General features: G+C 38.2%; 2 protein-coding genes across 8 annotated transcripts; both read right to left on the bottom strand.

Moving 5' to 3' along the window:
- Window positions 1-11,720: 11,720 nt before the first annotated feature.
- On the bottom strand, window positions 11,721-16,501 carry BDKRB1 (bradykinin receptor B1). The gene is made up of 2 exons (XM_052694679.1): window positions 14,150-16,501; window positions 11,721-13,415 (listed from the first exon to the last, which is right to left on the bottom strand). Exon 2 carries the CDS (start codon window positions 13,401-13,403, stop codon window positions 12,315-12,317), a length of 1,089 nt encoding a protein of 362 aa, XP_052550639.1. The 5' UTR covers window positions 13,404-13,415; window positions 14,150-16,501; the 3' UTR covers window positions 11,721-12,314.
- A 1,344-nt stretch (window positions 16,502-17,845) lies between these two features.
- BDKRB2 (bradykinin receptor B2) lies at window positions 17,846-39,814 on the bottom strand. 7 transcript variants are annotated; one of them, XM_052694675.1, is made up of 4 exons: window positions 39,554-39,764; window positions 33,322-33,445; window positions 23,805-23,869; window positions 17,846-20,811 (listed from the first exon to the last, which is right to left on the bottom strand). In XM_052694675.1, the coding sequence occupies exon 4, from the start codon at window positions 20,807-20,809 to the stop codon at window positions 19,664-19,666; it is 1,146 nt and encodes a 381-aa protein (XP_052550635.1). In that variant the 5' UTR covers window positions 20,810-20,811; window positions 23,805-23,869; window positions 33,322-33,445; window positions 39,554-39,764; the 3' UTR covers window positions 17,846-19,663. The 7 variants fall into 7 exon arrangements, 5 of the variants coding, with proteins under 5 accessions (XP_052550635.1, XP_052550637.1, XP_052550634.1 ...); XM_052694677.1 differs by lacking the exon at window positions 23,805-23,869 and adding an exon at window positions 38,247-38,389 and having other exon boundaries at window positions 33,322-33,463; window positions 39,554-39,763; XM_052694674.1 differs by lacking the exon at window positions 23,805-23,869 and adding an exon at window positions 38,247-38,389 and having other exon boundaries at window positions 39,554-39,763.
- Between the last annotated feature and the right edge of the window lie 24,115 nt (window positions 39,815-63,929).

Raw genomic sequence — 63,929 nt, 5'->3', positions numbered from 1 at the left:
TCTCTTCCTGGTTGGTTTGTGCTTCTATAAAAATAGACTTAAACTCTGAATTAATTTGTGTATCTCTAGGCGCAGGGGGGATAAAAAGGTCCCCCCAGTGCAGCCGAGCAGATGAAGGGTTGCCACATTCTAGCAGAAGGGTCCAACTGAACCACAGAAGTTGAGCAGCTTCAGGGGGTGCTGCATAGCCTGGTTCTCAGTGGAGCAAAGCAGGCTTTTTTTTTTTTTTTTTTTTTGTGTGTGTGTGTGTGTGTGTGTGTGTGTGTGTATTCCTACCATCCCCTGAGATCTCAGGCAACAAATCTTTTTCTGTAATGTGATTTGAGGAGAGTGACCTCATTGGTTTTGTGCAAGACTGCACATCAAAGGGTCTGAAATTTTCCTGGGTCACAGAGGTCAGACGAGAGTAGGTGCCATGGGCAAACTGGCCTTGAAAAATTAACAGCTGAAACAGCCAGCAACAAGATTCAACGATTAATCATTTACTATACTGCCATATATAAAATTTTCTGGATAATTTTAATCAATGAACATTTGAAAGCATTTTGTGGATATCTGGTGATTTAAAAAGTGGCTGCATTTCTCAAATAAAATGTCTGAGAAAACATTCAATTAAATCCTAATGAAACAATTCAGTCTTGCTATAACTCAGTACCAGACAGCAATTGCACTAGGTAACGTTAGAAGTTACTGCAAGCAAATTTCCTGAAAGAGAAATGTAGTGTACTTAATGTTTGTGTGGAGGGAAGAAGAGTTAATGTGCTAACAGTAATGTGATGTTTTCGAAAGCACAAGTTAGAAAATATTTGACTTAAATAGCACTGTTGCTTCTCCCTGATTTCTTTTAGAAGAATAAAAGAATTCTTAAAAAATAAATATCATTGTTTTAGTTCCATGTGAGTACATACATATGCATATCCACAAACTATTTATAGAAAAATAATACAGCTAACACAAAATCCAATGGCAAGAGCAAACAAATGCATCAAACTACTGCTGACTTCACCTTCACTCTTACTCCTTTGTGGAAAAGGAGTTTGTGATGCCAGGGTCATTTTTGATTACAACCATCCCTTTCATGGTGCACGTCGTTTGCCAAGTATTGAACATTTTTTCTACCCCTCACCTATGCTGTAATTAACAAATCTGCCCTAAATGCTTTATTTAGAAGATCGTGTGTTGGTGGTGTATGATAGATAATTTTATTAACATGTTCAGAATCCTGATTTCTGTTTTAGTTTTGTACATGCCTTTGGATGTGATTTTCTCTGTGTGTCAAAAGATTTTTTTAATGCTGTAGCTGATTCATTCACCTACAGTAATACAGAAATGAATTTGAGTGAGCTGCATACTAAAATGCATCTCTCTAAAACACCTTTCATACTAATGATACTTATGATTTTACAAATAAGATAATTAGTCTGGGAAAAGGGAAGCCATTTTATTACTTGACTCATTGTAGTGCTCATTATTAGGGTATAACATGCCACTCAGAAACACCTTGCAATAAAACACTAGGAAATCATTCCCTTGTCTGTTAATATTTTTAATGACCTTATTCTAAGATCTCTTGTTGTTTTTTTTTTTGTTTGTTTTTTGCTTGTTTGTTTTCAGTCGCAGCTTCTGAAAACATACTCATATTTCTCAGAATAGTTGCTATTTTATTTTTCTGTAGTACAGTGTTGTGGAATGAGCTTATTGCTAATTCTCAGTAGGTGTTATTAACCTCACTGAGAGGGATTAGCAGTATCAGAGCTGTTCGGTCTTTCTCCTCACACTATATAGAGCTCAGAGAACTGAATGCGTCATGCTGTCCTCTTTATTCCTGAAAGATGTACAGAAGTGTCTCTTCATATAGTAATAGCCATGGGCAAACAAAGGAATACCCCAACTAGGTTGTGTGGCACGAGCACATAAAAACCATCTTAAATGTCTAGGGAGATGTGTTTGGTGAAGTACTGGATCAGGCTGCCCAAGGAGTTTGTGGGGTCTCCATCTTGGAGGGTTTAGAGGAAAACATGGACGGCGTATTGAGTGACATGTTCTAGAGCAGTCACACACGTGGACTGATGTTTGGTCTAGATTAGTTTAGTTGTCTTCCCAACCTTAACGATTCTATGATTCAAAAAGAAAGGTGTCTTTTCTATTCCATGGCATTTTTCTTGTCTATTTGGTTCCTGTCCCATGGCTCTCTGCAGCCTAGGTATGTTACTGCAGAGCTGCATTGCTGCAGCTGCTTAGCTTGTTCCCACCACAGCTGGCTGTGCCTGGGGCTCCAACTGCAGGGTAGGAAAGAGGTTTTGCATCTGGACTGATGGGCACTGCTGAAGGACATCTTCTACTGCAGGCTGCCTCCCACGGTGACCAGGGACAGCAGGTATATTTCCTGCAGCACTGCTGGATACAGTATTGTCCAACATATCAGAGAAGAATATACTGAAGTGGAAAAGGAAATGTTTCACTGAAATTGGAGCACAGGGACATTCTGCTAATGTTAGCCTTGAATGGTTAGAACTTGAAAAAAGATCAAAGAATCCAGTGCATGAAGGGAGCAGTGTTACACATCGGTATCCCTAAATTCTGGAATGTTATCCCAAAATAACTCATCCAGACCCTTTGCACCTCATCAGAATAAACAGGATGGGCTGTGCAAAATGCCTGGAAATGAAGTGGAGCTCAGGGGAGCAAAGTCGGTCCGGAAGAGCAGTGGAGGTGCAGAATCATGTCTAATTTTATTCCAGTGAAACCAGGGCGTTGGCTTACATGCTTGTTCCACAGTCTGCCCTTTGAATGTGATCAGTGCTACTTCTGTGCAGTTCCTCAGGAAATTGTGTGCAGTTTCAATCGCTTGTTATTAGTTTGATAATGTATGGTGTACTTGAAAGGTATTTGATTTTTTGCTGTAGTGTGAGAGATGAGATCATTTTGGTTTCAAAATGACTTTTTTTGCTGTTATTTTTAACAGCTGATTTAACTATAAAATATACAAATGATCCTTTCATTTGCCTGATATTTTAATAATGAATATAAGCTTATATATGCTGTGTGTGCAGCACATGAGGATGACAGGAACTGCAATGCCACCACCTCTGGGGAGGCAGAGAGCTGTGTGTGGGGAAGCTTACACCAAGAACTCCGTGTTTGATGTAAGTGCTATATGCCCATAAATAGAAGTTTGTGTTTTGGCTTCCATAGTCTATATGAAGTGCCTGATAACCTCTGTTATTTCAGTATCTGAATACCTTATGCCTTTATTTCTAGGCATCATAATACACCTGTGAAATTTTTAAAACTCATTTTATTGATCATGACTTCAAACTTAATAGTGGCAGCAGTGACACTGCTCTGCACAGTGTTTGGTCAAGGGTCACCTCTGGTGCAAATCCAGGCTGCATGTAAAGCTTACAGAAAGGCTACCATTAGATTACTATTATCAGCATACTGCATCTGACTTCACTGTGAGGGCTTAGCTCTCTGTTCTACCTGCTGCTATTTCTTTCACACTTGTAGAATCATAGAACATCTGAGCTAGAACGTCTGAGCTGGAAGGGAACTGTAAGTCCAGGATCTACACAGGGCCACCTAAAAATAAAACCGTATGTCTGAGCATTGTCCAGAAGCTTCTTGAACTTCTGCATGTTTTGTGCCATCATCACTGCCGCAGTGAGCCTGTTCCATGCCAGACCATCCTCTTATGAAGAAGATAAAGGGCTTCTTGGAGTTTTTCCAATAACAATGATCCTCAGGGCAAAAAGGGTTTCTAAGCAGCATAAATGCAGCAGGTAAGGTGAATCATTTTCACCTGAAAGATACTGGTTCCTGAAAAGCTTCTGGAAACCAGGGCACTCAGATGTTCACTTTAAAAAGGCTATCTTAGAAATAATTAGAGAAACTAAGGATTTCTCCCAGATGAAATTAAATATCTGTAGCCGAGATGAAATTTGAAATTGTTTTATTGTGAAGGCTTTTTCTCAGTAATAAGGTTGTGGTCAAAGATAATTTCTAAGGCATCAGCGTGGGGCTGTTTGACAGACACAGTGGCACTAATGCAGCTGTTGCAGAAAGCTAAAAAGCTGGCTGTGTTTGGCTGGGATCTGCATGTGTGTTCTGTGGTTCTGGGAAGTTGAGATGCTGATTGTGCAATTGGTAGTTAGACCACTAGCATCTTCCCTTGGGCTACTAAGGCAAGTGTACTGGATAGGAGAAATGATACTAAGGCATGGTGTGAACAAGGTCATGTGTATAAGGGGAGTGTATGTCTTTAATGCATCAATGAGCACCTGAATGTTGCTCTTGATCTGCAGTGACAACTTAGCCAAGAATTGCCTTGAGCTTTAGGATGTGTAAAGCTTCAGTTCCAGTATGCACATCTAAAAGTCATTTGATAAAAGAAAACCTTCTTCTTTTCTGGAACTTGCTTCTGGTAGGTATTTTCCCATTAGCTTGAATTTATTTCTCTCTTTTTTATTATCAAGAAACAAAGAGCACCACTAGGACTGGCTGTAGGTATTTTGCTGCTGGTGATAAATGGCACACTACATGTGTTCCAATGTGTCTTCTATTCAGTTTATCACATTAATTTTCTGCTATGGTTACTTCCTCCTGCTAATATGGTAAGGATAACCTCTTCCATGATAGATGGCTGCCGGTGGCTGTGTTATTACTTATAAGCTGTGAAGTGGCTGCCAAAAAAAGCAGGATATTACTTTTCCTTCAAAACACTGGCAAGAAGAAAGTTTGCCTGGTTATGTATTTTATGGCGTTATACAGAGCAGTTTTTCTGCACCTGCAGATGTCTGTATTTAGCCAAACCAATGTTGCTTTGCAGCTCTTCTGAGATGAAAGAGACAAAACTGTGCTAAATATTATAGCATCCTCTCACAAATAAATTGAGTTCTTCCAGTAGAGTAGGATATTTGTAGGGCATTAATTCCCATCAGACACATTGTCACCCATTGTCTGACTGCCACTTGCCACATCAGACAGATTTTATGTACTTGCTGCGTGTGAGTTACTGGCATGCATGCCAGGAAGCTGGCGTGCAACCAACAGATAAGAGCTGAGCTGTATTGTCAAGAGGCCTCACTCAGAGGCTCAGAGTTTCTTTTGAAGACGGGCTGAAATTTTCATAAACTAGGCAACCTGATATTTACTTTTTTTTTTTTTTTTTTTTTTTTAAAAAAAAAACTTTTTAATATTGTCTTGCTTTTCTTCTTTTTAAAAAAAACCTCCGTTGCCTATTTGTTGAATTTAATATTGAATCTTGGCTTTCTTTTGCATATAACTTTTGTAAAAACTGATCTTAATGGGAATATTACTTTATCATAATCACCAATCTACATTACTTCTACAGCATGCACACACCAGCACTTTTGTCATGTGAGAGAGAGATTTGTCAGAAGCTTAATAGCTAAAAAGCTTCAGAGAAAAAAAAATAAAATGCAGGAAGATTTCTCACCTATTATGCTGCCTTCTTACTAATAGAAAAATGATTGTAATTTTAAAATTGTGTAATGATATAGAGACTCAGTCACTATCTCTGTTCAGGGCTAATCCTTCACCTGGTACAATTAAGTACATCTCCATCAAATTTGATTTACTATGATGTACATTAGCTGAGGTTTGAAAAATCCTCTTGCTTGGATGAGGAGTGTTTGAGGCTACAAAAGAAATATTGCTACTTATCCTTTCAGCGCTGAAGGGTGAGCATTTCTTACTCTGTAGCTACCTGACATACATATTTGTCCGTACATAAAAGATGCTGTGATAATTTGAAGAGGTTTTTTTCAGGCTTTGGGCACTGTAGCTCATCTTCTTGACTCAGTCTTCTGTGATGAATGTGAGATGTATCCTATCTCTTCCTGTGGGGAATGAGAGTGACTGATTTCATTCCTAATGTGTGGCTGGGGATTTGCTCTGCAGGAGTTGAAATAGATTAATAGCAATACATGAAACCAAACATGAACTTTTCCATGTGTGAATTACTTCCCAAAGGAGAATGTCTCTCAAAGGTATAGCTATAGATTAGAGTTACGATGGAGAATAAGCCTCAGCTCCTGTAAGAAAGTACAGCTAGCAGACAGAGAAGGTTTTGCCAGAACAAACTTGGAATGCACAAGATGGCAGAGGGACTTCCTGATCATTGCCTCCTTTCCTATGCTACTCAGTGCAATCAGCCTCAATTATGCCTTAAACGTAGAAAGTTTTCAATTAATTGATCTCTTTTTCTGGTTTTCATTCTGTCACTGCTTGGTGGCTCAGGAGACTTCTTCTGTCTGTGACAATAGCACAGCTGAAGTAGTTTGTATGAGATTCTCCTGCTCTGCCTGAACCTGAGAAGAAAGCTGCCAAGCAGACTTTTAACCACTGCTGCCCACAGACTTACGATCCTGAGAGGCGGTTGGGTCTGTTAATGCTTCGTAGGTAACATGAAACTCAAGAATGGATATAATCAAATACTGGCTTCTTGTGAGCATCAGCAGAGTGAACTCACTCAACAAGACTACGTCCATTTTTTGCAACAGCAACAAAAAAGGAAAGAAAGGAGAATGTGTTTACTCCTTCCCTGAAGCAGAACTTTGCTCACATTTTCAGCAGCTCACTGTGGACATAATACCTATGAATAAATGAATACATGACAATTCTCCACCACGGAGGATCATATTGGTTGAAAGGGGTTTCTGTTATATGGTGCTAGGGAAAAAAAAGCCAGATCTGTCATCTAGTAGGCTGTGAAAAACACTCCTGATTTGACACTTAAGCATGTGAGAAATAACAGGATCAGCAGTAACTATTGAAAATTTGAAGAACAAACCAGCTGAAACGCCAGAATGACTAGGATCATCTGAGGAACACAGTAGGTGATCCTCTTTTGCCTTCAAGCTTCAAATTCCCTTAGAACAAAATGAACTGTAGTTGTGTAGTTCAGCCTAGGTGCCTGTGTTTGCAACTTTTCTGTATGTGCCCTGAATTGATAAAGTAGGATATTTCTGTAACTTCTAATTCTTCTGCCCGCCTCGTGGATCCAAAGCCCTATCTTACTCTTCTATGATGAGATTGTTTTGACTCCTCTTTGCCAGTTACCAAGACCGGTTTCTACTGTTTGTCAGGCATCTTACTGTGCTACAAAGAAGGATGTTCTATCCTACATTGACACTGATTCTTCCTAATTCTTACTAGTTTAGAATTTCTTCTAATGTTTTCAGTTCTGATCATTAGACCCATTTTTCTCTCTACAATCTCACTGTGACAATTCAATTTAATTATATGTTTCTTCAAAGATTTCTGTAAAATTCATGGCAAGATATGTGTTATCAATCCCCTAGGTGGTATTTAGTAAACAAGACATGACAGTTCAATTTTTTGAGGGTACTGTTTAATTTTAGTTTTTTTTCTCTCCCACAGAAGGCATAGTGACACAGAGCTAAATCAGAAGAGGCTAAGTAGCAATGTTGGAAAGTCAAAGCTTAATCACATAGGACTACTATAACTCGTACCCTGAAAGAAGCCACACTGAGATTCCAGGGACAGTCTTAGGTTAGATATTTCCTGGCTCTTGTTCTGCTGGCTGATACAGATTTTGTCTCTTGGTCTTGTTGCTGGGAGGGCAAAGAAAACCACCCTAGGACTGTAAGCAAGCAGCATCCTTGACACCTACTGTCTGCAGCCCAAAGTCACACACAGACAGGGAAAGTGGATCCACTTTGACCAGTTCACTTGTACAACACTGTCAGAGGCAAGTGTGGTCTGAACATGTCCATGAGGATGAGATCATGAGACGGCTGGGACCTTCAGCATGACTGTATTGCAAACAGTTTTTTTCCAACTAAATTCTCACAATTTTGACTTGATTTGGAATGGTTTTGAGAGGGATGACAAATGCTCTCTTCCCAGGAAAATGCCTCTTGACATACTAGAAGCCTTTGTGGATACAAATCTTTGAAAATGCTTTTGCCTTTATTTCTAGCAATCTTCTACCTTCAGTTTTAGCAATGGATCAGATGGTTTTGCTGTAGGTCTATGTTTACAGTTTAAGTTCTTAAAGATGAAATAATAACTTGTCAAAACATTTTGATACTGCAAATGCAAGCCGAGATTATAGTATTCCTTAATGTGGGTTTCAGTAAGTTCTAAATGCCACTTTATTATTCCAGTGCTAGCAGACCCATCTTTTAAAGTGAGAATAAACAAGGTCTGAACAGATAATAGAAGATAGTTTTTGCGCTAGAGGAATTACGATTAAAACATAACTTGATGTAGGTGGATGAGAAGTAGTTAAAGATTGCAAGCTCACAGAAGGCTCAGATCTTGCCTACAGAAGACGGATATTGTTTTAATGATAAATGCATGACAGTGTTTATTGAGAGTGTGAGGAGTAACATGAAATGAGATAAAAAAGGTGCTTTGAAGATAACACATGGCAGTCGAGTCTCGCAGTAGTGATTGACTGACCGTAAGGTCTGATATTTCAGTAATGAATGGAAGGTGATATGTGAAGAATCCTGAGAATGCAAACACATTTGAGTTGACATGAAGATCTGTGTCACTAAAAATCCCTCATGAGCTGGGACAGAACTAAATAGACTGATACAATATCTAAAATGCCTTTCTAAGATGGTCTCAGAGGGTTTCACTGTTGAGGTCCTACCTTATCTCCAAGGTGACTCATCACCAGGAGAAGGTGTTTTATTAACTCATCTTCCTTTGCTACAGTTTAAGTCCATTGATCTCATGTATAGCCCCAATACAGAAACAACGTGGCTCTCCTGGATTATGTTAAACTTCCAATCTGGCAATTCTTTTCAGCTCAACTGCTGTTAGTTTCCCAGTCTGCAGCCTGTTTCTGTGTATTGGATTATTTCTGATTGAATATAGAATTTTGTATTTGCTGGGCAGTAAATTGTGATCACTGGTCATATTTTGCTATATTAAGTGTAGCTCACACATGAAAAATGTTTTTGTTACTCTCTTGTTGTAAAGTAAATCCATCGATTTGTGAGACCCTGTTAAGTATTTGTTACATCAGTGTTTAATATTCAGACACTTTCTAATGGTTGTGCGCATGTAAAAGGAAGCAACACTTTCACAAAAGTCCTTGGAATAGACTGGAATCTTTCCACTGATTAAGAATTTCAGTCTGATTTTTTGCTCATGCCCTAAATGAAATGCTTCTTCAGTACTGTGTTGTTTCGTTTATTTTTGTTCAATACTTAACATGGACAAGAGTTAGAGATGATATTTTTCCTTTTAAGGTTTCACATTCATGTTGGGAAAATGGCCTTCTGTTTATATACTTTTTTTTGTTATTTCGTCTTTAAAAAAAAAAACAACTGAATCTCTGTTTGGGAGTTCATTTGAACTTGAGGCTTCAGATAAAGATCTCTGAAATAAATGGTGTGAAATATCTTAAAATAGACTGACCATGCCACCCTAATGTCATCTCATCTTGGAAGCTATGCAGGGTCAAGCTAGGTTAGTACTTCATCTCCATCAAAAGAGGGGTGGCAGGAGGGTGAGGGTGGGACTTGTCCTCCTCTGCTCTGCCCTTGTGAGGCCCCATGTGGAGTACTGTGTCCAGCCCTGGGGCCCCCAGTACAGGAAGGATGCAGAGCTGTTGGAGTGGGTTCAAAAAAAGGCTATGAAGAGGATCAGAGGGCTGGAACACTTCTGCTATAAAGAAAGGCTGAGTGAGTAGGGCTTGTTTAGCTTGGAAAAGTAAGGGCTTTGGGGAGACCTCATTGTGGCTTTCCAGCACAGGGGAAGGGAAGCATTTAAGCAGGAAGAGGAGCAACTTTTTACATGGTCTGTTAGTGTTAGGATAAGGGCAAATGGCTTTAAGATAAAAGAGGGGAGATTTAAGTTAGATGTTAGGAAGAAATTTAGATGGAGCCCTGGGCAGTCTGATCTAGTGGGTGGCAGCCCTGCCCACGGAGGTTGGAACTGGATGGTTCCTTCCAACCCAAGCCATTCTGTGATCTATGATTATATGGAGTTAAGTTCAGATGACATTAAGCAGAGTGACGCAGTCGATATATTGGAAAGAAGGGAAGCCATTTAGAGAGACCAGGGCAGGCTGGGCCATGAAAACCTAATAAGGCTCACTAAAGCAAAGTACAGAGTGCTGCACTTGGTTTGGGGCAATCCCAGGTATCTATACAAACCAGGGGGAAAATCTCCTTGAGAGCAGCCATGTGTAGAAGGATTTGGGGGTCCTGGCAAGCGAGAAGCTGGACACGAGCCAGCCATGTGCAAGGCCAACTGTGTTGTTCTGAGCTGCATTAAAAAAGGGGTGGCCAGCAGGGAGAGGGAGGTGATTGTTCCCTCTACTCAGCTCTTATGAGGCCCCATCTGCAGCACTGCGTCCAGGCCTGGGGCCCCCAATACAGGAGGGATGTGGAGCTCTTGGAGCAGGTCCAGAGGAGGGCTACTAAGATGATCAGAGGGCTGGAGCACCTCTCCTGTGAGGAAAGGTGGAGGGAACTGGGTTTGTCTAGCTTGGAGAAGAGAAGGCTCGTAGTGGCTTTCCAGTACTCGAAAGGAGCATATAGACAGGAGGGGGAAACGGCTGTTTCCTGAGACAGGGGAGGTTTAGGTTAGATATTAGGAGGAATTTTTTCACACAGAGGGTGGTGTCACACTGGAACAGGTTGCCAAAGGAGGTTGTGGATGCCTCGTCCCTGGAGGCATTCAAAGCCAGGCTGGATGTGGCTCTGGGCAGCCTGGTCTGGTGGTTAGCAACCCTGAGCATAGCAGGGGAATTGAAACTAGATGATCATTGTGGTTCTTTTCAACCCAGGCCATTCTATGACCCTGTGACTCACCAGACTTCACATACTGTAGTTATTACTAATATCTAACTGAAATTTGTTTGAAAAAAAGCCTGTCAGAGAAGGAGAAAAGTGACCGGAGTTATGAATAATTTGCCTAATCCACCCTTGGCTCTTAACGCATCATTGCAGGAAGACAAACTTTTAACTCACCAAAAAAGATTTCAACATTCAAACTCAAAAAGTTTGAAGAAATCATTAAAAATATACACTAATCTTTTTGGAATGTTGAATGGGTAGATTTCTATAAGAGATTAATGCCATATTCAAAGCAGAAACGCCATTACAGCAAGTAAGAGGCTAAACAGAACTTACACTAAACTAAGTAAAATATTAGAGATAGTGCTTATGTGCCCCTTTCTGCACTCGATGTCCTTCTAGCTGAACTAACTTTCCTACTGAAACATCCCCTTTCTTTCTCTTCCAATGTCTGCACATGCAAATATTTTTACAATTATGGGAACACATATCTCTGTTGCATCAACTTGTTCTACTGTTGTGCCTGTGATGGAAAAATTTCCTTCCCTGTTTCCTGCTGTGTATGTTATTGTTATATCGTTACTACTGCTACAAATAGAGTTAACATTATAGTAGTAGAAAGGATTTTTAATAGCGGAAATATACATTTCCTCCTGTCCAAAGGAATAAGGAAAGAGACAAGAGATAAAACAATGCAAAAAATGAACAAGATTATGGTGAAGTGGGATATTACAGTTATTGTTTTTGATTCATAAAAATATAAGTATGAACTTAAGGATTTGCCTTAGATGGAAAAATATTTCAAAATCATAGTGTCAGTGGTCATCACTGATTTCATATATGGAAAAGAAAAAGAATCCTTGCCTACTTGAAGAGTGGTTGCATAACATTTTACTGAATAAAAAAAAAGTCAAATTTTCAAGATGATACTGGATTTTTATTACAATTCATGTACATTTCCTTTGTGGTACATTTTACATACAATATTTATGCAACAAATACATTTCAAATGAACAGTTCTTCAAATTTTCTATGTGCTACACTGAAAATACAACCCATTTAAAATACTGAATCTGTTTTGCCATTCCTAAAATGCAGCTATGAGCTGAAAGTTAAGCTCATAATTGCTCTGTAATATGTTATAATTCTTTGCATAGTATTCCTGGTGATATTATATTTGTTACCACAGATACAGTATAATAAATTTTCAATCAGTTTATACCATACTTTAGAGAAACCAGACTTCTGATGCTTTGTCAAATAACTTTTCTTTCCAAGCACTGATGAGACAAGTTAGATCATTTGGTATAAAATTCTGGTGTTGCATGTTATATGTTTGGATGGTAACACAGAAAAGGAAAAACAAACCCAGGGACAAATAAGCAGCGAAGTGATGTAACTTAATAAATAATTAACTTAGTCTGAGAATGCTAGAACAGTGTGATTCCTGTTCATTTTTAATGCAATTAAAAATAAATTGTAATATCAAAATTAAGATGGAACCAAGAATCATGAAGTTGAACTAGTCTTGACTGGAAACAACTTGAAATATGAAGACTTTTCTTGGAATGATACCTGGTTCAAAAAATACCCACAGCAGAAAAACTGTGAAAAAACTTTTAAAGCTTTTTGCCTGAAATATTTCCCAGCAAATACATAAACTATTGGGTTAATACAGCTATTTGTGAGAGCCAAAGTAGAACTAAACTGCTCACCAAAGTTGAGAAAATCCTCCCAGAAACAGCCTTGTATCACTTCCATCTGGAATAATATATCAAAGAATATAACAAGATGGTAAGGAGTCCAGCACAAAAGAAACATCAGTACCACTAAGAAGATCAACTTTGTGGCCTTTGTGTCTCTGTGGTCCTGGCAACTCTTTGTCCTGAATGCTTTTAGTTCTCTTTTGTGTTCTTGTAGGGAGCGAATGGTACAGAAATTGAGGAAGACAATTGCTGTTGATGGCAATGCAAACCCCACTATGCTGAATACCAAACGATCAGCTTTTTGCCAGGATGGGGTGGGGAAGTCTAAAACACATGCAGAGATATTCCACTCAGGAAAGTGTTTCACAGTCCGAAACGTAAAGGTTGGGATACTGAGAAGGATCCCAAAGGTCCAGGTGAGCAAACAGATCCCTTTGGCTATAGTTTTGCTACGTATTCTTCTGTGTGTCAAGGTATGAACAAAAGTCAAATAGCGATCCAAGCTGACTGCTACTAGCAAGTAGATGCTAGTGTACATGTTTAGGTGGATGGATGCACTGGCACTACGACAAAGAAAATTTCCAAATGGCCAATTATACTTATTCCGTACATTCTCTGCCCAGAAAGGGAGACATATGAGGAAAATAAGATCAGCAACAGCTAGGTTCACAAGGTAGATTTCAGATATCTTCAGAGGGCCCTTGTACACTGAGTAAACGAAGAGAACAAATAAATTTCCAAGCATTCCAATAACACAGATGGTGTCGATACACTTGGGTACTAAGTAGTACACGATTTCCCACCAGTTATCCAAGTCTGGGCAAACAGTTGAGTTGCTCTTGTTTTCACTCTGGTTTGAGAAGGGAATGCTCAGTAGAGGACTTTCAGTCATTTTTTTAGGATTCTGTAATTAACAGGACACATTTTTGAAGTAAGAGAAAAGAACTGCAAAATGGAGGAATAAAGTTCTAAATGTTATCTCTTATCAGTGGTGTAAAAAACATCTTTTTTCAAATTTCTTCAGCACTGACTTGTATGAACTTAGAACTCCAGATTCCTTGTTGACAGAAAATGCAATTCATTTGCAGTTGCTTAATTTATTTCTCTTTCAAAGGTAATTTTCTTCTGTAAATACTGTATTTAGTGCTAATGGACAATTAGCCAAAATAATGATTTTCAGTTATGTCCTTAATACGTTCCAAATATTCCAGCTTTCACGAAAATGCCTTTTTTTTTTTCTCTGCATTCAACTAATTTCTGATTATTTTCTGTGTTCATTGACTCTGTAGCCAATATACAGAAGATCAGATTTCTGGAAACACTAAATAAATCTTCTGGATCTTCTGAAACACTAAATAAATACAGCTTGAGTTTTGGGAACAATTAAAAAAAATATTATTTTTAAAGAGAAAATTCTGCAATCAGATAAGTCTATTCAGCTATACAGAAAATTCATAAAATGAATAACTGTATTTTTACAGATTAGAAGAGTTAATTCTGACTTTCAGAGTTAGCAGTGAAAGAGAACATCTTACTATGTGTGCACACATTGGAACTGAGAGCACAAGATACTTGTTTATATAAAAGCATCTGAAATACTTTTAATATTCCTAAGACATTAAAAACAGATAGACCTACCTTATTCTCTTTCTTCGTGGCAGTTTAGGTTAAAAAAGTTTCAAATCCAGGAAGAACTGACAAACAGCAGTACAACAGTGATTAGGGAGAGAATTCAGACTCATCGGTGAGTGAGACTGAGCACTGTCTGAGTCTTTTGTTAGCCATGTGCATTATGTATGATGTTACCATTTGGAAGAAAGCCATTACATTTTTTTTTTTTAAGCTTTCCAAACGTCAGCTGTGGTGATTTTCAAGGCAAGTGAGACATTTCATTCTCGTTGTGAAATTCTTGAAAAAGTCAAGCTATTTGCCTTGACTTTTGCTCCTACGTGAACATAAATAAAGGTCTCAAATACAGGTCAATGGCAATTAATAGTTCTTTTGTATGAATAACAATGTTTGCAACAATGGCAATTTTATCAACTGCTCCAAACCACTCTCTCAGCGCCAATACAATCAAAGCCAAACTTTCTATGAGGTTTTTGCTTTGAGAACTCTTTCCTGTCCAGCTGATGTAGGGAAGGCGATACTGCATACATTGTAGGCCATGCCAAGGAGTTGGGATTAGAGCAGAAGAGGTGTTTGGGAAGGGTAGCTGAAACCTGGAATCACTAAACCTTTCCACCATTTTTGAAAACTGATGTCATTTGTACACCACTATAGATATCTAGTGCATTACTTTGTGAACGTGTGAACGTTACTTCTCAGGATTGTGTGATCGTGTCTGTAATTTATCAGGCATGCAAAATACCATCTGCATTTTGTTTCATTACATGAGACTTCGTTGACTGAGACTAATTGTCTACAAACTTAATTTTTTCACTTTAATTACCCTCTCATCTGAGAATAGATATCAAATTTCTAAATACAAATCTCTCAATTACATATGTGTAAACAATAGGTATCTTCAACTTCTTAAAGAGCAGTGAAAAAATAACAAAGGAACTGGAACGCTATTCACTTATAGACTGAAAGAAGGGTGATTTATATTAGATGTTAGGGGGAAATTTTTTACTCAAAGGGTGGTGAAGCAGTGGTACAGGCTGCCCAGAAAGCTGTGGGTGCCCCACCCCTGGAAGTGTTCAAGGCCAGGTTAGATGGTGCCTTAAGCAGTCTGAGCTGGTGGGAGACAGCCAGCCCACAGCAGGGGTGGGAACTGGATGAACTTTAAGATCCCTTCCAACCCAACCATTCTATGATACAATTCTGTTTGAAAACATTAGTCTTGTTGGCTGTCTGCCCAACAAATTCACCGTCTCTCCAAATTCTTACTCCACTGTGCTCTCCTTTGATTAATTAGTTAAAATATAAAAAGATCATGCAAGGCTGTACACTGATATCACTTGACAGACTTGTCATCATGACAAGCAGTTTTATTCTAACTTTCATTTTACTGATTAAAAATATGCTATATTGTGGTGGAATTTACAGAAACTTGAAACATTGTTCTGTTTGCATGCAATCACACTGAAAAAAATTCTAAAAAAATCCAGTATTTGATTGGAAGACTTAAAGCACTCAAATACTTCCATTTAAACAGTAACTTGTTTCAACATTTGTTTATTTTACTAACCAAATGAATCAGAATTAAAAATATCTCAAATGACGCCATCTACTTCTCTTCTGTCAATTTTTTTTTTTTTACATCTCAATCAAAATTTTTATTTTGGTAAATAATTTTTTTGAACACACAACATAAATCCTAATAACCTACAGGAGGTCAATATTTAAACATCTCATCCCACACTGAGTCACTAAGGTAAGTTAAATGGAAAAGTAGATCTTCGTCATAAACTTTCCATAACTTCCTCTTTGCTTACGCTAGTGGATTTGTGTTGAAGTTATTTTTTCATAAAGAACATTTGAGCAATAACAAGAACTTTGGAATTCAGCCTTGCTTGGACACAAATTTTCTAAGAGTGACCAACATCTGTGTTTTCTCACAGACATCAAATAGCAGATGGTAGCTACATCTAAAACGTAAATGATTAAAAAATGCAGACTTACTAAAATCATCATTTCAAAATAGATCAAAGCATCAGTTTTCAAGCCCAACTCCTCTTTGTTAATCTAGCTTCTGATTTTGTTTTTGTTTTGTTTTGTTTTGTTTTCATGTTTAAAACTTGTTTTCAGCAATAAAGAATCAAAATTCAATTCTATGCATTTCCTGGAAATTGTGAAATGAATAAAATCTAATACAGGTGCTAAATCATCTTAGAACAGGTGTTTAGACATCTTAGAATCTTAGTCTGAGTTCCTGACTTCTCCATAAAGTGCCTGTGTGAACAGCAACATCCTCCTATCCACAACAAGCATCAGCCACTTGGACCTAACTCTTTGTAAGACTGTTAAATTGTTTTCCAGGTGGAGTCAATAATCCACTTGAAAAAACAGGCAGTAAAAAGTTCATAACTATTCCTGCCCGTATCTACACAGAGCAATGCCAGACACCGGCTGGGAGAGGAGTGGCCAGAGAGCAGCTCAGCAAGAAGGACCTAGGGTGCTCTGACAGCAGCTCAGCATAGACCAGCATTGTGCCCTTGCAGGCAAGAGGCCAAACTACATTGTGGGACGCGTTATGCACAGCAAAGTGGTCAGAAGAGGTGGTTGTCAGCTATATTTAGATTTAGTGTAGCCTGGCGTTGCAGACCTAGGCTCCACACACTAAAAAATGTTGTTAAAGTGCTTGGAATATTCCAGTGGAGGGCAGAAAAGCTGTGACAGTGAAAGGCATGCCCTGTCAGGAGAGGCTGAGGGCACTGGGCTGTCCAGCTGGAGAAGAGGAAGCTGGGCGGCTACCTCCTTGCTCCCTGAGGATGGGAAGCAGGAGATGCCTGGCTCTGCTCCTGGAACTGATAGCAAGGGTGGGAGTGGCAGAGCTGCTAGGATCACATTGGACATTAGGAAAAATTTCTGTACTGTGAACGTGGTCAAACACACTTCCTGGGGAGCGCCCCATGCCTGTCAGTTGTCCAGAGGCATTCAGACAATGTTTTAAGTTGAGGTTACCCCTGAAGTTGTCAGGTAGTTGAAATTTGTGGTTTTTGAAGGTCCCTTCCAACTGAACTACTCTGTTAAAATGTCAGCTGAGTTTTCATACAGTTGCTGTTCCTCTGGTTTTACTTTGTTACCTATATAAGTGGTATATGCCAGTACTAGACAGTATGTGATAGCTCTAGAAAGTAAGTGACTTGGAAGTCAGCCTATTGCATTCTACAGTCTGCAGAGCTTGATGTAAAGACTTTGCCTGTTGATATCTGTGCATCTGTATCTGTTGATACTGTTGGTATCTGTGCTTTCATAGATGAGTAAAGGCTTTAGGCAGGCAGCCCATCTGCAGGCAGCTATAGAGGGCACCTACAGGTTCTTGGGTACCCCAAGTCCTCAGAAAAAAAAAGAGCATCTGCTGCTTCACAAGAAAATGAGCTACTAAGGTGCAAAGAAGAGCTACTGAAGGGATTTCAGTATCTTTATCCATCTGAATTAATCTTTTAACTTCAAAAGCAATTGAGGGTGTTCAGCACCATTCAGAAATGGGCTGACCCAAAAGAAAACTGACTCAAACATTTTAAAGTACCTAAAATTCTATTCTTTCAACTTGCTTTCTCTTGGTACAACAGGAAGTGAAAGAAGGAAAATATCCGTAAGAGTTGCACTTCGGACAAGTCCCTCCTAAGTAAGTGAACTCAAGCTAGAGAACAAAACACCATCACATTTCATATCTTAAGGTAGTTTATTTTCTGTTGTATCTATTTACTGTATAGCAAAATAACACATCTATTTATTTACATTAAATTAATGTCATATTCTTTACATGTCATAATATTTTCATATTTCACTTGTCAGTACCAAATACTCAAAATTCTCTTCCATTGTCCCCATAACCTCTGTATGGTTTCACTTAAAGGTTGTGTGAACAGCATGCTCCTGAACAAGACGATACTGGTAACATTGGAGATAACAGTAAGACTTGCAGTGTTTCATCACAGGCATCTGGGACAATATATAGAAAAACAGTAGAAATATTTATAACATAGAATTATAACGTGTGTTTAAATGAAACCTATAGAAATTGTTTATAAATTATCTGCAGCCATCTAAATCCTGTAGTTTATATAGCACATTCACAGACTTTAAGAGTGTTTCTTTAGTTCAGTTACTTGAAGATTAAATACAGATTTCCTAGCTGGAATGGAACTTTATTACTCCATTCTAGTTCTTATGAATAAAGGTCACACATTAGCATTTCGAGTTTACTGATGTCTCAAAACTCTATTTCTTCAGAGTTTTAAGCACTTAAATTAAAATTCCAACTTCAAGTGCTTTGAAAGGAACAGGAAGGCTCTGTTGATTTCAGAAGCTTTTAGATCGTCACCAATTCGGTTTTAGATCTAGGTTCTTAGAAATAAAAGTTCTTACTGGCTATTAAGGACACTGAGCTTCTTCTGTGTAAAATTCTTTCATTTTTAAATTGTCTAATTTATGAATTGTTATTTTGTTATAACTCATGTTATATTTTATTTTGTTATTTTAATCAGTTAGACTAACTTCGTAAATAAAATTTAGGTAGTATTAGAGCTGGAAAATGCTATATTTGGAGTATTCCTAGCATTCAAGACCCCTATTAGCTTCAGTCATCTTTCTAAGTCAGTGAGGTGATGCTCTTCTCTATATTTTTCTTCTTGTGAGATTGTGCCCATTGCACTGAGCATTTGTTTCCATTAAATAATATTGCAAATATTAATTATGCTTTGTGAATATTCAAAAACATGTTTCTGATCTGTAGGATAGGTATAAATGTGAATAACATTAACTCTAAAGAGCTCTCTATAGTGAATGCTTTACCTCATTGCAGGAGTAAAGATTCTCCTGCTACAAAGAAAACTCCACTGCCTTCATGAGGTTGGCTGCAGCCTTTCTTTCTTTACTGCACTGCCTTTTCTGAACTATGCATACATACAGGCAGAAGTAAATCAGCCCTCAGCAGTCACAGCATTTGCAAGAAGGCCCAGCTTGTAAATCAAGTAAATAAAATTACTTCAAAGCAGAAAAAAGCCCAGAAGATGACCATGTTTGAAAATCCATTTCAATAATAGTCTTGATGGATTCATTTAAACTTACATAAATACAACTCCATCCTATCAAAAAATGTACTCTATCCAAGGGTACAGGTACCATAAGTAGTTGCATGGCCCTTACAATAGCTTCCAGACTGGGACTCTATTCAGAGAACTCTATGTGCATTCTGACACTTATATTCCACAGAAATACAATCATTTCAAATGATACATGCAAAACACTATAATTCAGCCATGAAAATGTAAATATGCTACAAAGAATGATTCAGTTAGAAAAATGACCAGTAATATTAGAAGCAATTCACTGTATTGGGTTTGATTTTAAGATCAAACCATTGCTTTCCCTCAAATGATGAATGTTGCTACGTGTTCATTCTGCTGACTCATAGCAGATGCATATTAGTGGAGAATGATAGATCAAAAGTGTTGTTTTTTTTTCCCATTATGAACTGTGCTATTGTGATAATGGCAAAACAGATTTTTTCCTTAGATATTCACTTGAAATGGAAGTTCGTAAAGTGTCCAGGGAGTTTTCTGTCTTCACAGACTGTGATTTTCTGCACCTTTGTGGGATCAAGTCCTTGTAGAATTCCACTGCCTTCTTCTGGAAGTGTTTCCCAACAATAACGTACAGGACTGGGTTCAAGCAACTGTTGCTATAGGCGCAGTACATTGCCATCTGGGTCACAATATCATTGATTTCTTCAAGGCATTTCAAATTCCCTGCTAGTTGGCAGACTGTGTCGATGAAGGTGCTGATTTGGAATGGAAGCCAGCAAATGACAAACAGCAAGAGCACAGCAAGGACCAGCAAGGTGGCTTTCCTCTCTGTCTGGATTAACTTGAGTTTTTGTAACTTATTACTCTGTAAGGCCTTGGTGATCTGAGCGGTGCAATAGGTAATTACACAGAGTGGGATCATGAAGCCCACAGTATTCAGCAGGCAATTGTTTGCAGGGTGCCAGTAGGGGTTTGGATAATCAAGAAAGCAGGCTGTGATGTTGTACTCTTTGAAATACTGTAAGTTTCGGAACACCATTGTAGGTGAGCATATGAGCAGTGCACACACCCAGATTATAAAGCTGTTCCACTTGGCACAGGCTGTTCGCCGCATCCGTCCCAGAGACATGGTTTTTACCAAGGCCAGATAGCGATCGATGCTCACTAATGTCAGAAAATAAATGCTAGAGTAAGAGTTCATGTAGCTGATTGTGTTGACAGCTTTACAGAGGAACAGGCCAAAAGTCCACTGAAAATTATTAGAAATATTAATGGCCCAGAAAGGTAAAGAACAGACAAACATTAGATCAGCAAATGCCATATTTGCTAGGTAAATTTCAGCCACAGAGCAGCGACTCTTGTGGAAGCACAGGACGATAAGGACAAAGGCATTTTCTATTGTTCCCAGAATAAATATAATCCAAAGGAATCCAGGCTGATAAGTCTGTAGCCATTTCCATGCATCTGGATTAATACATTCATATTCATTCATTTGATGCACACTTGAATTGTTGTGGAAACCTGCTGGACTGATTGTAAACTCCTGTGTGGCCACAACATTGTAAAGTTGCACAGTGTTTTCAGGTGTGATGGTAACCATTTCTGTGCAGAGAAAAAAGAAAAAAAAAGGTAAAATGAGATTGCTAGCTCATTGCTGCAAAAGACAAGAAGAAAAGCTGGCTCTGCTTTTCCCACTGTCTTAAGAATATACTTAGGATTCTCTGGGTTGCTTTTCTGTAGTCACCTTGCTTGCTTGCAGAGGGTTTCACAGAGTAAACTGCCATGGACCGCATGTGTGGAACAATTTTAAGGGTGCAAAGCAACAGCCATCACTGTAATAAGCAGGTTAACTGAAGCTGGCAAAGAACATTTGCTGGCCTTTGTTCACTAGTAAGTGAATAAAATAAAACAGCAAGCTTACTTGTTTTGTTTTCCTTTTCTTCCTTTTTTTTTTTTCTTTTTCTTTCGAATTCTTTGATAAGGGTAATGATTACTTTCTTTTCTTATCTTTGTGTATCAATATTCATAGTCTCCCAAAGTAAGATGCATCACTGTGAGACTCATGCTTTCAGCTGGCATGTCTCTCAACATTTTCTTCCTTCTGTAAAACTAGAACTGATGGAATTCAATAGTGTTTCCTCTCCACACAGCTCCTTATTTTTGTCAAAATCTCCTCTCACAGCAATTTAGTTTGCAGGTCTAGTTTGCACTGAGAATGCAGCAGGAGTGAGGATTAGTGTTCGGAAGCAGTGTGGTTTTGTCAACTCACTGGAATCACCTGCGCATTTCTGTACTTGTGTTACCATCTCCTTCAAATCACAGAAGAGATGAATGGTACAACCTTTGGAAGGGAATCTAGGTTTAGTTGATCCATAGCAGGTGGGTTGACAGATTGGCAAAGATAGTCGCCATCATGTAAGCAAAGACCTTAGGAATTGGACTTGATCCTTATGGATCCCTTCTAACTTGGGATATTCTGATTCTAGTACCTGTCTGCAGTGAAGCTCCAGTGAGTTAATTTGAGTTGTAAGAGCAGAATGTGAAAACCAGGTGCTGTATTGTAAACATTCAGAACAGCATAGGGTCTTATAGGGAATTATTTAAGGACATAAATCTTAAAGATTTATGATTATTTAAACACGTAAAGATACGTGTTTAAATATGTCACTAGCATCAAACAGTTTAATATCCAGAATCCACTTGGAGCTGTTAAAATGTTAGCTGTGGCAATTATTCCTATGTTCCTGAGACTGAATGCCCAAATATAAGAATCCAGGCCTGTATGCATAGTTATCTGAACTAGGTGACAACAATATTGTTTGTTTTATTCCAGGTCTTTAAAATGCCTCTGATAATATTGTGGTTTCATTGGAAGCTTTTCAGATGTATTTTTAACTAAAACATTTTTCTGACTCATCTGGTAACTTGGCAGTGAAAAACATCTATAATTCCTGGAAGGATAAAGTTCTCATTCATGTTCTGGTTACCACACTAGCTGGTTGGTAAAAGTCAATGCTAAGAATGCATGTTGACATTCAGCTCTAAGATGAAGAACTGCTGAAAAATGATGACCGTATTTTGCGTATTCATTTTAATTAAGTACTGTAGTGCTTGGGAATCAAATGCAAAGATCAAGGCTGCATTAAGTATAACAAAAACTCTCTGCCATAAAATTTACAACACAAGTGTCAGGCAGTATAGGTCAACTGGATAAAACAAGTGAGACTGAGAACATAGAGCAAAGCACAGCACTGCTCTGCCAGTCCCTGGGAGGAGCTGCAGGTCGCCATAAGCTTCCTCACAGCCCCCTCTGCTCCGGGTTGAACGAGCCAAGGGGCCGCAGCCGCTTGTTACACATCTTGCCCTCTAGACCTTTAACCCTCTTTGTAGCCCTTTTTCCTGGCACTTCATGCTCTAACAGTGTTTAGGAAGTAAAACGCTAATGGACCAACAGAAGGTCATCTGAGAACAGAAGTTCTGTTGGGCGATGCTGTAAGCAGAAGCTGTTGTTTCTGCCGGGAGCAGGCAGCAGCAAGAATTAAGTGCACTATGAAATTCTTTGAGGTTGAGTATCTGCAGATACTTAATAAGGCATTCATTAGTAATTCAAAGTCATAAAGGCTATGATACTGTTGGCAATTTCTATGCCTCTTTCTCATAATTATGACTAATAGGAAAGCGAGAACCAGGAATTAATTTTACAGCAAACGGAAGCACAAAAACTGCCCACTGGTCGATGATATCTTTCCTTTAATTCACCTTTTAAACGATTGTGCTATAGAAAGACTGAGAATTGTTTAAAATAAGTTACTTCTGTGTCATTGCTGTGGTCTAGGAACAGACTTCAGGACCTAGTTAGAATGTGACCAAGGCTCATGCTGTGTGGCTCCTGGCTTATCTGTCTCCTTGGTCCTTAGCTCAGGCCCTGATGTAAAACATTGTTAGAAATGATGGTGTAAACGGTGTAAAATTTGGTAATCATCATTACATGTCCTACTTAAACAATTGCCTGGGGCTATTCTCTGCAGCACGGGAAAGTCATGTAAACCATGTGCTTACTGAATATGTTATGATTTATGCAACCACAATTTAGAAAAGAGATTGATTTGCCATAGTCTTATCTCAGGCCAGTGAAAATAAGTGTAATCCCCTCACAAAGACACTGTGTGCACAATGCAAAGCAGTTTCAATGTCTCATTTTGGACTGGAAGAAATATCTCAGAACTCAGTTAATAGTGCTAATGGATATGAATGAGTTCCAGAAAAGCTGAGACATTTTCTTCTCCAAATGGAGAAATGCCCATGCTGCATCAAGTGAACGTTTTTCACAATCAGATTTGGGTATCTCTGAAAGTGGTGTTAAACTTTTATTATACTATGCTAAGTATTTGCTCACGTGCTGAGATACAGTGAAAAATAATCTGCAAGAGCACAGGATAAAGCAGAAACTGTTGCCATATGACCTCAACCTTCTTGGCTGCTTGTTTCTCAAGGATTGGGAAACCTAAGTGTAAACTATTATGTAAGTAAGGGTATTGGTGACCAAAAAAGGGGGGAAGAAGACTATCAGTCTTAAATTTAGGCAGAATACTCACTGTTTGTTAGTTTATGAACTTTTTCTTCTTGGTATCCAATTTAATGATGAGATGTTTGAATTACACTTACAAAAAAAAAATAGCATAAACATTCCTTGAGGCAAGACTGTTTAGCCCATGGCAATATTTCCGATTACAAAAGTACTGGAATTACAAGCATGATGTAATATTTCAGGTTCTGAAAGTTTACGCTTTCTCTTATTTGTAAATTATAGCCACATCCTGGTATGATCAAATTGTCCATAAATGACATCACCTAGGATCTTAGGGCTGAAATGAGTCACTGCAGGCCTCCACACTTCCATTTCTAATTTATGGTCTCCTACAATAAACAGCCCTTATTTTGCCCATAAGCAATTGTAGATACAGCTTAAAACTAAACAAGACCTGAGCATCCTTGCAATTATATTTCTACCAATGTCTTCACCCTGAATGCTTGTTGTTGTCCTGTTGCTGTTGTCCTGGGTTTATAGTTTGTCAGCTTTTCACAGACATGAAAAATTTCTCCTTTCCTCTTCTTTTTGGGATCAGGGTTAGCTAACCATTGTCGTGTCACTTTGGAATAAGTGCAAGGAGCCACTACACCACTCTCCCACTGTGTCATACTGTGTCCACGCTCTGCCTCTTAAGACATGCCTATTTCTCTGAGCAGTGTAAGGCTTCTAATCTACCAGAAAGATGAAGGGAGGTTTGATTCAATTTTATTCAAAGCAAACCTTTGAACATTCCCTCCCCCTAGATGATAGAATAAACTCTCTAATCACCACATTCTGTGCTGCCCAGCTCAAGAACTGTTTTGTTCAATGTTTATATATATCCAGGCACTTGGATTGAGGTCTTAGTTATTCTTGGTCTTATTTATTAGCATCAACATAAATGATAGTGATACCACATATTTTTAAAACTGGAAAAGGCTGAAATATAAATATTATTTTTGTATGTTTTGTTTGCTTAGAGAAACAAAATTAAGTCATCTTATACACAAATTACTGCTTCTTATCTTTGTATTACATAAAGAAGGACATAAGTCTACACAAAAGCTTTAAAAAAACTAAAAAAAAAATCAAATCAGTGGTAAGAAGTTGAAACTGGCTTATTGATTTATTCCTTCTGTCTGTTTAAAATGCAAATACAGCAGGAGAGTTTTGTTGCCAGCATCTTCACAGAATCACAGAGTTGTAGTTGTTGGAAGTGATCTCTGGGGAACATCTAGTCTAACCCTGCAGCTCCTGACCTTTAGATACTTATAAACATTGATAATGTCCTCTCTCAGTCTGCTCTTCTCCAGGCCTCTCAGCCTTTCCTCAAAAGGGAGATGCATCAGGCCCATCATCATCTTCGTGGCCCTCCACTGGACTCTCTCCGGAGGTTCCCTGTCTTTTCTTGAAACGAGAAGCACAGAATTGGACACAGTACTTCAGACGTACAGTCTTAGTAGAGGGGGAAGATCACCTCCTTCAACGTGCCGGATGCACTCAGCCACTCTTCCCAGTTTAGAATCATCTGCAAAATTGCTAAAGGTGCACTTTATCTCTTCATGCAGATCACTGATGAAGATATTGATGAACAAGACTGAACCCAGCACCAACCCCTAGGGAACACCACTAGCTACAGGCCTCCAACTAAACTCTCTGCTGCTGATCACAGCTCTCTGAACTATGCCAGTCAGCCAGTTCTCAGTCCACTGTCGAGTTGTCTATCCCACATTTCCTGAGCTTACCCATGAGGATGTATGGAGACAGTGTCTAAAGTCTTGCTGACATCAAGGTACACAACATCCACTGTTCTTCCCTCACCTACCCAGCTGATCATGATGTCACAGAAAGCTACCTGCTACCCCTTGTGAATCCATGCTGACTACTCCTGATAACCTTCTTCTCTTCCATTTGCTTGGTGATGACATCCAGAATAAGCTGCTCCATCACATTCTCAGGGATGGAGGTGAGGCTGGCTAGCCTGTAGTTTCCCAGCTCATCCTTCTTGCCCTTTTTGAAGACTGCAGTGACTTTGGCTTTCCTCTGATCCTCAGGCACCTCTCCTGTTCTCCGTGACCTTTCAAAAATGATAGAATGGTTCAGGCAAACAGGATGGGCAAAGAGGACAGGCAAACAGGGTGTTGGTGTGTCAGGAAGGGCATGGTGCAGGAGTTCATGCAGGCAGGACATTCAGGGAAGATGACAGGCAGCCTGGAATCATTACACCAAAACCATAACATTAGGAGCCTTTTTCTTTTTCTCTTTTTTATTTTTTCATCAGCATATGGCTGATACTCATTTTTCTTCCCATATTAAGTTAATGGAATACATGCACTGAACTTAGAGAAAGAGTATTCAATTAAAATGAAACAGCATGTTTCATTTTGTGGACAAATGCTATTGCAGAAGTCTATTCATGCATCCTGATTGTGTTCCCTGAAATAAAGTGATATATTACTGATGATTACTCAATTTCAGAACTCTTATAAGCTGTTTCAGTAAAGTTTTATTACTTATTTTTGTGTGATTACATAGAATCAATTTATGCCTCTCCTATTCCCTGAAATGACTCTCCCTTGCTGTCACACACCTATTTGGTGGTATATGTGCCTGGGAATTAGGTATCCAGACCCAAAATTCATTTCAGCAATACAGACTCAGAACAAAGGCTTTGTGAAGGCTGGATAGAGCATCCAGCTGAAATCCACACTGAAGTATGTGTGGAATCATCCATAACAGTATTTTGGGTTTATCTGATTTAGGTACTGCCAGTAGGTGGCTCATCATATGTACATGTAGCTTTATACACAATTAGGTGACTACAGAAGAACAGAAAATCTGGGAGGAAAAAAATTAGTTTTGAGTGGCTGCAAATTGAGAAGGGCATTTGCTCACTTCTGAAATATGAGACTTTTGTGATGCGCTTTATTAGAAGAAAGATCAGCTGCAGAAAGAAACAGCAAAACACCCAAGGCCTGACACAGTTTCCAGTCTAAATCTCTGATCCTGTGCAGACCTGAGGCTGTTCCAATCCTATTTATGTTTTGTGAGGATTTGTCCTCCTAAATATCCCTAAAGACAGCTTGGGAAGCCAACTGTCCCTTAGTGGTGCCCAGTAATCTAGGAGCCATGCTTCTTCATGCTGCTATAAAAACTACAATAAATGCGACAGAGGAGCTGTCAGAGCCATAAGAAGAAAAAAAGGCACCTGCCTGACGGATCTACTGTTACTGAAATGAGAGTTTAAGAGATGCTGTAAGTAAGGGTGGTTTTCTGCAGCATGGTGCTTACTAGAAAGTCTGTTTTCTGCTGAGTTAAAGTATTATTTCTGCTTTCTCAAAGGCCTATAATGTTAAAATTACTGACTTAAGAAAATAAGATGTGACAAAACTCCCTCTAACTGCCTTATTTGAGACCATCTGACAGATCATAAATGTTTGCCAGCCAAAGATATGTAAGTTTCAATTTAACACATTTAGAGGGTTTCATTCCAGGACAATTTTTCAGGGGAAAGAGATTTTTATTGTTTCTCAATTAATTATGGGGTTATGACATAACAACTTCAATGCATATCCTTTATCTTCATGCCTGCAGGTCCTGTAGGCCTCAAGAACAGTTGATGGGATAGCCTAAACAGAAGCTTTTTGGCAAGAACTGAAAGACGTGTCATAAGATCAAGACCATCTTCTGTGATGGGTCTTATTTTTGGAATTTGTTGTTCACAAAAACACGGGAAAGACATTTTCTTTATGATTTCTGTTCTTTCTCTTTTAGGCTTATTTTCAAAGCTGCTCACTCAACTTTTTTCTCAACTTTCACTGTTACAAAAATCATTCTTGTCATCTGTCCCCAGTATATTACCTTTCTTGTTTCCATCCAGACAAAGAGCAATGGGATTGGTTGTTTCCCTCTCATAGGTCTTAGCAAGCATTTGACTTGTGTCCTTGTCCAAATATAAAAAATGTATAATTATGTGGCCACTGCGAAATGTACTCTGAAAGTTACTCAGAATATCCTTTTTAACTTTGCTTTACTGAGAATGTATTCGTTATTTTGGAGAGGCAGAAGGAGCGCCTGAATAATTCTTAAAATGTTTCTTACCTTCAGTTTCACAATGAAGATATTTATTCTCTCCGTTTACCGTCTCAATGACTCATTTCTAATTTCCACTCTTTGTATAAAGTAATCTTTACTTGGCTTTAGCTCACATGATATTGTAGATCAGCAGATACTTCCTGTGGCAATGCTGGCACAGCAGTTCCTGTTCTTCATTCTCCTCTGCTGTTCCTTTCCACCCTATGGCTACTCTCACAATTACTGTTCAGATTTATGAGGCTTCTGTTGAACCAGATTGAGGAACTTGACTGGGACAAAAATAACCTTGTAGAAGGAAAGGCCTTTTAATGAGAATCAAGTCACCAGTTTGTTAGAAAATTAAGGCAGTGAACAAAAAATGAAGTTTTTACTTCTTAAAAGAGGAGTTTAGAGTGTGTAAACTTGAAGCACACCATGGAACAGCAGCCATTATACTGCAGTTACCATTAAGGGTCAATTATGTTAGATAAAAAAGGAAAAATACGTATTCTGTTAAAGCAATTATCTCAATAACAATGGGTCTAAAGAGGCTTTTATTCTTTCCCATGGGTGGGATGTGAAGGCACACATTTTCAATACTTGCTCTTGTAATCAACTAAAGAAAGATGTGGTAAGAACAGAAGCCCAATCCAGTGTGATAAAGCACTTTACATATTACTTTTTCCAAATTGATATCTTAAAAGGAGTCACAATACTAGTATTTTTATATTATGCTTTTCCTGAAAAATCCCATACTTTTCATCTCCAAATAACTTGGGATGCTATTTTTCAGTGCTTTCTAAATCCTATTCAATAAGTCCAATAATTCTGATAGAATATGGTATCTGTGTGTAAAATAACTACAACTGAGATAGTGAATGGCAGAACAAAATGGCTAGACTTCTGTAAGAGCTGGTAGGAAGAGGAAAATCTGAACTGAATCAGTGGGAAGGGTAACTGTGTATGGAAAAGGGCCAATCTCGCTATGAAATCTATGTAGATTTGGGTTAGGGTTACATAGATTTGGTCTAGAGATAGCGGTGGTGTTCATCCCCTGATTTGTTACTACCTATTTTAGAAACGGTTCTACTAAAAGTAGAATGTGCTCCAAATGATTCGAATGGCACCTTAGTTTGAAGTTGCTGCCATTCTGAAAGTACTTTTTTGTTACTATAGTTTTATTTAATCTGAAATGAGAAATTGTCATTTCTAACATTACAATCTGGCCTAAAATCAAAAGAACAAGATCTTCAAGATTCTCCAGCCATTACTCAGTTTTAACTTTATCATCCTCAGAAGTTTTAAAGTACAAAAGGATGAAACCTTGAGTAACATGATCTTACCAAACGACTGGCCCAGACTATGGCAAGAAGTTAGACTTCCTTGATGCCTTCCAACTTGGATTATCCTAAGATTCTTAGCTTGTGCTTCTTGTACTAATAATTGAATTTCCATTTGAATTTAGCCAACAAACAGAAGCAGAATGTCAAAAAAGTAAAGCTCACTGAGCATCCTTAGGAAGCTATGGACGTTTTGTGGAAAGTAACATATGAACTGGCTTTTGCTAAAGAAGCTTTTTGCTAATATCTGGACAGAGCTATGGCTCTTCAAAGTCAGGAAAGTAAGTAGAGATAAGCTGACTTTAACTGACAGGGTTTACAGTGAGGGTAGAAGGGAGCCTGGATGCCTAGGTTGAGGGGTGATGCTGTGGGCTGATGTGTGCCCACTCACATCTTTTTATGGGCTGTTTTGTGATGCAGTGGACTGTTCGAGTCCTGTTTCAAATGTGTGTTATCTGTGTAGTATTAAAGTATGTACTGTTAAATTTGCCTTTCAGATATTTATTTGCCTTCGCTTATCTCTTTAGGTGATCAAAGGGAGAAATGCAGAGAAGGGGAGATTTATAAGACTTTAGGAAAGACATTAAGTCAATATAGCACTGGAGATGCATAAGATAAAAAAAAAAATAGTTATTTTGAAGAACAGCAGCAGCCAAGTGTTTGGGAGGCCATTCAAGTGCTTCAGTACAGGTATTTTGGAATGAATATGAGATAGGGCCTCTGAGAAATATGTGCTTCTGGAGCCATGCAAGATACCTTGGAGTTCTTGAAATAACTCCAGACACTGCTGGTGACCTTTGCCATATGATATTACTACAAAGTGGCAAATTTTGAGGCTAAGCAGAGCATTATAGGGACTATAAAATAGAGCATTCTGGCTATAAGATGCAAAATTACAGCAAAAGAAGAGAAGGAAAAGTCTCCTGGGAATTAGCCTGTTAAAACAGTTCAGGTTTTAAGAGCTGAAAAAGAGAAGCTGCTGATTTCTTGTGGAAAAAATGATTGAAACATAAAGTTATGCTTAACAACAAAATATACTTAAAATATGAAAAATAGTTTTCTGTATTTGAAATGAGTAAGTTTGATGTGGTTCTCAGTGTATTGGACTTTGGACTAGTCCAAAGTCCAATAAGTCTTGTTTTGAAAGACAATTAGTCTTGTTTTGAAAGAAAATTCCTGCTGCTTGTCTTTTGGGACACTAGGAATGCTATATAAAGCTCTGCGGTATCTTGGCAACAGTTAAAGCAGATGAGCTAGAGGCAAAGGTTTTTGTTTTTACTTTTATGTGATTTCTCTGGAAAAAAAGGTACATATGGGCAAAATAACAGGAAAAATAAACCAAACCTGCCTTCATATACTTATTTTTACTTGGCTGAAAAACAGGAAAACTCTGACGAAGCATAGCAAGTTGCATAAATTTCTTGGTATCTTCTCTACCATGTACAGTGGGAATATCCTGAAGAAAGCACTGGACATTATGAATGCAGCAATTGAGGTGGAATAGTAAGAGGAAAAAAACTGTAAATTCTGAAGTATTTTTGCTTCCAGGAAGGCGAAGCAACTGATTCTCCTTTACTTGCTTTGCTGTAGTGGAGGCACAGAAGTGTTGCTCAGCAGCTTAGGAAACTCCACTTCAGGCTCCCTCATTGATGAGCATGTGAATGTCCTCTTCAAGTCTACATTACTTGTAGACATTACACTTCTTTGGCCCTGTTTAAGCCAAAGGAAAGCCATTCCTTTCTCCTAACAGCTCTTTTTCCTGAGTATGGCTCTAAGTTCTTGTGACTAGGTAAAATGTGAAGGTCTAATGGCCAAATAATGTTTATTCATGCTGCTTCCTTTGTGCACTATTTAATGTTGAGATTTGCCTTTCAAATGAATGGCTCTGTGCCCTGAAAGTACTTTGCTTCTAGCTTCTAGGGAACATTTTAACAGCCATTTAGGCAAAAAAGCAGATTTGCCTCCAGTGCCTCCAATTACAATTATGTTTACATAGTTACTAATGGCATTTGCAATAATGCAGCATTTTCTGCATGACTCTCACAACTATGACTTTCGAGAAAAGGCTAAGTATCTCCAGTAGATTTTACTTTTGAGTTGATCAGGCTTTACTACATTTTTACAACACACTGTGCTGCTGCAACTAAGATTTCATCATCAGATACAGACAGTTATCCTCGCCAGCATGCTGTGGGGTCTGAGCATGCAGATATCTGAAGGTATCACACTCAGCATATGTCTTTTCTAGAAGCTAGAAATAACAAAATGCCTTTGGTTCACTTAATGTCTCCCAAAAAAGCATACAATATATGGACATCCTCATCAATAAAGGTAGAGTTTCCAAACATCAAATTGGGCTCAGACTACAGAATAGGCTGGAAAGTATGATTAACTATATAATGGTTGATTTTCTTTTCCATTTTGTACTCTCTGCAAACCAAGCATCAGACAGTTCCCTTGTCAAGGAGAAAGAACTCTGTAAGTTTTTTCAATTCAGTGATAAACTTCAGAAAGTCATTTTGTCTTGCTCTTCCTGGGTCAAACTTGCCCACCTCTGCTGTTACCTGAGCAGCCATGGCAGTCATTTCATATTATTTTTTTGTCTCTGTTCCTGCCTTAGCCAATGTACGAGGCATTTGCAATTGGAAAAAGTAAGTTTTTAGATAACAGAATATAAATTACCACATTGAGTACATTGCAGAGGAAAGCTCAAAACTATATATATACTTAAAATATGTGTGTGAGAGAGAGAGAGAATAACTACAGTGAACCTCACACTACATTGCAGTTATTTTGAAAGTCAGCACTGATAAAATTGTTACACACCCAAACATAGTTTGTTTTCCTGCTGAAAACATAGCAGAACACCAATGGCAATTTTTATGTGGAAGTGTATGATATTTCTATGGAAATGCAGAATGAAGCATTCAAATAAATGTTGACAAGTATTTGGTGATTAACTAGATTGTACAAGCAGTCATGCGTTTTTCAACACTGTGTGGTCTGCAAGGCTCAGGATACTTCTTCAGCTGAGGACTGGTGTGATGTACAACACCAATATACAACAACGAGCGTTTGGATTATGATCTTATTTTTGCCTTTTCATTCTTCGCCAGTGTTCTGAAATTAAACTGAGTGCTAATTTATTGCCCTCTGTTGTTAGCAGCAGGAGATGTCAGAGACTTTGGAACCTGATAGAGAAAATCTGTTTTTCACTCTGTGACCACAGTTTTTGAGCACCGGTGATTGCCAAAACTTGTCTATCTGCTCTTTTGATATTATGAGTTCCAAAACAAAAACGTAGTGAGGATTTTGTTTGAAAGGTTCTTTTTTGAATACATACCACAGCCCCGTCAGAGAATTCTTGTACCCACAGCTAGCAAGAGAGATCCTTCTAAGCTTGTGCAGTCAAATGGTGTTGGGTTGTCACTGGGCAGCTATGTGGTATGACATGAGATCAGAAGTACTGTCCTGTCTGTACAGTGGTAAAATTAATGGATCACATCTTTCCATACCTCATTCTTTACTGCAGCTCTGTATGAAATGTTTTACTACATGTCAGAGGAGGCAAATTTTCTTTTTCTATTAAAAGGACAACCAATTTTTTTCTTGAGAAAAAAAAAATTGAAAGAATTTTTTTTTTTTTTCCACAAGTGAGTTGGGAAAACATAACAGGAAAGATTTTGGAGATGTAGTTTCTGATTCTGAACAATGAAGGAGCTACAGACAAGTAGCTCATGGCTCAGTATAAGACCTGATCTCTGTGGCCATCCAAATTATTATCTTTACAAAGTGAAGCAACTCCAAAAAAAAAAAACATTGAGAATGAAAGTGGCCAACTAACTGTAGTATCCACCAGGCGCTTGCTTTAGAAGGAAGATGCCTCATTCAAAATTCTTAATTCTGTGGTGCCCATTCCTGGACAGATTTCCCCTGAACAAGTGCACATGCTTTGGTTTCTTGCTGCTACAAAAAAAAATTCAAGATCCTTTCATTCCAGATGGGAATTTCTTCCTTTTGCCCCTCCCAACTTTTATGTGAAACAGAATTTCTACCTTCTGACCAGCTTAGTTAATTTTGAAAAACATTCTAATTTAGGTTAATCACATCCTGTTTGAACTCAGGTACCTCCAATTTTGCAGACACTGTAGCATATAAAGCTCTCTGTGGCATGCAGCAGCTCTCTGCAGCAGGCAGAAAAGTCTCGTGGCAGGCCAGGAACAGATGGAGAGGAAATGAGGGGATGCGAGTTCTGGAAGAGAACATAACACTGTTAAAGAAAACACTGGAGAAATATTACTAATTGGAAGGAAGGAACACTGGAAAGAAGGCGAGAAGGGAAATAGGGGCTTAATCTCTCAAGAGAGAAAAGGGCTTGAAAGCAAAAAATGAATGAATAAGAATTTCTGCTTGAGTCAAATATACACCAAATTAATAAGAGTTTTTACCTGGGATTTCTATTCAAAATGTTATAATACCTGTTTTTTTTTATACAAGTGCAGAAGAATGAAATTCCCAGTGTCTAGCACAAGACCATGTTCATGGTTTGGATGTCAACTGGTAGACCAAGTCTATTATGGAAGGAAACAAATTGCTGTCTTGCATTTCTGAAAAAGACTGACATTTCCAAAATATTGCAGGAAACGCCTTCCCGAAACTGACTCTACTTTGTTACTTCTCCTTCCTTTTAATTCTGGGAAACACATCTCTTGGCTATGAGAAGACTTTTGAATGAAAAAAAGGGTTTCTTAGAGAAATGATGTAAGTAGAATATGAGAGCACGCAATCCATACCTCATGCAACATGTCTCTACCTGTGTTTTTACAAGCACATTTGTTATAAATTCAGATCTAGTGTGAATAATATCCCCTCCATTCACAATTTGCCTACTTGTCAGATTTGTTATGTAGGCTTAACCAGGCTGGAATAGCATCACTTTGAAAATGAACTTGCAGCTCACCAAGAAAACAAACAAACAAACTAACTAAAGCACTATTTAAGAAGCTCTCAAATTTTAAACCAGCACCCTTCTTCAGTAAACTGCCAGTAGGTTTTTTCATTATGTAATTATTTTACTTGCTGCAAATCTCTATCAAGAATGGTTTTTAAGAAGATAAGAGTTTTTATTAATTTATCTGCTCATGAGGGTTACTCCCAGATTCTCATTACTTGGATATTTCAGCATTAACTATAATAAAGAAAATATAATACTTGCCTAAGCAAAGGAGAAAAAATAAACAAACATACAAGTGTTAATCATAATAGATGGATACATAACAAATGAATGACAATATATATATAATTTTTTGCAGCAAGTTAAAATGTGGGGACCAGGAACTAAGTGTTGGAGTCAGAAAGCCTGAGATGTGTTGCCCCATTTCAGAGGATGGCATGGAAATGTGTACAGGAGAGCTGGGTGGGTATAGTGATTTTGTAGAGGAGCATGCATTTTACTTCTCTGACAAAATGCTAATAACCTCTGTGCATGTGTTTATCTATATTTCCATGATTGCATAGAGAGAAAAGAGAGAACATTCCCACAAAAAACAAAGATTTAATGATCACTTTTAGTTCCACAAACCATTTGCCTGCTGCTTTGCTGTTTACTTTGGGAAAAATGGTTTGTGATTTTCAGTGCCCAGTTCTGGAAGGGGCAGGCAGCGCAAAACCTGTAGTATGATGCTATTACCATCCTGTCTGTTAAATTGGGACCTGGTGCTTCAGTGGTAATCAATGTGCAAGAGCCCTGCAAGAATACAAGCAGGTTTTGCCTCAAAGAGCCTATAGTCTAAGCAGAAGCCAAATGTAATAGAAAGAGTGAAGAATATAACCCATTTTAGGGAAAGAGTGCTGGAGAATATAAGAGCCAAACTTAGTGACAACGTTTTCAATATTTCCATCCTCCTGCATGGAGCCAGGATTTGGATTCAATGATCCTTGTGGGTCCCTCAAACTTGGGGTATTCTGTGATTCTGAATTTAAGGATCAGGTCCCACCTTTGAATTATGAAAGCCTCACAGCTGCTTGCAGCAAAGCTCAGGAGACCTGAAGAACTGCTCTCAGCTTACTGGCCTGCCTGGTGTCTGCAAGCAGTTTACTGCGCGACCTTCGTGCCCTGTGACCCCAGAGCAGCAGTCTTTTGAGTAGTCAGCTGGCAGATCATACAGCTGCAAGGAAAAAAGCCCTTCCAGGGTCATGGGGATGCAGCTCCCAAATAACTTGCAGGAAGACTGCAGGAGGAAAACCCTCTTTAGCCAATTCTGCCTCTGTGCATGCACATGTAGATCCTGTTAATATCAAAATGACCTTGAGCTCTAACCACAGCTTGCTCTCCTTATTGCTGAGTTTATTGCAGATAATGAGTGTGAGAAATGGATTTCTGCATTTAGGAAGCTCCACTCTCTGGTAATTCAAGAGCTTGAAGCCTGGCTTTGTTTGCAACACCCTCATCATGCTGGCATACCTGAGTGTGCAAGGCTTAGCACTGGAGGGTCTGCAAACCTGAAAGTTCTTCATTATTTGCAGATATCACAAAGACAAGCCCAGAGCTGCTGAATCAATGTGAAGAGTTGATATCCAGGGGAGGTAAGTATAGCACAGCAGCAAAAAGAAGTAAAATCCACCACTTCAGCATATTTGCAGAGTTCTGAAGCAGTTTGTAATGGATCTGATTTTCCACAATGTCTGAATGCTGTTATCATCAGAGGGCTGCTTATCATCAGAATGGAGACAGCTTGCTTTCAGTAGGCAACTTTGTTCCTTGTGTTATTTTTCCTTTTCTTTATGGTCTCTGTTCCCTTGTGTCTGTTCTCTGGTGTCTAGCTAGGGCTTGCAGTGAGGTACTAAACTAGGGTCAATGTTCTTCAGCCTCACTATGGTAGTACTGCTTCTAAGTGAATGGTGTATCACCCCTGGTGGTGGTGGTGATAGCTAGCAGGTGTAACTGTGGGAAGACAGAAGCCCGCAGTGTCTGTATTTAGTGTTCTTGTTGCATTGCTTATCTTCTGTGTTTTCTTGCTGTGGTTGTACCCACCGTCTTCAGGCTGCCACACCACAGAGATGCCCTCTCCTCCCTCCAATACTGATTTAGAGTTCTCACTCTTCCCTTACAAGAGCCCTTAATGGGGAGCTGGATCAGAGGGCTCCAGTTTGAACAGGGTTTGGTGTGAAACTGTACTCTGAGCCTGTACCATGTTATAGAATCAGCGAATGGAATAGGTTGGAAGAGACATCAAAGACAATTCAATTCCACCCCTTGCCATGGGCTGGCTGCTCTCCACCAGATCAGGGCCCAGGGCTCCATCCAACCTGGTCATGAACACCTCTGGAGATGGGATACCCACAGCCTCTCTGGTCATCTTGTGTCACTGCCCCAGTCCTCTGTGTAACAATTTTATTTCTAACAACTAACTTAAATCTCCCTGCTTTCAGTTTAAAACCATTCCTTCTGTTCTTGTAAAGTTAGTCTCTTCTTATTATATGCTCTCTTCAAGTACTGGAAGGCTGCAATGAAGTCTCCTTGGAGCCTTTTCTTCTCCAAACTAAGTCCAACTTTTCAAAGTTTTTACACAAGAGAGGTTCTCCAGCCCTTTGATCATCCTTGTAGCTGTCCTCTGGACCTACACCAAGAACTCCATGTTTTCTTTGTGCTGGGGACCCCAGGCCTGGACACAGTACTACAAACAGGTCTTCACATGGGCAGAGCGGGAGACAATCCCCTCCTTTGCCTTTCTACCACCCCTGTTTTGATATGCCCAGGATACAATTGGCTTTCAACGCAGCAAGCACATACTGCTGGCTCATACTTTTCTATTTGATCATTGTGATTTCAGACCAGTCTCTATTGGACAAACCAAACCCCTTCTCTATACAGTGCTCACCAAGGCATGTCTTCTTCCTTAGCTGTGCTAGGAGAGGGGTTCATCCAGCTTTCTGTTCTCAAAAGGTGAAGATATATGTGGCAATCTCACTTTAAAGCATTACTGCCTCACCTCTCCCTCGTCTGCCCCACTGCTGTTACCAATGCAGTCCTGTAGGTTGTGACTCTTTTGCAGATGTCACAAGAACTGAAACGGTATCACCAGCTCAGGAAATAGATTCACTTCAAGAAAAGTCACTTGTTTAACCTTTCCCTGATCAGAAATGCTGTACAACAGCACAAGGAGAAGAAACAGAAAAGCAACTGCACTGCAGATCCATTGTGCAAGGAGAAGCTGGAGGCTTCAGGTATCTGCACCCAAAGTCACACCAGCTGTAGAGCATCGGCTAAGAATGGCTTCTGCCTCCACAAACAGTGCTAACTGTTTGTTAGCAGTCTCACATCTGCTGAGCAGGAGCACACGTTTCATGTGTGCGTGTGTTAAATTTGAAGTATGCGAGAAGGAAGAGAGACCAATGTTTAGATAAGGCAGGGGAAATCCAAGAGTGGAGGAAGGGTTCTAAAAACTATTGGTGACAAAAGAACAAGCCTGGCTTATGCGTAGCTTTTAAAGAAAAATCAGGTTTTAAGTGGCATTTTGACAGAAGATATTTATTCTCTCTCTTTCTCTTTTAAATTTCATATTGATTAACATTGCTAATGAGCTCAGGTGTACATTTATGGCTGACTTAGTTACAGGGACGGAATGTATTTGTTTTGAAAGCAAAACTCTGTTCATTATTCCTGGATTTGCAGTAAGATTTTTTTTTTCCTACTCTTCCTTTTCTATTCCTACTTTTTCTACCGTGAAAACAGTGGGGTTTGGGTTTCTAAAAGCCTTTTGCCTCCTTCTTTCCAGGAAGAAATACATTATCTAAAACTGCCTGTTCCTAAGCACTGAATTTTAGCTTCTTGATAACTAACAGGCTAAAATTCTTCCCAATTCGTCTTGTGTTCTATCTGGAAAAGAACTTTAAACGTGGTAACACTTGCTCTGAGAATACAGCTCTGAGATTTTTTTTTTTTGCCTACAGTAGATATGATATCTTTAATTTGAGAAGCTCTAACTCGAGAGGAAAGGCTGGGCTTTTCTGCTGGGTTGGCAGAACAAAATGTTCAGGTAACTCTGACTTACTCACTTAATCTTGTTCTAGCATGTACAGGGCTCAGTGGAAAACCTGACAGAAGTGTTCTGGAGATGTCTCTGCTCTGGCTATCCCATCATCTTTATTAACTTAGGTACACTTATCTCTTCTCTTTATGTTTGTTCTCTTCAGACTGAAAAGACAGATACATTTAGAAGTTTCTGAATGATTCTGAAGTGTAAAGATGCTTCTCTTCAATGAGAATTCCTCAGTGAATTTCCAGGAAAAAAAAAGCAGAAAAGGTTGTAACCGTATGACAGATATTACACAATATCCTGATAATTCAGATTTAGAGATTCTGCTATAAAAAGAAATATACTATTTTCTAGCTCTGTTCAAGCTTTTCTAAGAAAATATATACAACTGCTAAAGATAAAAACACATTCTAATCTTAGGAGATGGCATCTGTATGATTACACACGACGTATCAAAACCAAGGATTCTAATGATAAACTTTGAACTATTTTGGCTGCACAACTATTTTGTTATTACTGTTACTATACACAGCCTACTGCCTACAATACTGAGTAATGGAAAATGAATAGCATATATTTCAACATTTGGTCCTTTTTTTATACCATTCTAATTACAATTCCAGTTCTAAGCTGTTTATAAGCATCTTATAAATCTTGCTTTCACTGTATTTTTTTCATTTTAATATAAATATCAGAAGTAAATCAATAAAGTTGTTCAAAGGTGAACTGAAACCTTTCTTTGTTACACAAGAAGCAACTCAGAAGGTTTAGTCTTTGCCATTCAGTCAGTACAGATGAGACAGGTCAGCAGCATAAGGTACAAGCAAATCCACACTGTGGCACAAAGTTGACAATCAAAACAATAAACAGTGAGAAAACACCGAGGGCACACAGAAAGAATTGTCAGTGCCTTTTCCCTGGTTCTTGTTAGGTAAGTTCTCAGCTGAAAATGAAGTTAGCTGCTTGTACTTTCTGTTCTTTCATAGCTAAAACAAATGGAACACACTGAGTGCCCTCCAGACAGATCATTTTCCTCACGTAGCCCATACCCGACAGTCCCTGTGTCTTTGGCATCCTGAGTACACTGAAATAAAGCTTTTTTTTGCTGTAAATGTTTCACCTCTGCAAAATCTGCCAACCTAGCACGCTGCATCAGTGATAATTATTTTCTTCCTCTGTTCCTGGAATGTTAATGATGCCAGTTCTTTTCTAATTAAGCTAGAAACATATTAAGAATTCAAGAAGCAGCTTCGAAAAGGTAACAAACTACTGAATTTAAATAATGACAACTTTTCATATGAAAAAGAAGTGAAAGCACGTACCTTGACTGCAAATTTGCTACTGAGGAAGTACAAACAAGTGAGTGCAACACTTCTCAGTGAGCAGCCATGCTCCGTCTGTTGTATGAATGAGTGTAACTTCTGATTTTCTGCCCCTCCCTGAACAGAGCAGACTCATCCCTCCGTTAATGACATCATATTCCTGGACTTTCTGCTGTACTATATTTCATTCCAGGAGTGCAGCTTGTTTGCTGTAACCAGCATGAGACCACTTGTATTTGACTAGGGGTGGTAAACAGTACAAATCAAGTTGAAGTAATGACATCCCACAGAGCGTGTATGAAACAGCCATGTTTGTTTGCAAAGAGCCTCAAACATGTACATGTGTGAGCATACACACATACAACCTCAATCCTGATTTCAGGTGATGGTGTATTTTATTTTTAACTGCTGATAGACTTAACCAAGAGCTAAACAAGCTAGTTTCTTGCAAGATTCAAATCTTTAAAACTGAAAATAACATTTGTGATCTTACATTCTTCTTTTTCATGGGAAGAAATTTAGTGTTTATATTTCTCAAAAACAAAAAGCATTGCTCTTCCTCAGCAGAAATCTCTATTTGTACTCAGTTAGCTGTGAATAGAAATTCCAAGTACCATTTAAAGTTTTAAGGGTTACCAGAATTTCTTCTAAACTTTGGAAGAAACGTCTGTAGGAAACAGTCATACACAGAGAGAAGAGTCTTTTTCCTTTGACAGTGACTTTTATTCTGAATTTGAGATCACAGCAGAGCTGATTTTTTTGTGTTTGTTAGGCATAACTGTTTTTCTTCTATTTATATAAGAAAACTGAAGCCTGAAATGGCAGCCAGGGTTGCAGAATTTCATACAAAGAATACATCTTCATTCAGAGGAAAAATTAACAGAGAACAGTCTGCTCCCTGTGTTTCACACATATAACTAATTCTGAAAGTAAATGATTTAAGAAAAAAACTCACAGCTAATTATAGCCTATGTGGTCTATTTTGTGATTGATTTTATCTATCAAAGTATTTGGCCCCTACTCTCCACTTCTTCATTTATTGTTTTAGAATAACACCCATACTTCTCCCAGCAGGACTAAATGCTTTGATTTCCATTTATTTCCCTTTTCTTTTTTCTGAAGCTGTTCTAATACAAGTAATACATTTTCTTTCTTTACTGCTGAAAGTTGAGTCATGCTTTAGTAGCCATGTCTTCTGCTCCATCTCTGTTTCCCTTGAAATAGTCTTAGCTTGATCATAAAATCCCCAAACTCAAATCTTCCAAGGTCTCAAGGTCTTCATCCTGAATTCCTCATCAAGTTTTAACTTCTAAGTCTTGAATAAAAATTTTAGAACCATACTTCAGAGTTTCTTCCTTATTCTTTTTTCCTTGAACATAGCTTTAACTTACTCTTGCAACTGTAGTACTGCAAACTCCTGCTTTGTTTTTAAAATATCTTTTATTTGCTCATAAGAAGGATTTGGCAAGCTCATTTGTAGCAGCATAATGAACCCCAGCGGTGGAGAGATCTACTCTGCTAAACGTGGAGAATGCAGGTGGCCTTTTGAGGAGCAGGTGTGGGGAATTCTACCCTCTCCATGAGGCTGAAGCAGGTGCTGCTGGTAGCTCGTTGGCTACCAACACTTACTTCTGAAAGGGGAAACAAATACTCTTGTTCTTTTCAAGGGCTTTAGTGGGGCTAAGCTCTGCAAAGGAAGAATCGTGACTGGGTGTGAGGAAGTAATAAGAACATGAGTGGGGCTTTGTCTGCAGCTGTTAAGGAGATAAAATGTGAAGTCTTCAAGTATCTTAACATGAAGTTGGAATAGCATGAACTCAGACAGATGATGAAGATTTCTCCTTTCCTATCCCATTTTCTTGTTTTCCAGAGGGTAACTGAAAGGCTGCAAAAGGCCACAGCTGAGAGTCATAACTTGTAATTGTGAAAGCACTAATCAGCTTGAACTTGGTTACCTGTGAGCATTATTGCTTGGTTAGCATTTTGCTAGGAAATTGGAAGAGAAGATAGCTGAATGTTCCCTCCACTAACTTAAACAACAAATGGTGAGTAAATGAATACGATGAGAAAATTTGTTAATTTGTTATTTAGGCCTATTATAAGTGCTTTCTCTGAGAGGAAGTCTTGCTTAGTGACTTTATTGCTTATTTGTTGCCCTTTTCTAAGAGTGTTTTTTCTCTATTTGTGGCTATACTGCTAACAGTTTGGTTGCCTTTGAATCCTAGGGTTTGGAAGAGGGCAGTAATTCTCTCTTTTTGTTAAGGAATTACAGCTTTGGTTGCTGGTACTTGATTGGGAATTCCTTAGAATAGAGGACTTGTGTCCTTTTTCAGGCAGGTGGGAGAAACTATGCTCAGATCTTCCATTGCTTTCAGGGAATATTAAAAGTTATGTGTGCATGTAGGTCAGGATCTTAGAACAATTTTTTTCTTGCAGCTATGTATGTGTATTTGCTTCCTGTAAAAACTTCCTGTCTTACCCAAGACTTAATGATTAAAATAATAACTAGAGAGACTTAGCTATCTTCTTTATCTTGTTATGCTTTATTTCCTTCCCCTTGTCTAAATCTGATGCTCTAAGATAAATTGTATCTGGACTGTTCTTCATCGTTAGTGAGATTTTTGTGTAATCACTGAGCAGTAGTTGTTTTGGTTGTATTTTGGTGGAAGCATTCACCCCTTTTGGTTAGCTGCATTTTTCTGGAATAAGAACTCTTTTTCTTTTGGTCTCCTCTGTATTTCTGACTTTTAAAGAATATGTGCTTATTTTAAAACTTTATTTCTCTTGTTCATGTAGAAATGGCTTTTTCCCTGTAGCGAAGTTCTTGTGTCTTTCTTGTATCATAAAGGATATTGATTTGTCAGCATTTAGAAGCTGTGTGAGCTACTGAGTAGTTGTAAGGGAGTGAGGTTTGAGAATCTTTTAATAAGATGAAGGTTAGCTACAGATAAAATATTGATAGAGAAGCAATGTTAGTTGTAGAAATAAGGGGAAAACGCACACAATCTCTTGTTTGAAAATTGGTTTTGCTGAGTGTGGTATTTTAAAGGATACAGTCAGAACCATACCTCTTCAGCTCTGTGAGAAGGGCAGCATTCATCTTTGGAAGTAGTAGAAGTGATTTCAACCTACCTCTACAGAAAACTGTAGAAGGACTTGAATGCTGGGGTGTTATCTTAGCAGTAAAACGACTCTCAGCTGAATAGCCTGGGTTTGAATCTGCATTTAATGATACCAAGCAAATGATAATGGAGTAAATGAAGAAAGCAAGGGACTCTGCTTTTCCTTTCCATGTGGGCTGTAGCAGGTAGCACTACTGGGATGAGAATGTCCATCTGTATGAAGCAGAAGCAATTTTTTTTTTAAACCTGTGTGTGACATCTCTCATTAGAGGAACCATCATTGTAAATGAAATTCTTGGTCCTGCTTTTTCTTTGATGTGGACCATAACTTGGCTGCACTAATAAAGATGATAATATTGCCCTCAGAAGGAACTAGATGTCAAATGTCTTATTTTGCAACTCAGTTAAGTGGTCATTATGTAGATCCATTCCTGCAATGATACCTGACTTTTCTCTTTCACTGAGTATTGACTTAATAGCCTTTTGTTGATCTTGAAGCCTGCTTTCCCTGAAGAAGTTGATGGGTAGAAGAGAGTCTATTTCCTATGAGCTTAAACTGCTTATATTTTAAGAGCTAATGGATTTTCAGTCAAAACCAGCCACATACCTCAAGGAACAATGTATTCTACATATGTTTGAATCTTCTGTGATTTATATGAAGACTGTACTGACCTCCCTGATTTGGTGAATGACAGCCCTAGTGAGATAATACAAATCTCCACAACAGTCCTCATAGCTATTCAGATCCACACATGATAATGTACATGAAAGGGAAGTTTAGTTGATGTATTGGTAGTACACACAGTAAATTACTGGGCAGTTTGTTTTTGTAAAACTTTCTATGTGTCCTTATACTGGTTCTTGTTTGCTTTTGTTGTTAGGTTTGTACATCGTTACGTGTGTTGTCTTCTAGCATCACTTTGCCAGGTTCCTGGTAACAGATTTTCCACCACAAGTTGTTTTGAATACATGGAATTAATTAGGAACCTGAAAGCTGTGAAATACAATAGTGTTTGCTTGGAGGTAGAGGAAACACTGATTGGCAGGAAAATATTTTCCCCTTTCCTGAGACTTAAATGTCATGCTGAAAGTTGACAGATGGATAGCTTAATCCCATCTTGTCTCTTGATCAGACCAAACTTCTGAACTTCATTGCCATGAGTTAAACTGTGAGGTGGTTTCACCTGTTCCAGTGGATCTTTGTTGATCAGCTCTATGAGTGCAGTATTTTGGGTGGTTTTCATGAGAGCGCAGCAGAGAGAGGATAATCACCTCCTTCACCCTGCTGGCCATGTTTCTTTTAATGTAGCCTAGGATACTGTTGGCTGTGTACATTTGCAACCCAGAATGCCTGTTAAACAGATGCAGCTGCCATCATTCAGTCAAATCCAAGCTAAAGATATGGATAGCAAAAACTTGATGATCACAGTAATTAAAGTAATTAAATCTAAGAGTGATAGCTCCAGATAGCATTGGAGTTTTACCTATTCTAACCTTATTATAGGGACAAATGGCTGACTGTGACTAATTCCTGCCACAACTTGCAATAAGTGTGATTCCATCTGCTTTTTCTGAGTGCTGATTGTTTCTAATTGTGAAGCAGTAGTCCCTGCAATAACATGTTTGAATTCCTTTATTGGGCACTTATTCCTTCTGAGTGAGGTGCAGAAAAGGACAGAAAACCATTGAGTTGTAACAAAACTCGGTGTGAGATTGTAAAGGAAGAGAAGATCACTGTTTTTCCTAGATTAGTTAACTCCATCCTTTCATATTCATGAAAACCTAGCTGTGTATGCCCAAGTGGTCTGACTGGAATTGTGTCTCATATGGGATGTGGAACTCTGGCTACTGAATCTCTGCTGCATCTTCCAGTTCCCTTCAGATTGATGATAATCAGTTTTTGAACATGCATTTATGTAGCCATGGCAACCAATTGCTATTGTGGAATGATTTTTCATCTCAGAATTCAGTTTATTTTACCCTTCAGATGTTAACATTTGATCTCTGCCTGATTTCCTTTGTCTTCTCATTTTTGATATCTCTTTGAGATCTAGAGAAGGTCCAGCAGAGGACCATAAAGAAGATGAGAGGCCTAGAGCATGTCCCTTGTGAGGAAAGGCTGAGACATGTAGGTCTGATCAGCCTGGAGAAGGCTGGGAGGGGATCTTGTCACTGTTTATAAATGTCTAAACTGCAGGAGTCAAATAAATGGGGCCAGGTTCTTTTCGGTGGTGTGAGCAGCAACAGAACAAGGGGCAGTGGATACAGACTGGAACACAGAAAGTTGCATACTGATAGGAGGAAGAACTTCTTTAAGGGTTACAGAGCACTGGAATAAGCTGCCCAGGGGGGTTGAGGAGTTTCCTTTTTCTGGAGATACTCAAATCCACTTGGGTATTTTCTGCTGCTGCCTACTGTAGAGAATATGCTTTAGCAGAGATGTTGGGCTAGGTAATCCCCAGAGGTCCCTTCCAACCCCTACAATTCTGTGATTCTGGCTGCAGTCTGTGTTCTGCTTTGAATAACAAGAAGAGAAATGGCACCAATACCAGGCTATTAACTTGTCATAGCTCTGTTACTAGAACACGAGCCTTCAGCTAATGAGTCATCTCTGCCATGAACTTGGTATGAGCTGTGCATTCTTCAGTGTTTACCAGTTTTATGATTATTAATTTTTAATATTGCTGGACATGACTTTAACTGTTGCTCTGTTGATTCTTGTAATGTCTTTACGTTTGTACTGCAGCCATTCTTTAATATATCTGTTACAAATATCTACGTGACCGAGCTGGTTTAAGAGTTAGGACATCAAAGACATACTGTTCACATGGGAGTAAACCGAGTTGGTATATTTTTTGATTGTCTTTTTTCCCCGTAGAAATCTCTACTCAGTTTATGGAAAAGTAATTTGTCAAATATTCTTTAATTCTAGTAGATGAAACATGTGTCTCTTGCCTTTCCATGAATGGTTTATTTATAATGTTGTGGGGTTTTTACTTGTCAATTAATTCCCAAAAATAAAGTACAACTACGAGTTGCCTTTGCATACATAGACAGAAACAGAAACTTCAGGCTGTTTAGCCTCATGTTAGTCCTGCAGATGCTATGGAAGAAGTCCTTATAGAAGCTCATGAAACACAAAGAGGTGTTTAGAAAGCATCAGTGTTGAGGTACTAAAAGCAAGTAATTTCTGATCATCTGGATTGCCTATTCTTATGAAATAGCAACAGGCTGAGTGGATAAGGAAAAGTAGTGGAACTTGTTTACCTTGACTTAGCAAGGCTTTTGATGCAATCTTCTTGTTCTTGAAAGTAAACTGGGGAGGTATGACTAAGAACTGTGGGCTACATGCTGTATGAAACATTGGATGTATCCTTGGGTTCAGAATGGAGCAGCGGTACTTAAAACAACAAAAACCTGGCAATCAATTATGAGTAATGCTCCTTCTCTATTCAGTTTCTTCATCAGCAACCTGAATGATGGGAAAGAATGCATGCCAACACTAAATTGGAGGGAACAGCTCATGGCTAAACTTCAGGGCTGCCATTCAGAGAGAATTAAGCAGGCTGGAGAAGTTGTCTGAGAAATTAACTTTCAACCAAGTGTGAAGTACTGCATCTGTAGTTGAACAACTCCTTGCCTCAGTGCAGCAGACAGTCTGGGCAAGAAAAGATCTCAATGGCTCTAGTGAGTATTAACTTGAACATGAATCAGTGTTGTGTCCATTCAAGGGTGAGATCTTTCAGCATACTGGGTTGTTAGCATGAGCATAGCCAGCAGATTAAGGAATGCAGTTATTCTCTACCCAGCATTTCTAGGGTGAAGTACTTCAACCCACTTCTACCCTCTCAGATGAGAGACTTACAGGTTGAAAGGGTTCCAAAGCAGGATCGCTGAAATTATTGGAGAGCTGAAGTAAGTGACATACATGCAGAGGCTGGGAGAGGTGAATTTTGTTTCAGGCTGGAGAAAGTTGAAGGGAAATACTTGCAATATTGAACTGTGTAGCAGATGGCAGAAAATAAGAAGCTGAAACTCTTCTCAGTAAGCAGCAAAGATAAGAAACAAAAGATATGAAATACAATAAGGAAAGTTCCAATCTGTTGTTGCAAAGGCTGCATCTTTGGAAATACTTAAAACGCAGCCTGGCAGGGCCATGAGCAATCTCATTGAGCTTTGATGTTGGGCCAGCTGACCTTCAGACTATTTTTAACAGACTTCTGTCATTTTGTGAAATTCTGACAATTTGAGAAATGACAGTATTTACTAGAATCTTTGGTAAGTTTTTCTGATGCCTGACTGCTTACCTTCCTTATCATTTGTTCAGTGCACTGGAATTTGTTTACTACATTGGAGAAGCCTTCACTGAAGTTTTGTTCTCTATGTAGGTACCTTTATTCTGTAGTACGTTTATTTCTGGTCCTTTCATTTGAAAAGGCAGAAAGCTAGACCTTTATGTCAGGTTTCCAATATCTGAACTCATGATCTTTTCAAACTCCCCTCCAACATGTTGTTTTCCCCCTCTACTGTGAGAACAAGACAAGAATCCCTCTTAGGAAAAGAGGTCCAGTTCTATTCCATTTTCTTTCTTAGCAATCTCATAATTATACATTCAAAAATTACATTAAAGAGGGAGTTTGCCTGAATTTGTTGCTTACAACTTCTTACTGTCCCTCCCAAGTCTTTTGTCATTATGTAGGCAAAAGTTTCTTCCTTTATTTTTTTTTTTTTTTTTTTTTTTTAAACCTGTGGCCAATGTAAGCAAATAAGTTTTTCTGGCTCAATTTGTAAGAAAAAAGTATTTAAAAAACAAACCACACAACAGTCTAGACATCCCTTTTCATCCCTTTCCACAAATATATCAGCAAGAGGGTTTTTTCTTCTGTCAGTGACCTGGAAGTTTATAAGAAACATCAGTAGAAGTATAAATGCCCAATGGAGATTTATCATTACCAATAATACTGCAGTTCTGCCAGCCAAATTTAAGCAACTTTGTGACATACTGTTCCTTTTTGGTGTCATTTGAATGGTGTTGCATAAGATTGTTAAACAGCTTCTAGAACTTTTCTTTTAGAATTCTTGCAGAAATTATGCTAACAACTTCCTCTGTCACCAAACCTTGGTTTAGAAAGATCAGTTTTCTGTTATCCTATGCTGATGAACATCATTAAAAGAACAAGCTGTTCCATTATTATTTTTTTTTATTCAGTTTTTTCCATGCTGATGAGCTGAAAATTCTTATGAGGATAAAAGCTGTCATTTTTCTACTCAGAAATAGAATGGTATATACTTCTTCAAGGGTGTTACTATAGGTCGGGTTTCCAAAGTTATTGAGAAAAGTAGCTACAACCTCTTTGTCTGTCCTGTCTTATTTCTCTGTGCTGTCAGATTTCTCTTTCTTGGCTTAGCATTCTTTACAATTGGGAATAAATTTTTTGAAGGTTGTGATGAGAATTCTTGCATGTGAGGGAAATGCAGTATTCAGTAGTGGTGTATAAACTGAAAGGACACACTGTTTCTGCCAAATTAGTTTTTAAAGCAGAAATGAATTTGAAGAAGGAATACAAGCCCCTATTTGGAAGATTTGCACTTAGGTTAAAAATCAAACGCACCTTCTATGTTCCATTCTATTTGAGCATCTAAGTGAAAAATTGGGTTTTTAAAATAACAAGTGACCTTTATTTTTGGCTTTTTTTTTTTTCCCTCCACTTTTGAAACTTTCCTGCATTTCACCCACTTCTTTCTGGTCTTTTTCTTCTCATTTAATGAAGTCAAGAAGACTTATTACCTTGACGGTCAGTTGCAATGAGGAAAAATATGTGGACTTAAATATGTGTAAGATAACTGCCTGAACTGTAGAAAGATCTGGAAACTGCAAAACTGTTTTTGCTGATAGTTCAAGGAACAAGGATGAGAAGAATAGTTTCTTTGTTTTTGCCTTTATAAGATTCATTGTTGTAATGTCTTGTTTTTACTGAGCTCAAAAGTTGAGATCTTTTAACCATTGTATGAGAAAGAGCCTCAGAAGAAATAAGCATGACTACAGTCTCTGCATGCAAATGTCTAAACTTCCCTATTTCACAAATTTCTATTTTTTAGTAGCTATAATTAATATTTCCTAAGAACTTAAGCGATAACTTTAACTGGTAACCTAGGGAACCAACACTTACAGAAATATCAGGTCTGCTGATATCTGCAGGATACTGAGATAGTTTTGTAAGTGAAATACATGCTGTACTTATTAATTCGGGGGAGAAAAAGCTTTGATACTGGATAAGGGAAATACTGCTTAATTTTTTTTTTGTTTGTTTCCAATGAGTCTAAACCAAGGAAATGCCACCATCATCCACTGAACTCTGTAAGAGTAGTATCAGCAATCCGAACTGAAATATCATACTTGAAACTTACTTGTTGGCTTGCTCAGCCTTTTTACATTTATTTCTGGCTGAGAGATAGCTGTCTTTGTTGGGGTAAGGAGGAAGGGCTCAGCAAGTCAAAACCCTTCTGAATGCCAGTGAGATCTTCTTTGCCTGTGAATTGCTATGTGGCTTTTTTAATAGGGCCATACTTTAAAAATCTACAGTATTGGACTAACTTTATTTTCTTCTATTACATCTTGCAGATTCTTTCTGTAACATCTTGCAGGTAGAAACAGCCGTATGGTCCAGTCCAATATTTTGACTATAAAGATTCAGATAGTGTCTTGCGTTCTGTTTATAAACAAGCAAGGAAAGCATGATCTGGCTGAATAAAAATCCCATTTATATTTACACTTAGTCAGTAGTTCAACTGGGGATGGAGTGGGAACAACAACCAAACCCAACCAGAAGAAAAAGAGATGCCTTAGCCTTCAAGTAAGTAAAGGAGGCTTTAAAAAGGCATGCGAGATTTTTCCCTATTTTAGGTTATCAAAAAGTCACAGATGTAAATTGCAGCAAGGGAGATCTAGGCTGGATGTCAGGGAAATCTTTCTAATCCAGAAGCAAGTGAAGCACTGGTGGCCTCCTGTTTTTGTGGAAAGCATTCATTGCTGTAGGGGCAGGTATATCTCATAGTTTGTGGGGAAAAAAAAAAGAGAGGATTGTCTGGTGATTTCTGGACTTCCCCTCCAGTCTTATGGATATGACCCTGAATGGCATTTAGTTTTACTTGGGCTTTGTAAAAAAGTAGAGAACTTAGACTACTTGGCCTAAAATCAGAATCATCCTTTAGCTGCTTTGAGCTGATTCTAGAATGCTTAGGGATGATACTCTTACTAGCTTAAAAAATGCTGGAATTAAGAGTAGTTGTAATAAAGCATGTTTTATTGTCTGAGGTGTCACACATTTCAATCTTGGCTTAAAGCAAAATAAATAATCAGTACTGCTGTTATATAGACTAAAAGGCACTGTGAGTGAGTTCCTCAGTATCCTCTTTCAAGAAGATAGCTTCATTCTGAGATATTGTATTTCCCACTTTAGCTGCTGTCTGTTCTAGCAGAGTTGGAGCTGTGACTGAGAGATGTGGTCTGACAACAGCTAGGGTTGCAGTATACTTTTTTTTTTTTTTCAAGGATCTTTCAGTATTATTAAAATATGATCATTTCCCCTAACTATATAAATCTTGTCGTCTGGTGTGATGACTTCTCTGTAAGGCAAAAATCAAGTATAGCTTGTTGTACCAGCTGTTGCAGGAAATGGACATTTAGACACAAAGTGTGTATGGGGGGGCATCTGGAAGTGTTTAGTTTTTTAAGCTATGTAAGGGACCTAAATGGTAGTTGTAAACCAGATTGTCAGTATTTTGGTAGGAATAAGGGAAATCTTTACAAGTGACAACATTTTAAAATGTTGACACTCTCTCCTGGAAGGTATCACTTTCTCAGGCATATTCTCTTCATTTAATTAAGAAATCAGTTTGGTATGTGTGCTGTGTGTTTTTTTTTTTTCTTTGTAACTGAAATTGGAGGTCTGATCTCTTTTTCCCAGTCATCATACATATTCTGTGGGGATGTGGAAGAATAAACTATGAAATCAAGTAAAAAACCTAGTCTGGGGAGGTGCTCTTCCAATAGCAAGTTCAGTGCAGCAGGTCTGATCCTATGCTGTTAGAGGAAATTAGTTTTTATGATTGGGAATAGTGGGAGGTTGTAGTGATGTGGGGGTCAGGTTCTTTTTCCCAAGTAACTAGCAGTAAGTTGAGAGGTAAAGGCCTTAATTTGTGCCAGGAGAAGTTCAGGTTGGATATTAAGAAAAAATTTGTTCTTAGAGGGGTGAGGCATTATTGCAAGCTGCCCAGGAAGGTGGTAGAGTCACTGCCCCTGGTGGTGTTCAAGAACTGTGTGAATGTGGCACTGAGGGACACGGTTAATGGGGATTCCTTTATTCCATACCTAGTATGTTTCTGATAACTTCTGCTTTATATGACAGGCAGAAATGAATTGAAAAGGAGACTAGTCTGAAAAATGGAGTGCACAGTTGTCTTCCTAGATGATATCTGTCTAAACACCATTATGATTCTCTTTATGCAGTCACTTGAACTTTACAACACCAGTCGCTTTGGCAGCCATGACAACCTTAAAAAATAAAAATAAAAAATAAATCTACCGCATGTTCCTTCCAAGCATGGAAGACCTGTGTCATTTGCTATCTCTCAACAAGGCTGAGGATACCTGGCAGGTATCAGCTGGTTCTGAGGTATGTGGAGGAAAATGCTCTTGCTCCTCCTCTTTGTACTGATGGCATATTCTAGATGACACTGGTGTTGATTTTAAAAAATGTTGTAGATTTCATGCTGATTTAAAAAACATAAATCTGAACCTCTGATTTAGAAATATCCCCGAAACATGTCAACAACTATGACAGAACCTTCAGACTTGGCCTTGCTGACAAAGTGAACAGCTTTGGCAATGACAAAAGAAAATCTCAATATACATTAGCAGTTGGTAGCCTGTGCAGTCATATTTGGGATGTGATACATAAAGGACAGAAAGACAGTTTACAACCATGCATTGACTGTAGGCAACAATGGATTTTACTAGACATCTGCAATGACTGAGATGTTAAAAAAGTAGCTGCATTTCAAATGAAGGGTTTCTAACACTAACTTCAGTTTGGGCACAATTCACTTATCCTTCTACTTTTAGCTGCTAACTAATGGGTGACAAACAATGCTTAAGAAATATTTCTTTAATCAATAAAAGGCAAGTCAATATTTGTGTATTTCAGAAGGATGCTTCTCACCCCTCTATCAGTCTGATATATGAAGGAAAGCACTGCTATAATGAATCAGTAGCTGAACCCAGATGTGGCCATGCAATTGCAGATGCATGTGTATGTCAAATCCTTTGCATGGTTTGAAAAGCTATTTGAAAGTAAGCGCGACTGGAGGAATAGAAAGCAGCTTTCCTGACCTTCATTTGAATTCAGTGAGCAGAAATGTTCAGAGAAAGTAGATGTTGTGCACGTTTCTTGAGCTGTTGCTATTCTAGTGAAGTGTATTAACTAGATCAGCTTTAATAGTTTCTGTTGGTGGCACTTCAGTCTCCCTGGGCAGTTCACTTCAGTGATGCTTTCTGTGGGGGTTTGTGTATCTGAGATGATTGTGTCTTCTTTCTCGAAGCTTGCAACTGAGTTAATTTACACAATTAGTTTTCTTAGTTTATTCTCTCTTCCAGTTATCTTGCACTAGATCAGTTATCTCTGTTCTTCCAGTTGTAGCAATGATTTGTTCACATTTCTATTGTTAATACCATGGTGAAGTTGAGTGATAGACAGAAAGCTGTTCTTATAAGCAAGAATACTTGTAATATTCAAGTCTGGGCCACTGAACCACTCCTACAAGAATGTAGAGTACCAGTGGGGTGCCTGAAATCCTTCCTGGAGGGGAAAAAAATTCTCTTGGTTTTTGTGAGGTTTCAGGATATTAAATTGGATCAGCTTAAGGCTGAATGGTTTGTAGTGATAACAATCTAGTGCTGAAGGCAGAGAGAGAGCAATATAGCAATTCCAATAGAAACTGAAGATAGAGCCTCCTCTTATGTCTTCTAATAAAGCAAATGCTTTCTTTGTTGTCTTAAATAATACGGAATAAGATACTAAAGTAAAACAAGATCAGCTTTATTTTTCTTGTATGCAAATTTGTCTCCTTTTTATTGACAGATGTTTAGAGGCTGTAAAATAAGGATGGAAAGGTGACAGGTCAAGTGAATGGTGTTTGGAAGTGGATTTAATTATCTTGTGTGTAATAACTTCCTTTAACTGATGTCCATTTTGTTGATTTAAGGAATACAGGAGACCTAAAGTGCCTTGCTCTATACTGTCATAATTTTAGCCATGTACCAATGGAGGTAATAAAATCTTGGATTTTCCAGATTAGTTCTTAATGTCAGAGTCCCTGCATGTCATGAGAACAAAAAATAGAATATGCTGAGTGGTGCTGTTTTAAAGCAAAATCCCTTTCCAGGGAGAAGGCACAGAGACTGAATTCTGTTCCAAATCTTGTGATGGCCAGATCCTGGATTCAGATTTTCCTGGCTGGAACAGGTATGGCCTGAGATCTGACATTTAACAACGTTTCTTGTTGACTCACCCAAAACTCCTCCTGCTTGTTCTGTTCTCTGCAAGAGAGCTGCTGCCTGTAGCTGTTCAGGTACAGTTGTGTTTACAGAGTTCTAGCTGAACTGCTGTGGGAGAACAGCTCCAGTTGACTAGTCTGCAAAACATGTGTTATTTTGATTTCCTGTCTGATCCATCCCAAGAGTGTTTGTTGTCCCCTTGGTTGTCTCAACACTAATGTGAAGGGCAGCAGGTACGGAAAAGGAGGCTGGATTGTGAGTTGGCATTGCCAGCATATTCTCAGTAAAGACTGGAAGGTTGGACTTTATAGTTGCAGCCATTGCATGAAAAACAAAGAAATGTTTTAATTAAAAATAAATAAATAAATAAAAACTTTGACTGGAGCCCTAAAGACAATTTCTGAGTGACTCTAGCAGCATTAGGAAGAGAGGTTTTTCTGGTCTGTTGAGCTATAGGGATCCCATCCTCTATCCAGACAGCAACTGTCCTTCAAGTCGCTAACTGTGGCTGTCTTGGAAGGATGTAAGGGACAGATGAGTACATGTGTAGGTCTGGACCTGGAAGAGCTTGAAGTAGCTTACTTCGACCAGTGCAGAATATTCTGCTACTGTGTGTCTTGTTGCAAACAGATCAGAAGGAGCTCTTCAGTTTGCTTTTGTCAATAGGATCACATGAGAAGGTAATGACAACTTGTAAATGCTGCTTTGGAACAAATCCCAAGTGGATTTACTCACGTATGAAAGTACTTGCTGTCAAGCTGTAAGGAAATTGTAAAAAATATTACTCTGAAACTTCTGAAATCAAAATCTGTATTTTGCTGCTGAGTATGAATTATCACTGGAATATCAAACTCATAATTTAGTTGGGATTGTAGTAAATGTACTTAAAAAAAACATTGTTCGTGTATGCGGAAGTGTGTGTGTATGCGTGGACAGAAATATATCTGCAATCTGTGTAGATTAGATACAGAATTGGGTCTTATAGATCTAACTTCAGAGTTGGAAGGGGGAAGTTGCTTCTGCTCTCAAATTCCAGACCTTTTGGTCTACTGGCAAGTCTAGAATAAAGCTGAAGAGACCTAAGCTGAATCTGTATTTGATAACCCAGTAGGGATGCTACAGCTTCCCATCCTTACTGCATTTGTAGTGCTGGCTTGCCTGCATGTCTTCATTAGGCTGTGTGGTTTACTAGGTCAGGACTACTTGTGGGGACCATTTGCCTTGTGGTTTTCTCCATGAGTAGTCACATCTGTTGACTTCCTTGTAAAACTCTTGAGAAAAATGTCAGAGGTGGATGAAGATGACTTAAACAAGTTTTTGAGTGAGAAAGACCAAAAGGGCTTTCTTCTGTTTCATTTATGTCACTTATGTCTATATCAATGACATAACCTTCTCTTGAAATCCAAAGAGAGCATTAGAGTAGCTTGTGTATGTGTATAAAAGATTTCAGTGCTCTTCAAACTTTAATTTGGTACTGCTGTTCTAATGTATTAGGAACAGTAGGCTTTCAGGCAATAGCAGCTGTTCTCCTTTTTCTGTAAAGCACTAGCTGTTCACCAGAAGTTCAAGTCCAAATTCTGAACGTGGGGGAATGAATTTCTAACCTTCCAAAGCAAGAATGAAGAGCCACAATCACTTTCATGTCTTGCAGACAGGGAATTGCAATTAGAGTTTCTTGTTGTCCCTTGGCAGAGGCAGGCATTCAAACTTTCCCAAGTGTGTTTGAGCTCCAAGTGAAAGAAAATTTTAATTACAATGCTATCACCATTCTGCACCTCAGCCCTTCATTAAGTCTGCTCCTATTAAGCATACGCTTTAGTTCTGTATATGAAAAGCTTTTGGTTTCAGTTTGAAAACTAAATAACAAGTAAGAACACAATGAAAAATGAACTGAAAAAAATCTCTTTAAAGAGCAGAAATTAAGCAAAAGAAAAATTCAGCATTTCTCATTCTCAGTCTTTGACTAAAAGTAGGTGTATTAGTTTCACTTAGGGAAGATGGTGGTGAGTAATAGGTCTGTCCTGCCCATTCCACAAGAATAACTGAGCTGCCTATTGATCACAGCTGGAACTGCTGCAGCTCAGCTCCAGAGGTTGAGCAAAACCAAGTTAGTGATTTCTTTGACTGGAAACATATGGCTGAAAATTTTCAGTGATTAATTATGTGACTGAGTAGTTTGCACATCTGTACAGTGGGGACAGAAAACTGATGCAGAAAACTTGTTGACTTTGTACAGTTGTGAACTTCCCTGTTGACTAAAGCCAAAGGCATACAAATAAAATGTCTAAGGAAATGTTGATACGAGTTATTGCAAAACAGTTGAAAAGATAACCGTGTATTTATTCAAACAAAACATTGCTATCAGTGATAGCAGATCTGGGGTGGGCACATCTGAAATGAATTCATTTCTTAAACAGCTCTTGAAACAGCTCCAAGTTTCTCTGAATCAAAATTATTGTGGAAAAAGTTGGGTAGATATTTCACCTTTGTTCTTATTATCTTCAAATTTTAATTTAGTATTTACAATATATTTTAATGGTAAAACAGCAGCATGTTCTATTTAAGAACAAATGATTGTTACTGATCAAAGTGATAAAACTTAAGATTAAAAAAAAAAAGATTATCTTAACACTTTGTTATTCTGGCTGATTAGAGGTTAGATCAAGTCATCCCTTTATTCAACGCTCTTTTACTTTTTTCTTTTTAGGGGGTAGGTGTCCTCATTTACAGGAATATAAGTAACTTTATAGAGTGCCCTAAATTAACATGTAGATCCACTGAAATTTAACTTAAGATTCATTCTGCACTACTCATAGAAGTGCAGATAACTGATAACTTATAGTTTGAGAGAATGTGGAATTAATATGATACGTTTATCTTGCACTTACACATCCAGCCCCACTATGTTATTTCAACAGCACAGTTAAAGTGCTCATTAGAGATTGACTTCCTGTACAATAGCTGCTTTGTTTTCCTGTTTCATATCTCATTTTTATTAATATTCACTGTACAACAAAATGGAAAGGATTAATTTGTTCAAAACAAATTTTAGGCAATTTCAAGAGAAAAGTGTGTGTGAAAGAGGTTCTTATATCTGAATCAGTTGTAATAGCAAAGCTGAAAAATGCTCATGGCTGAGCTACTGTCATCTGTGTCCAAGAAAGGAGGAGATCTGCTTAGGTGTATTAAAACTTTTTCAGATAAGTATGCATGATCAATTATCAAGGAATGAAATATGTCATTAAGAAGAGTTATTCCATTAATTTTTCTATACATCAATCTTCCTCGCAGAGATACAAATTCACATGAAGGAAGATATATTGTGAGAATTAGGATGGGTCTGATGGTAATATTTATGTCTGCTGTCTGGCTCTCTGCTTGAAATCCTGCAAAGAATGTTAATGTGCTTTACTTGCACTGTATCTCTGCAGGTGTTAGTTCCGGATGCACTGCTTAAAGTACCTAGCTGACACGATTTTCTCCATAAATCTCTTGCATCAGTAGTTAGAAAGGGAAAGCTACTGTTAGTTCTTGGATTAGTGCTGACTACCAGGGTAAATCCAGTGTGGTCAGATGTTCATCTAATTGTTGTTCCACCTTTTGAGAAGAGGCACATAGAAGTAATCAATCACACAGTGATGAACATACCAGAAGGAAAAGGGGTGATGACTTCTTACAGGATGCTACTGTTGGTGGGATTATGAACGTTAGATGTATCTGTTGTTATAACATTAATATAAATAGAATGATCCTCTATGATTTGAGTAGAATAAGCATGTTCAATGTGATGGTGGATGTTTTGACAATTTAATTTCTGTAGTATGTTCTTGGCAGAAGTACCACTGTTTTCTCCCTAGCGGTTGAGAGTCGGGATGTTAATAAGTCAATGCTGTCTGTCATGAGAGTTCTGCTAAAGAAATTTTTATGCCTATCAGTCATCTGAACAACACCTTTGTTACTCTGGCATGTCTGTCATCACAGAAGATGGCTCATTGTATGAAAGAATAAAGTATGGTTATCAGAAGTCTATTAAATTGTATCTTGTGTTTTGGAGAATAAATTTCTGTGTTTTAACCCCTTAACCTTGCTTAAAAATTTGCACTTAACTGATGTGGGATGGAGAAACTATGCTGAAGAGGAAAAAATGAAGGATTGAGAGAAGCCAAAAGGTGATCACATCCTTGTAGAATGAGGCATATCCAACAGGTTTGCTTTGAAGTCAATCCCCAAATTAAATTTTCAACAGTGCTACTTATCAACTGCCACTCATCTGCATTACAGCAGAAAGGTTTCTTGTGTTCTTCCCACACAGCTCTCCTCAAATGTAGGGAACTTGTCTTTCATCATTTGGCCTCTTCTCTCTGACCTCCCTGAGAGTAATTACAAACTGTAGCATGCGAAAGCCATAAATTCTGTCCCATAGTTTTTTTTTCTTAGGCTAAAACTCTGAGGCACTCAAGTGCACCAAAACATTTGTCTCAAAAGTTATTACTTGTGTATTACAGGATAAATACAAGGGAGACTTTTTATAAAGGGGCATAATTTATCTCCTTCATGACTGAAACAAAATGTATGCCTGCTCAATGCTAAGTCATATGTGGAAGTACATATTTGGTCATGCTCCTGGATAACATTGTCATTAAAAATATTAAAATTCTAAATTCCTGTCTTTAGTGACATTGATATACAACGCATAATAAAGAGATGCATTAGCCCACAGGCACTGGAACTTCTCTTGGATATACGATGCATAGACTAGTAGTTCCTATTAAAAACAAAAAGAAAAAAGGAAAAACAAACAAAAAAGCAACAGACTTAAAGCATTATATTAGTTATACTAAGATTAATTAGTCCTGTAATAATATTCCCATTCCACTTTGTTAGCATTTAAGAACAATATACTTTGAAGGACTTTATAATAAAGTACTTGTAGATTTTGTGATTGTGTACACAAAAAAATCACAATTCATATAAGCAAAGTATCCAAAGCTCAGTATAAAAATCTTATTATTCTAATTTTTACAAGTGAAGAAAACAGAACTCCCATTAAGGACAGAACTCCGTTAGGAAACTAGCCCAAGACTGTGAAAGAAGCTTGTACCATGGCTTAGAATTGAATGTGAGTATCTGGCATGTCAGTTATCTCTTTGATGTAGGTATAGGTAATGATAGGAATTACCCAACCTGAATAAAATGAATGTGAAGATGAAGTGATGCAGCAGTAGCAACTTTTGTTTCATTAGTTCAGAACAGCCACAGTTAGATGACATTGCCTTCTTGGAACAGTTGCGAATGTGCTCCATAAGTTAAAGGCAATGACAGTGCCAGCCCAAGGTGATATTGAGACTGTGAATTTGCATTTATGGCTTTGTCCTCTAACTAGCACTGACCTTCTCCAGAGGTAAGGCATTGAGGAAACTACTTTGTAAGCCAAGGAGACAAGAGGTGAGAACTGTACTTAACAAGTACCCTGTTGTCACAGTTTTAGTTATGTAATTTTTCTCCCTGTTTACGATTGGTTTCAGTAGTATGAACAACAGGTAACTGTTAACTCGTGATTGCACAGAAGAAACCAGGAGTCTCAGTATCATTTGCCTTTAATCTGATACAACTACTATTTTTGTTTGGATGGTTTTCCCTCTTACAACTACTATTTTTGTTTGATTGGTTTTCCCTCTCCCTAAAGGATCTCCTTGCCCTATTTTCTTGAGTACTGCTCTCACTGCTGTTGCATGTAATCTTTAGTGTAGAAGGTAAAATTTTGTGACTGACAAATAAAGAACCAGGTGCTGAGATTCCTCTTTGTCTCGTTTACCTTTTCAGGAAAAGGATGAAATAACAGCTGAGAGAGGGATCTATATCAAAAAGTAAGCAAACCATAGAAAAATAGTTCATTTTTATAAATGTATCAATGCTAAGAACAGATAATAAAATACAAATATAAAAGATGCCTTACACAACTTTGGTTTAGCCAAGGGGAAAGAAAATTCCTCCAAATTAGGGAGGGATTAAAGCAATGCTCTTGGTGCCAGTAAGAATTGTATTTCTCAAATCTGAATAAAACTCTTTGAAGCGGACTCCACATTGTAGGGAGTGGGACAGATCATCGTCTTGACTGTTTTACAATGGTCTTGAGTTAAGCTCTATCTCTGTTCTATATGTCTTCCTGCTCAATAGCAGCCATCAGAGCATGCTAACTTAAGAACATACTGATAAGTTCTAAGCTGAATTAATTATTCATCAATTTTTATGTCTTTACTGCAGCAGCTCTTCCAAGTAATTATTGGTGAAGTGAATAAGTACTAAAGCTGCTTTGTGGATCAGGGAATCAGTGCAAAATGAGGCACTAAACATGCTAAGGAAATACAAAGTTAGCCTTGTATTCATGCAAACCAACAGAGAAAGCTTTAAAGGGGGAGGGGGAAAACCCAGAATGATATCAAATATAAATATACTTCATGGTAAGTTGTTCAGAAGATGACTCACTGAAAGCCCTTAGGGAGGAAGAAAGAGGAAACGATGCTCAATTTATGTTCAGGTTGTTTTTTAATATTTTTGTTTTCCCTCTCTGCCTCTGCTCCCACATTTGTTTGTGGTCATGTTGGTGAACCATACTTGTTTCCTTATTTGGGATTCTTTTCATCATTAGTTTACTGACTGTTCTTGAGGCTGCATGGTGCATGAAATGTTTATAGTTGGGACAACTGTATTTACAAATTTTTAAAAAGAAAGGAGTGAATGGAGAGAGTGGAGGTTAAAAACAGCAATGACAGAAAGGTGAGCGAGAGCTAGGTTGGGATTTCTTGAATTTTAGTACAACTGTGGACATGAGTGAGACAGTGTATCACCCAGTTCCCTAAAGCCATCTTAAAGGAGCTTAGGTGCATCTGAGAGAAGCAAATGTAGGGAGTGAGCGAATTTCTTTGCAAGAGGTCAAAATATCTTTCATCAACCTGAAGCTAGTTCACACTGTATCCCATTATTTCTCATTTCAGTGGTTGTACAGCCTTCAGGCTAGATGCAAAGGGCTGGGAACAGAATACCCTTAGTTTTGATATGAATGTCAAATGTGTAGTCTACCAGCAAAAGTAAGCAGGGAAATCTCTTCTTTCCCTTTGCTGCTCTTAGTACCATGGCTTCAGGTTTTGCAGAAATATTTTCTTGTTCCAAGCAAGGAACATCCCCCCGGGATTAGTCCATTGTACCTCAGCAAAAGAAGCAAGTGAAACTATATTCTAAAATCCACTGTATGCTGGTAACTTCATTCTTCTCAGAAGTTACTGGATCTTAGTCCAAAATCTGAGCTAGCCCACGATGAGAAGAGGAGCAGGAGACATAGGAACTGAATCATCAACTACCTTCTGAAATCAGAGCTTAAAATTGGTATGTTTTACTCCCATTTTCATTCTGATAATTTATTTTTTTTTCTCATCCTTTCTGAACACTGTTTCAAATAACTTCGACTTATGCAACAGAAAAGTAGAATCTTGGCTCTCAATAATTTTCTGGTGCTGCAAGCAAGAAATCTTCCCCTAAATATAGTTAAAAGAAATAAATAAGGAGAATTTAATTCTCCCTCACACACATAAGCACATTATCTGAACTCTGCAGGTGAGGGATGGATTGTGGAACTCCAGCTGTGCTGTCAGCATTAGTGGGTGTTGTGTGACCGTAGGTTAGCTGTGAAAAAGAAGGTCCAGATTAGCATGAAGTCACTGGAAAATACTGAATGTACTACTTTAGCTTCCAAACCTTTGCTCATCTCAGGAGAAAAGGCTCGTGTGTTTATGCTGAAATGCCTTTTTTTTTTTTTTTTTTTTTTTTTTAGTTCAGAGCTCTTATGGTGCCATAACACCATATGAAAACAGCTTAGATGCAAACATTTTTCCTCTGAAAACCCGATGATAAGATGATAAATCTTAGCTGGCTAAGGCAACGCACTTAAAAATCCAAATAAAATTGCTTTATCATGCTGTTTATAGTCATTGTTCCTTCTATATCTTTACAATTCTGCTGCCCTCTTTGGGGAGGAGAAAGGGAGGCTACTTATGGAGCGAGTGTTGACATCTTTTTTGTTTGCTAGGGGAAAAGTTAAGATACCTCCATAAATGTTAGAGCTTTAGAGAACGTTGTTTCTATGAACGGTGGACACAATGTTAATTAAATAGACCTGCTCGGTCACAGCAAGAAATTAATTGTAAACCCCTTGTGTTGTGATAGCGTATCTGAAGATGCCTCAGACATCTTATTCCAGCTCTTATTTATGTAACTATATCTGGCTAAATTCTCCATTCCGCAGGACCATTTCGTTGCTAGTCAAGGAAAAAAAATCCATAATACATTTGGGAGACTTCACAAAGCTGATTTCCTGTTGTTTCTGATTAAAGAAGGAAGCCTTCTGTTTCATGTTCCTGGAGGCTAGCTGAGGTACCTTTGGTGCCAAATCTAGCCCTTGAGACTCATGCCAACCATCCTCAGCTGATCTAAAGTCCTTCTTACAGCCTATAATTGAATTATCTTCAGGTGAATTTGCAGGACTTCCAGTGGACAAGGGACTGTTATTTCCGTTTAAGTTGACAGTTTCTAATGAGAGTAAAAGTGGAAATCTGGTCTTGTTTCAGCTGAGGACAGTGACTCTCTGTGTGAATTCATGAATTTTGTGAAGATTATTGTGACAGCTTAAAACCGTGGATCAAGTAAAATAATTTTAAATCTTAATGAGTATTTAGTAACTATAGCGATAATATTTAATGGCATTGCTGCATCAAGATTCTATAACATATATCTAATTGCTTTTTAGCAATTAGCTGCCTAAATCACAGTCTCTAACATGGCTGGACCTTTAGCAGTTACCAGCAGAAGTGATATAAGGTTATTTTAACTAGAAAGGTGGCAAGTATAGCTGTTCTTGTGTGTAATTTCTTCTGAAGCGCCAAGCAGTTTTTGTGCCCAGGAAGAGCCAGCTGAAGTGTATGAGTAAATTCCCGCCTCTCTTTGTTTGCCCACTTTTTCCCTTTGTTGTTCAAAAAAAGGAAGATTCAAATGTCCTATTACATCATGTGTGCTGCAGTGGAAATCTGTGAAGAGAAATTCTCACTGAGAAGAGATATAGGATTAATAATGAAGTTTAATTGATAGCACAGAGCAACTGTGAAATATAATTGTAGCTGATCAGACCGAAATGAGTTCAATTAGACAAGCTAACTATTCAATTTTCCCTTGATGTTCATTTTAATATACAACTTACTATTAGAAGTAACAAAAATTTTGCTTAGTAGCTTAGACATTCATTCTGTTGTTAATAGGGAGAGGAATATTGAAAGCTGATGCGTAAACACAATGAAGGCACTGCCATAAACATGGTGGTCATTGAGGAAAAACTGGGAGGAGGCAAACAGGGAAATAGATCCGTACAGTCTTAAGACAATTTTTTAAGGGGATAATGTCTTGATACATGATAATGGGTGAAGTGGGAGGTTGTTTTAAATAATAGAGCAAGAAAGGCAGAAATGTTTATGGCAGTAAGAGGAAATAATTTCTCTTTATGCTTTAATTATGATGGAATGATATGTAGTTCACTTGTGTGGTGAGTAGTAGTAGTAGTATCATATTGGCCTCATTGGTATCATGGAATACAGAAGAATTTGGTGCCTGCTTCAACTCAGATTTTTGTTAAAATGATACTCAAACAGTTTTTAAATTATTCTTTTTTTCTGGACGTATGTTTAAAGTTAATGGACTTATGTTCCAGTTTAAAAAATAAATAAATAAATCCAATGACCGGTACTAGAAATATATACTATATACAGCGCCAGTCAGCTTGCAGTAAACCCTATGCATGTACACTATTTCTCTGCATTCTCATGTAAGCAGTGGGAGGAAAGAAATGTGTCTGGAAAAGGGATTTCAGACTTTGAACCGAACACCTTTAAAGGACCTTGGCTGAAAAGCTTGTCTGAACACCAAGTTAACAGCAGACACAAATCATGTTAGACCACCTTTTTCAGAAAAAAATGGAATGGGCTGAAATCGATGCTGAATTCACTTGGAGGGAGAGGAAATTAAGGCTGTATTTTACTTGAAAGACATTCGTTTCCTAGCATTGCAGGTGGTATAAATGCATGTGAAAGCCTTAATTCTTTTATTTCTGTTTTCTTATGTATCACTTGTGTTTCCTTGGCCTACAGGTTCTTTGAGGGAAGGCTTCATTAGTCAGCAAAACCTTTTTCTCCTGTTGTCATCTAAAGACACTGGTGTAACGCAAGCCGTATGCAGTTGATGGTTTGATTTGCAGGCAGGTCAGATATATAGTTTGCCAGTACCTGGTCTAGTGTTGCTGCTCACTGATGCACTGAGAAAAAGACAGGAATTTCTATTTAAAATGAATAAATTAAAGCTTCTTTATATCCTGTTTGATGCTGCATGATTTGTTTATTGTTTCAGCCAGTAGAGAAAATGCACCTTGAGTTGCTTTTTAAAGAATGAGCTTTATCCTGTAGTAATAGTCAAATTATCTTCATGCTTTTTCATTGACTTTATTCAGAGCTAGGGCTTGCTTTTGCTGTGTGCCAGGCTGGCAACACTGCTCCTGGAGAAATGAGAAGTGCTAACACTGGTCATAGTTCAACTGCAATCTCTGAATGTGTGGTGGGAATATAGATTTCTCACTGCTAAAAACTATGAAATGTTGCCACAGGAT

This window comes from Tympanuchus pallidicinctus, unplaced genomic scaffold, assembly GCF_026119805.1.
Source record: "Tympanuchus pallidicinctus isolate F22 unplaced genomic scaffold, pur_lepc_1.0 scaffold3, whole genome shotgun sequence".
NCBI lineage: Eukaryota > Metazoa > Chordata > Aves > Galliformes > Phasianidae > Tympanuchus > Tympanuchus pallidicinctus.
Note: the sequence above shows the minus strand (reverse complement) of the source record. Positions and strands in the feature narration are given on the sequence as shown.

Bases quoted from the DNA above. Each gene is read 5' to 3' on its own strand.
- BDKRB2 (XM_052694675.1), bottom strand. From the start codon at position 20,809: ATGGTTACCATCACACCTGAAAACACTGTGCAACTTTACAATGTTGTG.
- BDKRB1 (XM_052694679.1), bottom strand. From the start codon at position 13,403: ATGACTGAAAGTCCTCTACTGAGCATTCCCTTCTCAAACCAGAGTGAA.